This window comes from Lactuca saligna, chromosome 5 (genome assembly GCF_052625555.1).
Source record: "Lactuca saligna cultivar CGN05327 chromosome 5, ASM5262555v1, whole genome shotgun sequence".
Lineage (NCBI taxonomy): Eukaryota > Viridiplantae > Streptophyta > Magnoliopsida > Asterales > Asteraceae > Lactuca > Lactuca saligna.
Genome location: NC_136421.1, coordinates 306,266,679 through 306,338,767, shown reverse-complemented (window position 1 = coordinate 306,338,767; position 72,089 = coordinate 306,266,679). Strand labels below are relative to the sequence as shown.

The window sequence follows — 72,089 nt, the reverse complement described above, 5'->3', positions numbered from 1 at the left end:
AGAAGATGAAGTAAGGGGGAGGGTTTGACGAAATTTATGGGGTAGGGGGAGGGTGGTGGGGTGGGTAGGGTGGGCATGCATGAATGTGCATTGGTAAAAATTTGTTGGAAAGGGTGAGACAAATTATGGCAAAGTCAACTATTGTATTTATTATTTTTATTATTTTTTAAAGGTTGGCCTTTTTTTATAAAATGTATGATAATTTTATAAAAAGTGTGATAAAATAATGTCAAATTAAGACATTTTGTATCATAAAAATTTCAAATTATCACAAACCATAATATCATCAAAAATATTTGCACGTGGTTTCATGAATATTATTTATACCAAAATAATACATACTTGAATTTTCAAATTTTTGCATTGTTAATCCTAAGTAGGATTGTTGTTCAATAATTAATGAAAAGTGACGTACTTTATACTAATATTTGTAAGTTATACTTTAGGAATATTAGGAACATGACGCTTATCCTAAAATCCTATTACTAGTCGAGTTGACTTGGTTTGACCTAGAGTTGACAGTTGTCACATCATCCCCCTGTTAGAAGGAATTTCGTCCTGAAATTTGCACCTTGAGAAGGTTCTCACGAGCTAGGGAAAAGATGTAGGTATTTCCGTCTCATTTGGTCCTCCTGTTCCCAAGTGAATTTGGGCCCTCGCTTGGAGTTCCAACAGACCTTCACTATGAGTATGCAACTTTGTTTCGTTCTTTTGACCTCCCTGTCCATGATCTCATATGGTTTGTCGATTAAGTGGAGACACTCATTTACTTCAATTTCATCAAGTGGAATGACGAGAGTCTCATCAGACAAGCACATCTTCAAGTTGGACACATGGAAGGTGGGGTACACGTTACTGAGTTCCCACGGTAGTCAAAGATTGTAGGTTACCAGGCCGATCTTGGAAAGGATCTCAAGTGGCCCGATATACCTTGGATTCAGTTTCCCACGTTTTCCAAAACTTATCATTCCCTTATAGGGTGAGACCTTCAATAACACGCAATCACTAATCTGGAATTTCAAGGGTTTGTGTCGTTTATCCGCATAGCTCTTTTGTCAATCCCGAGATGCCTTTAGTCGCTCACAGATCTACACGATCTTCTCTGTCATCTCCTGTAGGATCTTAGGGTCGGTGAGGGTGTTATTGGTCGTTTGACCCCATAGCCAGTTGGGAGTCTCCAACTTCAATCCAACATAATGGTGACTTGAACTTACGTCTGTATAGTGCCTCAAATTGAGTGGCTTTGATGCCGGTGTGGTAGTTACTATTATAAGAGGACTCAATCAGTGGTATGTGAGCGTCCCATGCTTAGCCAAAGTCTATCACACAGGCATGGAGCATATATTCTAATGTTTGAATGTTTCGCTCACTCTGACCGTCTGTTTAGGGATGGTAGGATATACTCATGTCAAGTTGGGTTCCTAAAGACTTCAAGAATGTGAGGGTAATCGATTATCCCTATCATAGATAGTGGACAGTGGCACACTATGCAGTCTCACAATCTCCTTGAGATACGTTCTTGTCAGCTTTTCTGTCTTATCCGTCGCTTTTGATTGGTAGGAAGTGTACGGATTTGGTTAGTTTGCCTACGATCACCCAAATGGTATCGTGTCCACCCGTAGTCTTGGGAAACTTTGCCATGAAGTCTGGGGTAATCCACTTCCACTTCCATTCAGGTGTTTCTGGTTGTTTTAACAGCGCAGGGGATTCTGGTATTCTACTTTGACCTTAGCACAGGTTAGGCACTTACCTACGTAAGTGACAATCTCTTCTTTCATTTTTGGTCACCAATACACTCCTTTCAGGTCCTGGTACATCTTGTATGCCCCAGCGTGAATGGAGTATTTTGTATTGTGTTCCTCGTTCATGATCCAAATCCCTTTGGCGTCCAGATTCGATTCATGAAATATTGTATTCCGTCAACTCTGATTTCAAAGTTCTTATCCATTCCCCACACTACTTCCTTCTTTTCTGACTACATGTCCTAGGAAGTCTACCTTTCATAACTAGAACTCGCACCTAGAGAACTTTACATAAAGTTTCTCTTTTCATAGTAATCCTAGTTTTGATCGTAAGTGTTTCCTATGCTCCTCCTCACTTCGTGAGTACATCGATATATTATTAATGAATTCCATCACAAATTTGTCTAGGTACGGTCTGCATATGCGGTTCATGAGGCCTATGAATACTGTTGGAGCATTGGTCAATCTGAATGGCATAACTTACAGTTTGTAGTTGCCATATCAGGTTCTGAAAGTCGTTATAGGGACATATTCTTCCTGAACTCTAAGCTGATGGTACCCTGACCGCAAATCGATTTTTGAGAGGAAATCGGATCCTTGTAATTAGTCGAACGGATCATCAATCCTGGGAAGCCGGTACCGGTTCTTGACGATCATCTTGTTAAATACCCGATAATCAGTACACATCCTAAAGGATCCATTTTTCTTCTTCACAAATAAGATTGGTGTTCCCCAGGGTGACAAGCTTGGTTTAGTGAATCCCTTGTCTAGTAATTCATGTAGTTGGCTAGACAATTCTTGCATTTCTGTCGGGGCTAGTTTGTACAGTGATAACGTGCCCTAGCTAGTATGAAAGGGTCGCGCCCAACTTAGAAGGCTGGCACATCCGGCAGACCAGGCCCAGCGGGCTTAACGCCCGTCAAAGGTTTCCTTGCAAGAGCATCACGCCTGTCAAAGGCGTCCTCACAAGAGTCTCGCGCCCGCCAAAGGCGCCTTAGAGCTCCACGACAAAAGATATGGTCAGGGGACAAAGCAAGGGATCAGAGCATTACCGACATGACCAACGGCAACGCTATGAAAAGTAGAGGAGCACGATTGTCACACCCCCGAACCATCAGAACAGACCGTGGAAACGTCCGGGGGTGGATGACGTCATGCGTAGTATCATAACAATTACATCATAATAATCAAAGTAAACACAACCAATACATTGCATATGAATATTTACATCTGTTTGAAAACATAGTTTGTATACATCAAAATGAGACAAAAGAAAAAGACGTGACTCCATAATGCTCAGTCTTCTCCAAAGGCTAACAAGGGTACCTGTCTATTGTTGTCCTGAGAATACAAGCGGTGTTGAAAACGTATCAGCATAAAGCTGGTGAGTTCATAAGCATGTTTTTGTATTGAAAACTAGTCACTGAATTTGTACAAATGATTTATTTTCATTATAAGTAAAACATCGTTTGTATCGAAACCCTGGTTACCACCAGTATGTAAAATGTATTCCGTTTGAAAACCCTGGCTACCACCAGTAAGTAAAGTATTATCTGTTAGAAAACCCTGGCTCCCATCAGTAAGTAAAGTATGTTCTTGTTAGAAATCCCTGGCTATCACCAGTAAGTAAGTTCTTGTTTGAAAGACCCAGGCTACCACCAGTAAGTAAGGTAGTCTTATTACTTAAAATAAAATCAAATGTTGTATCCCTGGAATACCCTCCAGTGTATTATGTAGGTAGTCTTATTAATTAAAATAAAACTATTGAAGAAGGAAAAGCTCGTAAACAAAGGTTAGTTTATACTATTGTGAGTTCGTATAACCACACTAATATGACTGATGACCTCCTTGAAGTTTCTTCAGGCGTCGCACGTTACAAAATTTGTCACCCCGGGCATGCCTGCCTAACTATAGCTAACAGTTCAGGTGTGGGATTGTTGGTCCCGAATAGATCTATTCACAAATTTTACGCTCTCCCTCCAGGAGACTCTGGTTATACTAAAGGTGAGGATTTACCAGTACCCCGAAGGGTACAATGAAGAGAGGTCTCACAATCCTGTATTAATTAGTTTACGTGTTGTTCTGTTGTTCACATGTTTGGAATCATTTGTATACCGTGTAAAGTATAAATAATTATACGCAAAATAATTTTTTAGTAAAATACTCTTATTATCTGTATGTAATAATGGATAAACTAAATCCGACATAGTTTTATGTATTCAGCCTTGTACGTAGTTTGAATCTGTAAAACTGGTAATGATTTCCCCAAAATATACCTATTATAGTTTGACTAGTATGCTATGTTCATGTATTGTTCTGAAAACTATGCAATTATGTTTTAGAAGGTGTCCCTTATGCTCCACATATTACAAAAGGGATAAAGTATCTAAATGTTTGATGTAAAACCATTGAAATCACATTAGTTATTAACTTGTGAAAACCTTTATGTTTGGCTTGTATTCCCTCCTGAAAACATTTAAAAACTATAAAAGCGTAGGGGTATGAACTCACAGTTTGTTGGGTGCAAATGATTGAACTGGAAGATCCTCGAGTTGATGCACGTGGCACTTAACGGAATCCTAATATCAATAAATACATATACGTATCTAAATTATCGATTTCATTAGATAAAGTGTTAGATAAACACTTGTTTTCGGTTAAGAAATATTACTGGAACTTGGTTGAATCGAGGGAACATGCTTTTCACCACTTAAGAGTTGTTTACAACCGTCAATAGGAGTTTACGGCCGTGAACTGGGTTTGCGGCCGTGAATAGGGTTTACGGCCGAGAACTGGGTTTACGGCCGTGAACTGTCCTTTGAGGGGTTTAAGGCATTTGAAGATTTGAAGGGTTTACAGTCGTAAACTCAAGAACAAGGGTGCTTGATTTCGATGAAAACGTGCTCCAGATGCTCCCAAACGGCCCCAAATAACGATTTTCAGTGTTTTTCGGAAGAAAGGAGGGGCTTTTGGTGTTTACGGTCAAGAGAGTTAGAGAGAGAAAGAGGGTGTTTTCGGCCAAGAAGGTTCAAATGAGGGTGGGGGTCTTGTATTTATAGGTTGGGGGTATGGTCGGTGGTGGGGTCCACCTGGCACCGACTGCAAACGAGTTTACAGCCGTAAACTCGTTCTGGCCGTGAACACTTCGAATTTCGAGAAAGGTGGGTTTTACGTACGATTTTTGGTTTTTCAATTCGTATAGAATTGTAACTATAACCTTAGTTGATTTTCTAACCCAAGAAGTTAACGAAATATTTAATTAAATTCAATTTTTATTAAAAAAGATTGGTTAAAAATAACGGAAGAAGTTTCAGGTTGTCACAACGATCCTTCAATCAGCACCCCAGATCCAGTCGGCTCAGGAGATCCTATCTCGTACAGACGAGCAGGATCGTTGAGTATAAAAGAAAAAGCTCATGACCCCAACAGGTAAGAAACCTTCTCCATGATACACACATACACACTCTCTAAACCCAACTGACTTGACCGTCAGAGCATCTTTCTGGGAGCCCCCTCCCGGGAAATGGCTGACGGCCTCTTTTCTCTGTGATCTTGTAGGAGCAACTCAAGGACTGTTGTCGAAGTCTACTTAGAATGGAAGCAAGGCCGCATCATTTGGTGCCATCCGTACGTGTGAAGAAGAAAGAAATCAAAAGCACACAGTTCAACGACAAAAATGGAGTCTGATGGCACCGGCGGAACCAACAGAGCACTGGGAAGTACGATACGGTCAATGACACCGTTGGACGAAACACCACTGCCTTTAGCGGAAAACAGAGAAGTCCTAAACGAAATTGGTTCTACAGTAACGGCCAAACCACCGAGCAGTTCACAACCATGAGGACATTCTCCGCCAATAACCACCTCCATGGCAATCATCCCGACTCAGCCACCACAGTCGTTGCCCACGTCATCAGTGGTGGACACCTATACGATAATGTCAACACTACAGCAGACGATGGCTCAGATGACGATGCCACCGGTCACATTACACACACACCACCATTCGGCCAAGCACAACCAACAAAGAACCAAACACCACTATTTCCTCAAATGTTACTGCCACTAAAGCAAATTGCTAGCGCTCAACCGTTGCACCAAACACCAATGGTCATGCATCCAACGCTTTCCCTACCACCACTGACTCAAGCCATGACAACGCAGTCACCCATTTTCTTTTCTTCACCGCCCATGACGAGCGAACCCATTGTTACTACAAACACACATCTCTAATAGACCACCACGAAGAACTTTCAAACCCAAAACCATCCTATACTCTCGAACCATTTTCTCCAACTTTTGTTCCAACAATAAGCGTTTTACGGCCCTAGTACAGGTTATCTTGCATCCTACAACAACCCAGACATGCAACCATACAACACATTTCACCTATATGACGCACATATACCATTACCCATACCAAATCAAGATTGTCTATCACGAAGTGTCACATCACCATTTGCCAAAGAACTGCTAGACTACGAGATCCCAAACACAGCCAAACTCCCCAACCTAAAAACCTACAACATAACCACAGATCCAGATAGCCACATCGACACCTACAAATGGAGAATGACCTCACTCAGACTAGATGAGCGATTATGGTGCACCTACTTCCCAACAACCCTTGATGGCAACACAGGTACGTGGTTCAAGACACTCCGACCAGGCAGCATATACAGCTTTGGCCAAATAGAGTACTTGCTTCTCACAAATTTCATGCAACTGCAAAAATATAAGGGCGACTCTCACTCGATCATCGACTGCAAGCAGAAGGAAGGAAAGACGGTGAGGGAATATTTCACAAGGTTCAGAAATACCACACTAGACGTCCCAGGGCTTCTAGCCCAGTGGTATCAGGTGGTGCCCTCCCTCTTTGAGGTCGAGGGTTCAAGTCTCATCGTGGACATAGGTGGAATTAGGTGTTAGTTTAGGAGTAGATTAGTATATTTGTATTTGACGGTTAAAAAAAAGACATCCCAGGGCATTACAAAGGTCTGATAGTCGGGGCCTTCACATAGGGACTCTTTCCAGTCCCTTTGTCTCAAAAAATCATGGGAAAGAAACCGCAAACACGAGTAGCATTAAAGGAGAAAGTAGAAAGGTACTTGAGGCAATAAGAGGGGGAGGCAATGAAGCACGCTTACCTAAACGCCATGGCGGATCCTACAAAGCGCTACAGTCCAACCCAAACAGAAACACTAGGCAGCAGCAGGCACTTCGGGCGAGGGAAGTGCTTGCAAGGACACTTTAGACCATTCAATAGAGACGGCAGGAGAGGCCACCTGCCAGACGTTTACATAGTCGCGGACAAACCACAATCAGTGAAGACAACAAAAGGACGGTATTGTGAATATCACAAGAGCAAAACCCATGACACCGTCAATTGCTCAGTTCTGAAGAAAGAAATGGAAGAAAAATAGCTAAAGGGAAACCTCATGGAAATAGCACGAAGCCTCCAAGCAAAGTTTGACGCTGAGAACGCCAAGGATGAGTCAAAGGAACTTACCCAACCTAAGGAAATACTCATGGTGCATGTCAAAAGGGAAAGGAAAAATGAACAATTCGACCCAATAGGCATCATAACGCCAACCCATGCACTCACGTTCTCACCAAGAGATCCCTAGCCTAAAGGGTGGAAGGGTGATAACCCACTAATAATCCAAGCATCCATAAAGAATGTAACTATTCACAGGGTATACATCGACACAGGCAGCTCGGTGGACATAATATACGAGCATTATTTCCACCTCCTCCCCGACAGATGGAAAGAAAACCTCAGACCCACCACAGGAAGATTAGTACGTTTCACAGGGCATAACATATGGCCCTTGGGCACAATCCACTTGCCTCTCACGCTGACTAGTTATGAAAAACAACGAAGAAAAACAACTTTAATCGAGTTTGTGGTCATCTACCACTCTACAAAACACAACATCATACTAGGAAGGACAACCCTGCTCAAACTTGGGGCGATCCCGTCAACAATGCATGGGATCATAAAGTTCAGCACTACCGAAGGACCGGCCACAGTCCTCACCACCCCACCAAAAGAGTTACAATGCTTTGAAGTCATGCAACCAGCAGAAATAACGCAGGAGACCAAGAGGGAAAGGGTCAAAACGGCAAACGAGAAAAGGTGATCAATGAAGAATACCTGGACCAGTCAATAAGCATTGTCCGTAATCTTCTAGAGCGAACCAGGGGAAAGTTGGCAAGCCTGCTGAGACAGTACAAGCATGTGTTCACATGGACCCCCACGGACATGGTTGGCGTGGACAAAAAGGTCATAGAACACAAGCTAATGATCAAACTGGGCACGAAGGAGGTGAAATAAAAGAAGAAAGTCCAAGGAGGGGACCGAAACCGGAAGATCAATGCAGAGGTGGCCAAGCTAACAAGGGAAGGAATCTTGAGAGAGGCAATCTTCCCAACGTGGATTGCTAATCCACTGATGGTAAAAAATAATGATTGGTCATGGTGTATCTGCATCGACTATTCCAACTTAAACAAAGCATGCCCCAAAGATTGTTATCCCATACCGGAAATCGACCAGAAGGTGGAGGCGCTACAAAGTTTCAAACTAAAGTGATTTTTTGATGCGTATAAAGGGTACCATCAAATCCTGATGAGTAAGGAATATGAGAAGAAGAAGACATTCTACATAGATCATGGCACCTTCTACTACACCAAGATGCCATTTGGATTTAAAAATGCGGGAGCGACATATCAATGGCTAGTCGATTCCATATTTGTTAAGCATATTGGAAGAAACATAAAAGTATACATCGATGACATGGTCATCAAGAGTCCAAATGAAACGAAATTGTTGGAAGACATTGAAGAAACTTTCAAGATGCTGGAGAAAGCCAGGATGAATCTGAACCAAGGGAAGTGCACCTTTAGGGTAGTAGAAGGGCAATTTCTAGGGTACTACGTAACCAGGTAGGGAATACAACCTATCTCGGTCAAGATAGACGAATTCATGGAAACACTGCCACTAACTACCCTAAGGGATGCACAGGGCCTAAATGGAAAGCTTACCGCGCTTAGCCATTTCATCTCAAAATTAGCTGACAAAGCCATGCCACTTTTTCACACACTTAAAGGATGCATTGAGAAAAGCAAGTTTCAGTGGACAGCAGCAACAGAGGCAGCCCTCCAACAAATCAAAGAAACCTTACACAAACTGCCCAATTGGTCAACCATATCCCAGGAGAAACATTACAAATATACTTATCGACTTTGGCCGAAGCCATTTCATATGTGCTGGTTGTACAAAAAGAAGGAGAATAGAAACCAGTCTACTTCATTAGTCGGGCATTATAGGGCCCTGAACTCAACTACCCCACTCTCGAAAAGTTGGTCCTTGCACTCATCTATGCCGCCAGAAGACTAAGGTGATATTTCCAGGCACACCAGATCGAAGTCTTGAAAAATCACCCAATCAAGCAAATATTGCTCAAACCAGAAACTTCGGGTTGAGTAGCCAAATGGGCGATAGAAATGGGCGAACACAACATCAGTTACTGCCCGCGAACAATCATCAAGGGCCAGACACTTGCATATTTTTTACTCGAAATTCCAGGGGAAGGAAAAAGCACAACCCAAGGAAAGATAGATGAAGTAGGAAAAACCCCAAAGGACAATCGGAAATGGATGTTATATACAAACGGGGCGTCCAACAGAGAGGTTTCGAGGGCAGGCTTGATCCTAAACACTCCAGAAGGAGAATAGGTCACATAGACACTCCGTTTCAATTTTTACACCTCGAATAACAAGGCAGAGTATGAAGCTTTACTCGCCGGTCTACGACTGGACAAGCAGATGGGAGCAGAAGCGGTAACAGCGCTGGCAGATTTAAGGTTGGCTGCCAACCAAGTTAATGGGAGTTTCGTGGCAAAAGATATAAGGATGGAGAGATACGTCAAGATGGTGCAATGGCTCACTAAATCTTTTACGGAGTTCACAATCAAACAAACACCAAGAAGTGAAAATACGAGGGAGGACGCCCTGAGAAAATTGGCATCAACATGTTTCGACCACTTGTCCAAGAAGGTCCAATTCTAAGTACTCAAGGAAAGAAGCATAAATGAACAATGAGTACCACCTTGGTAGTAGCTAGAGACACATGGATGATGTAACATCCTATTCTGGATCGTCTTTGATCAAAGTCCGTGGGCTATAAAACAGGCAGAATGAAGCCTCAAGGTTGCGACGAGTTGCTAGAAGTGTAGGGCATCTCGTCACCTTTCTGTAGGTATGAGGACCTTTGGAATCAGAGTTGTATCAAAGAAGCTATGGAAGTTTGGAGATTTGGAAAGATAAGCATCTAAGTTTAAAAATGTGGCAGCGGAGTACGTTGGGCGTATGTATGTGTATGCTCAGCGTACAAATGCGAGTGATCCTTAAGCAATAGCCACCTAGTACATTGGGCGTACCAGAGGTTACGCTAAGCGTACTTGGCACAATGTGTAAACCCTAATATTTTAAGTGACCCTATATACGGAATGAGATGGACTCATTCCTGGCCACCTTTCTCAGAGAACAAACCCTCCAAAACCCTAAACCTTCGTCCATAAGAGCTTGTGATTGCATGAGAGCCCTTGGGGTGACCTTGTGAATCCTTGGAAGTGAAGAAGGAGCATTGTAGGGAAAGGAGTTGAAGTCTAGGCTTTGGATCTGAGCTTTTATGGGGATTGAGCATCATTTGAAGGTATAAAGCTCAAATCATTCATATTCCTTTTTGAGTTGTGCATAGTATGGTTCATTTTAGGGTTTTTGGTCCCAAAGCTTGAAGCTTTATGAGTTTTTAAACTCCAGAGCCCATTCTCTGTCCTTTTGAGTGTTTTTGATGGAGTAGCTTCATAAAAAATGAGATCTTGGATGTTAGAATCAAGTCATGCATGAGATAAGACCTTAATGAGAAAAGAGAATGAGTGTTTTGTGTGTTTGTGACCTCATCATCCATGAAAAGGCTTAAAGTCCCTAACTTTATGGAGTAAGAGCTATTAGGAAGTCCAGATATGAGAAATGAGCTAAGGTATTAACGGGTTAAGACCAATAAAATGGACTAAGCAAAACTGAGCGTACGCCCAACGTAATTCCAGTACGCGCTGCGTAATTGGTTGAGGTCCCCAATCAAATTCGTGCATGCTTGAGTACATTGAGCATACCAGAGGAGGTACGTAACCTCTATGTGGGCTTTTAGGCTAGACCTTATTAATGGGCCTCAAGGGTTAGGCCTAAATCCTTGGGCTTGTGTATTAGAGACTATGAGGAGAGAAATATTATAAGTATGCCTTAAGCCCTTATGTTGGGCTTGTCATTGAGATTGAGAATTGGGCCTTGGGAGAACCCGTTTATTATTAGGCCTTGGTGGGTCCAAAGGGTTTTAGGTCATTGATGGGTTGGTTCTAGATTAACCTCTAGACCCAATGAGTGAGAGTTTGGACTTAATTTCTAGTTGAGATAATTGTGGGTTTGGCATAGAGTTAGTAGTCGGTGCGTAGCAACAGCGTTTATAGGGGTTGTTCATCATCTGAGTTGAGTCTTCTCACTATACTTTACCTTGAGTGGTAGTTATGTGTGACCAGAAGGGCTTATGTTCTTACATTGAGTGTTATGTTATCTTGTGTTATGTTATATGCTATGCATTATGTCTTTGTGATTTATGCTATGCAGAGCTTTATAGACCGGACCGGAGGGTCCAACGAGTCGTGGGACTGAAGGGTCTTACAGTGTTATAGCATCGAGTGGCTAATGGGATGTGGTATTTTGGGGAACTCACTAAGATTCATGCTTACCATGTTATATGTTATGTGTTTCAGGTTCTTATTTGGATCGCGGTAGGGCACCGACTTGATTGTACACACCTCAGAGATTGAGTTATGTTTTAGAGGATCCTGGAGGTTGATATGTACTGTTTTTTATTATGAGAATTGATTATTTGACTTTGTGACATTTTAGCATTTTATTATTTTGATAAATGTGTTTTAAATTGAAAATTTTGGTTTGAAAATTTGCGTCATTACAAGTTGGTATCAGAGCCTTGGTTTGAGGGATTCGGATGCACCTTCGGGTATATCTGGACACAAACTAAGGAATTAAGAAAAATTTTCAAAAGAAATGATTTTTCTAAAACAAACAAAAGTTTCTAAGAGAAAAAAGAGAAGGTGCAGTGTGTACAATCGGCCAGAGCCCGAACGATGATTTCCCAAAATACCCTTACTTATTTATGTTATGAGATATTTCATGAGATATTGTGCATGCTAGAGATAGGCTAGGTATTTCATATTTTAGAACTGGAGTTGCCTGATTATGATGCCTTAGCCTAGGAGTTGCTGTTATATGTGATGTGCTTTGAGTATGTGTCGAGTAAGAGTATCTAGCAAGAATCTTTTAGAGAGAGAGAACTTTGAGTAAAGGAGTAATCTAGGAGAGATACCTAGATGAGCATCGGAGGAGCCTACTGTGAGAGTAGTTAGATATGTGTGAGAGGTAGAGTTGCTTGAGTTCGGTGACAACTTTTGAGAGCGATTAGAGCAAGTGAAGTTGTAACCTAGAGTGGTTTTATGTATAGGTAGAGATTATATGATGCACGGATGTTGCTTGCTTCGCGCTTTGTGGGACTCTTGATGATGGGAGTCAGCTACTAAGTGAATATGACAATATTCAGGAGGTAGATAGCTGGCATCATAAGGAGTTCTTCAGCAGCTGATGGCAGAAAAGTGTGAGGACCTAAGGAGAGCCTAGGAAGTGAACTTAGTCAAATGATTATGCTGATGGAGGAGAGTATTTAGCTAGAGAGCGAACACGCGTGATGGGATTGGTGATTGAGAAGCTTGAACAACTACTTAGAAAATTTTGGACAATCCATGTGGAAAGTATGGGTAGATGTGGCAGGTAGTATGGGCCCGTACTACTAAAAGCAGAGGACCCATACTCGAAGCAGGGAGAGTTCCATAGATTCTAAGTAGCAGATTGAGAAAACAGGTAACATGGTTCGAGTACCACGATTCGAGGCGGTTAGTGCTCCTGGTTTTACCAGTTGTCCCATGGTTGTTGATTAGTCGGAGATCAGGTGATAGAGTGTAGGGCCAGAGGGCAATGACGATGAAGTTTTAATGGAGTATACATTGAAGGGAGATTGAGTTCGTTCCGAGAGATTTTATTGGTGAGATGTCGGTTAGAGTCGCAAGGCTCAGGGATGAGTAGAGATGATGCTTATTGGAGGAACGGGATCAGATTCGAGCCATCGGTTGATGGATGAGACGTCAGTTTTTGTGGAAAGAGCTGCGTTGTTCCCGTTTCCTGGGAGAAACGAAAAAGAAGTCGAGCTTCCGATTTCAGAGTTTGGAGGTAAACCCCGTGGGGTAGCATTGGCGGTGACCTTTCCATCCGAGAAGTGAGCGATTTGTCTGCTATGAGGTATTTTTCGTACCATGGAGTCATTAGTGGGAACTGAGATGGAAGAAACATGGGAAGATGCCTTTTGAGTGTGGCCTGCTTTTAGCAGTAGTTTTGGGTAGTTAGGAGGAATATTTCGTGGCGGTGGACCTCTTTGTTATGATGTGTATCGATTGTGAGAGCGAGGTCTTGTGCTGTAACGACCCAATTTTCACGTCCGAAAATTTCATTTTAAAACATTACTTTAGGAAACATTAATAATTAAAACATTGTTTGATCAAACCACAACACAACGCAAACCATGTTTAAAAGCCAAAACATACAACCCATCAAAATATCAGAGTACAAATCCCAGTGAATCTCGTAAATGCGGAAACCAGAGTGTGTGCATGATGTGCCGCTACCGCGCCAACTCCTTCCCCTTCGAAGAAGAGGTACCTGAAACCAAAACTGTAAAACGTAAGCACAAAGCTTAGTGAGTTCCCCCACTGCACCACATACCACATAATCACATAACATACGTAAATTTGTCAGGCATATCCGAGTGCCCGACTTACCCCTTCGGTCCTCTCGACCGGCTACTGCCTAGCATATCTGGGTGCTGGCCTCCCCTTCGGTCCTTTCGATCGGGTACTGCCTAGCATATCTGGGTGCTGGCCTCCCCTTCGGTCCTTTCGACCGAGTACTGCCTAGCATATCTGGGTGTTGGCCTCCCTTTCGGTCCTTTCGACCTGATACTGCCTAGCATATCTGGGTGCTGGCCTCCCCTTCGGTCCTTTCGACCGGATACTACTTAGCATATCTGGGTGCTGGCCTCCCCTTCGGTCCTTTCGACCGGATACTGGGGACTATTTCAACCCCTACTACTACCACATAACACATATATCACATAGTCTATCTATCATGGTTGGGCATAACCGCCTCTTCGGCCCTATCGACCGGTATTCTGGGGGACTATCTCCCCCTACGGTCACTAACACATAACATAACACAGTAGTAGCAACCCTAGATGAATATCTGTTTGGGTGTCAAACCAACAAATGATGGGATAAAATAATATTAATATAACTCAAATCACTGCTTTTTCTAATACTAAAGATAGTATAGAGTAAGTAGGGTCGGTCCACAGAGATACGAGACTTTTTATCTTGCCATATTTTCACACATAATACAAGTAATATTGAAATGGGGGTTTGTATTTAAACTTGAATTAAACTTCATAAATAAGAAAGATTGAAAACAAACGCAGTAAAAGAAGTACATTTCCGATTCTGACTCTTATATATGTATTATGTTGAAAGATGTAATATGATTATAACTCATGTTTGATCTAGGTTGGTAAGTTGGATATTAATAAACTCTAATATCCAAATTGGCAAAAATATTTTATTCAAAATAAGCTCTTTAAATAAAACTTCATTTAATTGATTCAACCCAAATAAGCTCTTGCATTAAATCATTAAATGACATTAGGTTCTTGCACTAATTACCAACAATGTTTAACATTCCTCTTAAGCTTGGGAATATAAACATTTAATCTTTGATTGCACTAATTTTGATCTAATTACAACCAAGTAAGTGAGTGTTACTAACATCAAATCATAAAACATATACGAATTTCATGATTTGATTAACTAGATTGAATAGAACCCTAGTTCATTGATCAAGTGAAAAAGAGAACTAACCAAACACATGATTAAGATCAAATCAAAGATTACTAGATGTTAAACATAAGTCAAATTCAAGTTACAGCCTAACAACACATACTTAAGAATTCAGATTCGGAAATGATAATAAAATCAACCACACATATCTAGGTTGGACTACAAATCAAATAAGTTTAAACTTCAAATTGACTTACAAAAAGAAATTAAAGTGTTTTCCAAGTGTTAATCTACTTGCAAAAGCTCTGAAAATCGTCTCTTCTCCTCCCAAAATCCGACCTAACCTCCATAAAAACTGATTGTCTGAATTATAAGAAGATAAAACCACTTTAAAACTGTCGAGACGTTTACACGGCCCGTGTAAATCAAAGGGTTCCATTTACACGGCCGTGTAAACAAGAAAAGTAGAATGCTTAATTCTTCCAGGTCTTCGAAGTAGAATGTCCTTGCATATACGTTTACACGGCCCGTGTAAATCAAAGGCATAAATTTACACGGCCGTGTAAACTCCTGTGAAGCCAAATTCTTCATTTCTTCATTCTGTCTCTTCAAAGCTCCAAAACTTCTACAACTTTGTCTCCAACTCTTGATAACTTCCTCCAACAAGATCCAACCTTCATAAGTCCCTGAAATATCCTAGAAGCGTGTGAATGGAATTGCATCATGAAAAATCCCGAAATTATACAAAATGCATGAGTCTAAACCTAAATGTAATGCACTTTTATGAACTAAAACTATAAAAAAAATGAATGCATGAAATGCACCTAACAAATCTCCCCAAGCTTAAACCTTTCTTGTCCTCAAGAAAGAACAAGAAGATTTAAACTGGAAAAAAAAATAGAATAGAAGAAAAGAAAATTAAAGTTAAAACTATTTATAACTTAATGCATGAAATCAAAACAAACATGAAAAGATCCAACCCAATTACCCTGTTTTGTACCATAGTTGAGAATGTAGTTGTCATGCCTCGAGTTAACTTTGCTTTAGTCTCAAAATATTAAATGATAATAGAAACAAGACTTTGGCCACTCCCTAGTACAACTCAACAGAATTAAAGATCACAACACTTGTTCCTTTTCAATATTATCAAGTCAATTCTTTGAACAAATTATGGTCTTACTCTCGTGAAATTATATGTGACAAAACATGCTCAACCATCTTTGTTTCATAAAATATAACAATGTTCGATTCCAGCTATTTGTTGGTCAACAACAATCTTTTTCTGAAAAATCTTTTCTAAAAATTCCCTAATATTTATCTAGATTGGTTACAAACTTCAAACCACTTACACCAGTCGAAGTAATTAACATTCAGTCCAATGTCATAAATTCAAATCCAAGTCTAATGGAATCTTTTGACAGCCATTTATTTTTCCTAAACACAACAGCCATTGAGATTTTGCATTCTTTTTATGAACTTTTGAATTTGACATTTTAAGTTCAATTGAGCATTACTACTCACAAGACCGGTCATATGTCCCAAAGAATTAACTCATACCTGTTGTTATGCTTCAGTGTTGACAATCTTCTCATTTTCTGTTTTGCACAAGTAGCTTCGGGAGATGTGCTCGTGTGTGATTAACATGCTTTTAGATTTTTTTTTTCAATAAAAAGAGCAAGCCAATTTCAACGCACATGACTCATTTACCTGCTCAACTGTTTTGAAAAGATTCGGTTGCTTGGGATTGGATCGGTTTTTTTTTTTTTTTGAAAAATTTCCCATGCAGAAAAAAATGAAAACGAAAATGAAATGAAAATTAATGCAATATGTACAAAACTACATGCAACCTACATGCAATGGGATAATGCATGGATGGATACCCCTCCCCAAGCTTAAAGTATAGCATCGTCCTCGATGCTTGGAGAGAGGCGTAGCCATCCTATTGAGGACCAGGCGGAGGATATGGATGTGGAAGATAAAGAAGATGAAGAAAAGGGAGGAATTTCATACCTTGGAGCTTGATTTTTTGATGCAAAATTGAGGAAGATTGAGTATTTGGAAGGGTTTTTTCGAAGGGGGCAGTAGGGAGAGAGGGAATCGCAGGTATTGAGTGAAGAATGAGTTAGAAAAATCGAGATTTGACCTTAAAATCGTTCAGCCCTGTTTTTGCGTTTACACCGTGTAAATCCCTGAATCATTAAACCCGTGTTCAATCGTTTACACGGCCCATGTAAATGCAAGGCATAAGTTTACACGGCCGTGTAAACTTCTGAGAAAGCCAAAAAACTTGATTTTTTTCACTTTTTGAAATTGCAACCCGCTAAACCTCTACTGCCCGAAAAATGATTTTTAACCCTTTTTTTAGCATGAAAAACAACTTGGAAGTTTGAAAATAAAGAAAATACAATGAAAATATACGAAATGACAAAAATACCCCCGGGTTGCCTCCCGGTTATCCGCCCCTTTTTAATGTCGTTGGCTCGACTTGGACCCCAACTATTTGTGCTTCAGTCTCGATACGTGGGCCTCTCTAACATATCATCACTCCTCACATGCTTCTTGTCATCAATAAACTCTAAAATCTCCAACACTTCATTATCCATATCAAATTTCTTTGCAAGCTCTTTGGCTTTGTCCCTGTCTAGTTTTCGTGACAAAACTAACTCCAGAAATTCATTGTTAGACAAGTTAAAACCCTTTTTTGTTGAGGGATGGATCAAATTGACAAAATTAACAGATTGAACATCAAAAGGAGTCTTTTTTGCTTCATGCACATTGAAGTTGATAACTTCACCATCAAATTCCATACTCAAGGTTCCATTGTAGACATCGATTTTTGTTTTAGAAGTTTTAAGAAAAGGTCTACCCAAAAGAATGGAACTTGAACTTGGAGAGTCATCGTCTCCCATATCTAAGACATAAAAATCAACCGGGAAGACAAATTCATCGACTTGCACTAACACGTCCTCTAATACTCCCTTTGGGTGTACCAAAGACCGATCAGCAAGTTGGATGATCACACCGGTTTTGCTCAATGTTCCTACACCAATTGATTTGAAAAGAGAATATGGTAGGACATTTACAGATGCACCTAGATCAAGCATAGCTCGAGGTACATAAAGATTTCCCAACTTGCAAGGCACGGTAAAGACACCGGGATCCTTGCACTTTGGGGGCATCCTCTTATGCAAAACCGCAGATACATGCTCCCCAACCGCTACGACTTGATTTCCTTTTAATTTCTTTTTAGATACACAAAGATCCTTAAGGAACCTTGAGTATCTAGGTACCTGCTTGATGACCTCGAGGAGTGGAATGTTGATTTGAACTCTCTTGAACATTTTCATGATGTCATTCTCCTCCCGTTCTTTCTTCGTGCTCTTTAATCTTTCGGGAAATGGAGCAGGTGTGACTTTGGACTCGGCGATGAAGGGCTTCTTTTCGCTTGTTTTCTCTTCCTCCTTCTCTTCTTTGGTTGCCTCTTCAACCACTATTTCATCTTCTTTTTGATCAACCGAAAATTTTGGACCATCATAGCTTTTCCCGCCTCTCAATGTGATGGCACACACATTGTGCCTTGGGTTTGCTTCAGTTTGGGCAGGCAACTTTCCTTGAGATTCTAGTTTGCTTACGGAAATAGCAAGCTGTGAAACTTGTTTCTCTAAGTTCTTTATGCTTGCTCTTGTCTCTTGTTGGAAAGCTTGTGTACTAGTTGCCAAACTTTTTACTATGTCCTCTAAAGACATACTTGATGAACCCGCTTGTTGAGGAGGGTGTTGTGGTTGCCTTGGCTGAAAGTTTTGTGGTGGAAAAGGTGGTCTTTGTTGGTATTGATGTGGTTGACTTGGTTGATAGTTCCCTTGTTGATTTCCTCCCCAACCTTGATTGTTGTTCCATCTTTGATCACCTCGTGGCTGCTCATATCCCCTTTGACTAGACCCAAGAAAACCTCCCATGGCTTTTGCTTCTTCATAATCTTCCTCTTGAAGTTGAGGGCACATGTCGGTTGGATGCCCCACTTGAGTACAAATACCACATGGACAGGGTGTGGGTTGAACACCTTTGTCTTTGTCTAGTATCATAACCACTTTCGTAAGTTCGGACAATTGAGCTTCAATTTGAGGAGTCTGGACCGCCTTTACACCTCGGGGTGCATCTATGTACCATTCTTCTTCTTGAACTGTATGCTTGGACTCTTCTGCCATGTTCTTGATAAGAACTCTAATTTCTGTTGGAGTCTTATCAGCTATAAATCCACCACTTTATGCATTAAGTAATCTCCTATCCCAAGATGACATTCCTTCACAAAAATACTGCAGCAACTGATATTCTGTAATCCCATGTTGTGGACATCTTGAGCACAATTTCTTGAACCGTTCCCAATAAGTATGCAAGGCTTCTCTCTTTTGTTTCTTGATGCCAATTATCTCTCTACGTAAAGCTGAAGCTCTCATTTCTGGAAAATATTTATCCAGAAACATCCTTGCAAGTTCATTCCATGTTGTGACTGACCCCGGTGGTAAGTCATACAACCACTACTTGGCTGAATCTTGTAAAGCAAAGGGGAATGCCCTTAACTTGATTTGATCTTCTGTGACTTCATGTGGCTTCATACCCACACAAACAACATGAAATTCCTTAAGGAATTTATGTGGGTCTTCATTCTCAAGACCACGGAATGAGGGTAACAAATGGATGAGTCCAGACTTGAGTTCAAAGTTGATTGCTGCAGGGTAATTTATGCACAAAGGTTGTTGGGTGACATCTTGAGTAGCCCATTGTCTAAAGGTTTGTTCAGGTGGTGGATGTGGAGGATTTTGATGTCCTCCATGGTTGTCTGTCGTGGTAGGAGTAGGTGAAGATGGTGGGGTGATACTTTTGGATGTTGAAGATGATGTAGTTGATGGATTTGATGAAGAAGCTCTGGATTGTTGTTGTTTCTTTAAAAGTCTGGCTTGCTTCCTTCTCTGTTTAGCAGATTTCTCTATTTCCAAATCAACTGGTAAAGGTGTACTTGTGCGAAAAGATCTTGGCATAAACAATTAGTACTACCGTATCCCCGGCAACGACGCCAATTTGTTTGGGTGTCAAACCAACAAATGATGGGTTAAAATAATATTAATATAACTCAAATCACTGCTTTTTCTAATACTAAAGATAGTATAGAGTAAGCAGGGTCGGTCCACAGAGATACGAGACTTTTTATCTTGCCATATTTTCACACATAATACAAGTAATATTGAAATGGGGGTTTGTATTTAAACTTGAATTAAACTTCATAAATAAGAAAGATTGAAAACAAACGCAGTAAAAGAAGTACATTTCCGATTCTGACTCTTATATATGTATTATGTTGAAAGATGTAATATGATTATAACTCATGTTTGATCTAGGTTGGTAAGTTGGATATTAATAAACTCTAATATCCAAATTGGCAAAAATATTTTATTCAAAATAAGCTCTTTAAATAAAACTTCATTTAATTGATTCAACCCAAATAAGCTCTTGCATTAAATCATTAAATGACATTAGGTTCTTGCACTAATTACCAACAATGGTTAACATTCCTCTTAATCTTGGGAATATAAACATTTAATCTTTGATTGCACTAATTTTGATCTAATTACAACCAAGTAAGTGAGTGTTACTAACATCAAATCATAAAACATATACGAATTTCATGATTTGATTAACTAGATTGAATAGAACCCTAGTTCATTGATCAAGTGAAAAAGAGAACTAACCAAACACATGATTAAGATCAAATCAAAGATTACTAGATGTTAAACATAAGTCAAATTCAAGTTACAGCCTAACAACACATACTTAAGAATTCAGATTCGGAAATGATAATAAAATCAACCACACATATCTAGGTTGGACTACAAATCAAACAAGTTTAAACTTCAAATTGACTTACAAAAAGAAATTAAAGTGTTTTCCAAGTGTTAATCTACATGCAAAAGCTCTGAAAATCATCTCTTCTCCTCCCAAAATCCGACCTAACCTCCATAAAAACTGATTGTCTGAATTATAAGAAGACAAAACCACTTTAAAACTGCCGAGATGTTTACACGGCCGTGTAAACAAGAAAAGTAGAATGCTTAATTCTTCCAGGTCTTCGAAGTAGAATGTCCTTGCATATACGTTTACACGGCCCGTGTAAATCAAAGGCATAAATTTACACGGCCGTGTAAACTCCTGTGAAGCCAAATTCTTCATTTATTCATTCTCTCTCTTCAAAGCTCCAAAACTTCTACAACTTTGTCTCCAACTCTTGATAACTTCCTCCAACAAGATCCAACCTTCATAAGTCCCTGAAATATCCTAAAAGCGTGTGAATGGAATTGCATCATGAAAAATCCCGAAATTATACAAAATGCATGAGTCTAAACCTAAATGTAATGCACTTTTATGAACTAAAACTATAAAAAATGAATGCATGAAATGCAACTAACAATATCACAAAGACAATCATCTAATCACACATCTCCTACAGGTGGGCCGGCATTGTGACCTTAGACCCACCGCCACTGGAAGGTAACTCACCTGATACTGCTGAACTGCTGCTGCTAATCCCTTTGACCGCTACCTGGCCTCTGTCTTCGAACTGCTGCTCCACTAGCTCCTCGAGCTACCAATATCAATATAACACTTAGTCCAACTGACCTCCAATGGTCAACTAAGTCAATTATTACCAATGCCAAAGTCCTGGTCACAGTCAACCTTCCAGGCCAACCCTACTCGCCGAGTCACCATACTGACTCGCCGAGTCCATATACTTAGAGATATTCCTGTTCGCGACTCGACTCGCCGAGTTAGCCAATGACTCGCCGAGTCTACTAATTCCCGAGTCTTGTCCTGTCCAACTCACTGAGTCCTGGCTCGACTCGCTGACTCGAGTCTTAACTCGAAGGGTTTGGGACCACGCAACCTGACTCGTCGAGTCCAAGAACAGACTCGCCGAGCACAAGGCAATCTCCAACCAACTCGCCGAGTTGTTCATCCAACTCGCCGAGTTCCTGCCCATCTTCATCCGAATCGTCGATTTGTTCATCCCACTCGTCGAGTTCCTCCTCATCTTCAAGCTACTCGCCGAGTCCACTCGAAGGACTCGCCGAGTCCATTCGGTTCTACATACATGCAGAGGACTTTTGAGTCATGCATGGACTCCAAACTGTAGATCCACTCTTCTAAGGTCTATTCCTTACGTAAAGTAGCAAACTTTACGTGTGGCTGAGGAGATCTAGGCTCAAAACACTATAAACTAGGGTTCAAGACAAAGGGGCTCAACAATCAACCCAACAACTGATGCTTTATGAGTCTCTAGGCCAAGATACACTTAGATCTGAAGTAGGAACTTCAGATCTGAGCTTCCAACTCGAAATGGGTCTTAATCAACCATAAAACCCTAAAACTCATAACAAAATAGATCTAGATGCAAGGAAGGGACAATGGCAGCTTAATACCTCCAAGAAGAACACAAACTGAAGTAGATCCAGGATCTACACCTCTCTTTTAAAGCCACCTTCCTGATCTTCAAGTCCCTTCCAAGATTTCCTTCCCCCAAAACTATTTCTCTCAAATGATGGAGGCTCCCATGAATCTAGGGTTTACAGTTTCTCTAGGATGATATGGAGACTGAGGGAGGGGCATAACTCCCTTTTATATAGGGTACAACTCCCAGAATTAGGGCTTTCCTCGCACAGACCAGACTCGCCGAGTCTCCTTGGTCGACTCGCCTAGTCGGTCACTTACTCCCCGACCCAGATCCCGCTCGGACTCGCCGAGTTGACCCCTAAACTTAGGGTTTTCTTTCCTTTCTTGGTCTTCGAAACTTTGGGTGTTACATGTGCCTTGATAATAATTCCCGTGTTGGGAGGCTGGTCGAGGAATCAAAGACGAAGTGCGAGATAGTGCATTATGTTCCGGACTGAGAGTCAGGACTATTTCGAATCAGTTAGGGTATCCGGCGGTGTATCGGTATGAGGGTTCGAGATGACTAGAGGCAGTCACGTTGGGAGAATTCTAAGATTCTTCTCTGAGTATGGGATATCTGGAGTTGTTGGGTTACATCGGTAAGATCACTGAAGAGAGTATGTGGTACATTCCCAAGAGTTAAGTGTGATATGCCCGGTAAGACAATCTGTGGGGGAGACTGTGGGTATGCCAATTAGTGATGCTTCGAACCCTGTGTGGGGGAGGACTGAGTATTTTATAATGAAGATCACAGATTTGTTCAGGTGATGTTAGAAAACTGTTTATGGAGATCTGCAGTGCAGACGCACGAGACCTGGGTTATTGATGGATGAGGAAAGGTGCAAGACGGGATGATGTGCGAGTCTATGAGAAAGGACAGATAAGTGAACCCACGACAGGTGGCCGTCGTTCAGGGAACTCATTGTGGCTAGGAATCTTTCGGGTTTGAAAATTTTGAGTTCATAGCAGATGGGTCGCTAAGTTCAGGGTGAAATAGCTGAGATCTGTAAGTATAGGTATAGATTGTGATCTATACTCCAGGAGGGGCAACAATTAATTTATCAACCAATTTCGGAGTCGGTATGAGTAGTTCGTATGGACGGTGATCAGTAGAAGGTGGAGCTTCGGAATTTTGTCAATGTGTTTTCACTCATTGATGATTCCTCTGTGTTCAAGTTATGAGTCGGGTATTTCGAGGTCCCGAGTGTGATGCCGTAAGTGGAAGATCAGTGTATGATACTAGGCGTCGCGTGGTTTTGCGATGGGGTACCAGGGGTATATGTGTATGACGCCCTAAGTTTTCATATTATTTTGAGATTTAGATTGCTAGTGGAGTACCGAATGTCTATTGTTCCAATGGGAAACCCATCAGTTAATTGTTGCAAAGTGAGTCTGTTTAACAGTGTGCTCGTGTTGAGAAGAGCGTTTGGCTTATGAGAGTTTTCATCAGGAGTGGGATACGTGAGCTGAGTGTGTGTGCACTTGTCTATGTTGGGTTATGGAGTATGAGTTAGTGAACTCAGTGTAGTGATGACTTAATGATTAGATTACGATGTGATAAAAAGTCAAGTGGATCCGGATGGTGGTAATCATGTGGGGTTATCAGGAGAAACCATGGAGAGAGCCCATGGTGAGAGGAAGCGAGAGAATGTTGTAAGACTACGGGGATCCATAGCATCCATGAGTCAGTGGAAGAGAATGTTGTGATACTGCGGGGAGCCGTATTATTCATTGGATAGCAACGGAGTGTTGTGATACCACGGGGAGCAGTGGCATTCACGAGTTAGTGAGAGGGTGTCGTAAGTCTGCGGGGAGGTGTAGCATTTATGAGTCAATAAAGGAGCATGTTAAGACTACGGAGGAAACCGTAGCACCTAGTAGTTGGTAAGAGAGAATACTGTTCAGCGGGGAGCTGTAGTATTCACTAATACGAGTTTGATGCAGATGAGTTCTTAGACTTGGGTAGCCTTATTACTTGAGTCTTTGGGAGCCTGGTTGCCAAACCAGGGGCGAGGCGGGGTCCTCCGTGTCGGTTGGGAATCATTATATCCCTGGGATGAGGAGGGATTATCTTAATCGGAAGGGATTAGAGAGAGATGGTGTGTGCATAAATCCATGAATTTTGGGTCATGATTTGGGTACCAGATTGGAAATGAGTGGTTCCAATTTTGCTGTTGGATCAGACTCTCAAGCTCGAGTCTGGATCCATTTGTGTATTGAATAGGCGAGATGAGGTTTCAGATCTGTGGATGGGTTCCATTTTGAGGGGTATTGACCTCTATCTGATGTCTTATCCCGGAGTGTGATAGTTGCATTGGTATGGGAAGAACCGCGAGACGCATGGAATCGGTAATTAGTAGACGACAGAGGTCGAAGGTGCGACAACTTTAGAAGGGGTTGTAATATTCGCTTGAGGTAAGGCGAACTTCGTGATTAGTATGTCACTATGAGTCGAGATAGTTATTGTGAAAAGGAATCTGGTGAGACGTTATGGTCAAACGATGAGTAACCTTGGGAGGTTCATCTAACTAGGTTGAGAGCTGACCTGGTGATCAGCGTTGAAGGGGATATTTGAGAAGGAGTTAGAGCTTATATGCTGAGAAGCCCAAGGATACATCTAAGCAGGCACGATTGTTTCCTTTTGTACAAAAATAAAGTATTGAGGTTTGTTTTAGGCAGATGAGTTCTAATAACAGTACAATCAGTGGGTCCCTGGTGGGATATAACCTTTTCCATTCTTTTGGTATATGATCTCGATCGACTGATAGGTTAGGCGTGTTTGCTCATCAATTGTTATGGTCGATGATCAGATTTCATCGGTCGCATCAAGATAATTAGAGCTGAGAATGTGATTTCGGGATCGGTCATTCGATGAGCGGATGACCTGGTGATACCTCGCAAGGGCGGTCTAGCAGGGAGACAGACCACTAGATTTTGCAAGTGTTGGTGAGATAGAACGAGTACCACAACAGAGTCCATCCTTTTCGGGTTTGGGAGCTCCTGATGGGTTCAAGTATCTTTAGAAGAGATTGTTGTATGATTTGAGGTCCTTTCAGTAGTGCTTCTCGGGTTTTTGGGCTCGATCTATGTGTTGATATGGAGCGATTTCGAGGGCGAAATCTAATTCAAGTGGGGGAGAATTGTAACATCCTGTTCTGGATCGTCTGTGATAAGAGTTTGTGGGATGCAAACCGGGCAAGAGAAAGCCTCGGAGTTGTGATGAGTTGCTAGAAGCGTAGGGCATCCCGTCACCTTTCTGTAGGTATGAGGGCCTTTGGAATCAGAGTTGTATCAAAGAAGCTATGGAAGTTTGTAGATTTGGCCAGATAATCCCCTAAGTTGAGAAATGTGATGGCGGAGTACGTTGGGCGTACGTATGTGTACGCTTAGCGTACAAATACGTGTGATCCTTAAGCAAGAGACACCTAGTACGCCGGGCATTCTAGAGGGTACATTGGGCGTACTAGGCACAGTGTGGAAACCCTAATATTTTAAGTAACCTTATATAAGGAATGAGATGGCGTCATTCTTGACTACCTTTCTCAGACAACAAACCCCCCAAAACCCTAAACCTTCGTCCATAAGAGCTTGTGAGTGCATGAGAGCCTTTGAGGTGACCTTGTAAGTCCTTGGAAGTGAAGAAGGAGCATTGAAGGGAAAGGAGTTGGAGTCTAGGCTTTGGATCTATGCTTTTATGGGGATGGAGCATCATTTGAAGGTATAAAATTCAAATCTTTCATATTCCTTTTTGAGTTGTGCATAGTATGGTTCATTTTAGGGTTTTTGGTCCCAAAGCTTGAAGCTTTATGAGTTTTTAAACTCTAGAGCCCATTCTCTATCCTTTTGAGTGTTTTTGATGGAGTAGCTTCATAAAAAGAGAGATCTTGGATGTTAGAATCAAGTCATGCATGAGATAAGAGCTTAATGAGAAAAGAGAATGAGTGTTTTGTATGTTTGTGACCTCATCATCCATGCAAAGGCTTCAAGTCCCTGACTTTATGGAGTAAGAGCTATTAGGAAGTCCAGATCTAAGAAATGAGCTAAGATCTTAACGGGTTAAGACCAATAAAATGGACTAAGCAAAACTAAGCATACGCCCAGTGTAATTCCAGTACGTAGGTACTTATACGTTTATATAACCAAAGTTATATTTAAAAGCATGTAGGTACTTATACGTTTATATAACCAAAGTTATATTTAAAATCATACTTTTTAGTCAGATTATTTTAGCCCCATTTTATTTTTAGTTGTATATCGTATGTGGTTTGATATACTTAGTTCACTATAAACAATGCCCTTATACCAATCTGTCACATCCCCAAACCAGAATGGCGGAAACGTATGAGGGTGGATGACTTCATGAACAGTATCACACCAAATTGAATAATAGTGATCAAAGTAACACAACCATCAAAATTATAATTGGGAAAATTACAGTGTATCCAAATATTGTTTGTTTCAATACCAATTACATTATGACAAAAGTAAATAGTGTGACACCGTAGCATTCTATCCTCAAAATCTTGTGGTTACGTGCTTAACGATTTCCTGAGAATACAAGTAGTTTTGAAAAAGTGTCAACAATTAAGTTGGTGAGTTCATAAGAGTTTGTATGCGAAAAATCTGTAACTTTTCCTTGTAAAATGATAGTGTATGTTTCCAGAAAATCCAATATTTTCTTAAAAATGAATTGTAGTCTTACAACCCTAAGACCAAAAATATATAAGTATTGATGTACTTGAAAATAGTGTTATATAGTTTTATTATTATATAAAACCATTTGAATGTATGTTAGCCTCGTAAACCAAATGTATTATTAATACCTCATGTGAATTATTATAACCATGCTAAACTAGTTGACCTGTTAGGACGTTCTTCAGGCGTCGGAATGTTAGACAATTGTCACCCCATACATGCCGGTCTAGCAGTAGCTAACAGCTTAAGTGCGGGATTGTCAGTCCGATATAGATTTATACACAAGTGTCACGCTCTCTTCCCGAGATTCTGGTTATAGTACAGGACTTTTGTAGGTACTCTGGTAGGTACGGTGAAGACTATGTCTCACAAAATTGTATCAACATGTTTATGTATAGTGTAATGAAAATCATTTTTTAAGTGGAAGTATTACATTTCCATAGTGATTACATAGTGTAAAATAATTATACCTTTAAATAATTATCTGTTCGCCCCAAAATTGTAAAATAGTGTTAATAACTCATAAACTACACTCATTGTAAAAGTTAGTATGTTTAGATGTTTTAAAAGATTATAGCATATAATTTTACATCTAACACGAGTATAAAAACATTTAGTATGATAAAGACAACTTTTCTAGTTTTCGGCCGTTTTTAATGTCACTAACCGGTAAAAAAAAAATTAGTTGTAAACTTTGTAAAATTTATTTTTACATTTTTCTATCCATGTTTTTAGAAAAATCATTGTAAGTCGAAATTTGGATCAGTAAACACTTAGAGCTTAGAAAATGAGTCTACTTTGTCCATAATTTTTATCTTGGCCTTAAGTGGTTCCTAACCAGAGTGAAAATGTTCATTTTCACAGACTAGTCCGAAAATGTTCTGAAATGATAGGCAGATTTATAAAAAAAATCACCATAAATTGTAGAAAAATCGTTTGAACACATGCGAGTAATCCTTAAAAATGTATAGACCTGAACTATTTGGATATTATACATTGGTCAAATTTTGTTGGAAAGGGTGAGACAAATTATGGCAAAGTGAACTCTTGTATTTATTATTTTTCTTTTTCTTTTTTTAAAGGTTGGCAGTTTTCTATAAAATGGATGTTAATTTTATAAAAAAATGTGATAAAATAATGTCAAATTACGACATTTTATATCATAAAATTTTCAAATTATCACAAAACATAATATCATCAAAAATATTTGCACATGGTTTCATGAATATTATTTATACCAAAATAATACATACTTAAATTATCGAATTTTCGCATTGTTACTCCTAAGTAGGATTGTTGTTCAATGATTGATGAAAAACGACGTCCTTTGTATTAATATTTGTAAGTTGTACATTAGGAACATTAGGAACATGGTGCTTATCCTAAAATCTTATTACTAGTCGAGTTGACTTGGTTGAATTATTAACTTTATTTGATCCAGAGTTGACAGTTGTCACACAATCCAATCAAGTCGAATTCGAACTTCAATTTGTTTGTTGTTGCACAAACCAGATTGTTCAAGCTCGATTGTGGGTCACAAGCTTTTAGGGAAATCAATGATATAAGTGGTGGTGTTGACGAATGTAAGGATGCAATTCAGGATCGAAAAAGGGGTAGTACTCATTAGTCGATAGTTACAAATGAACAAAGGGGTGAAGGGTCCAACGTCGGAAAAATAGGAGGGATAGGAAATCGTTGTAGATGTGATTAAGGGGAATAGGGTTTTTTGGTGATTAAAAGGGGGAGATATTAGGTTCAACATCAATGTCACTAGCATGATTACAGGGAGTATTTGTGGAAGTTATTTATCAAATTACTTAATTACTATTATTTATTTATTTAGATGTTTATTTATTGTTTAAATTTTGATTAGTCCGCAATTTACCCTATATCCACATAATAAATAGTTAGAATACATGAATCTCTCTCTCTCTCTCTCTCTCTCTATATATATATATATATATATATATATATATATATATATATATATATATATATATATATATATATATATATATATATATATATATATATATACACATTAAATTTACAGTGTTAGTGTTTGAGCTGCGAAATTACCATCCCTCTTCTAAATCATATGAATTTGTCGTAAAAAAACATTTTTTAAGCTTTTTATTTAATAAAAATAAGCCATTTTAACTAATAGAAATAATCTTATTTCGAAATCCATAGGTCGGTTTATCGGTCTTCATGTTATTTTCAGAATTTAACATATTTTCATTAAATTTTAACTTGAACCAAATTTACTTTTTTTTTCTTGATACAACAAATAAATTAGACTACACCTAAATTATTCTATCTATGTTCATTGCGAGACTTGAACTCTCAATCTCAATGAGGAAGACATCACCGGATATCGTTGGCATAAAAGCCCTTTGGTCAAATTTACTTTTTAGAGGGTGTTTGAGATTTCATCTAAAAACTCCTTTTTAACTTATTGATTTTTTGAAAAGTCAATAAATTAAAAAAAGGGAAAATGACTTAAGAGATCATCGAAGTTTCAAATTCGTTCGAAAAAAACCATTCAAGTATCACATGTTCAAAAAACACCATCAAACTAAGACATATGTTCAAAAAACACCAACGAAGTACATGTTCTGTTCAAAAAACACCATCTTTATGGTTTGTGGTAACTTACATATTTAGTCCCTAACTTTTTTTCCTTAACTCGGACAGTCCCTTTAGTTTAAATTTGTTTCGACTTCGGACCCTGATCGACTTAAAAGACTAATATACATTTATTACTTTCATTTAATATTATTTTTATTATTTATTAATTATTTATACAATTTATGTTATTATTTATTATAAATATATCAATTGTAAAAATAATTAACAAGTAATAAAATAAATGTTAAATGAAACTAATAAGGGTATATTAGTCTTTTAACTCGATCATGGTCCGAATGAAAAATAAATATAAACGCTAGGGACTGTCCGAGTTAAAAAAAAAAGTTAGGGACTAAACCTGTAAGTTACTCCAAACCATAAAGATGATGTTTTTTGAAAAAAATATGTACTTCGTTGGTGTTTTTTGAACATATATCTTAGTTTGATGATATTTTTTGAACATGTGATACTTGAATGGTGTTTTTTGAACAAATTTGAAACTTCAATGGTTTATTAAATCATTATCCCTTAAAAAAAATGTTTGGATATTTAATAAAGACTTTTAGAACAACTTTTTGGTTTAGCCTTTGAAAAGGAGTTTTAAAGAAGTTATAATTTGTAACTTCGGAATCATTTTATGAGTTATAAAAAAAAAAAAAAAAAAAAAAGTTAATAAGCTTTTTTTAACTTATTGATTTATTGATTTTTATCATTAAAATTTTAGTCCAAAACACTTTTTTAAAATTTTCTTTTTCCACATTCATGTATGATTAAACTTATCATTAAGTTCTTTCTAAACATAAGCCATTTTTATCTTTAAAATGAAATCTAAACACCCTCTAAGATTTGGAACTGATTGGCGGGGCTTTTTTAGTGGTTTAATGTTTATGGATAAACATTAACTGCTTTGAAACCTCCGGAAACTGAAAGCCATTCAATGAGACGAGGAGGTACCTGGTGAGTGGGTGGACCATTTCGTTATCTTCCACTAAAATTGTCTCTTCTTTCTGAATTTTCTCAGCCACAATTCTTACAATCTCCAAATCCATTTATATATTCCAATCAAATGTCTAATCTTCTTCAACGATTCATCGATCAAATGGAAGATTCAACTACCCCAAAAGAAACTGATTCATCCAACAATTTCTTCAATTTCCTCAGCTCTGATTTAACCGAACTCATCTTAGCTCGCCTCCCAGTTCGTTCAATCATCCGTTGCTCCGTCGTCTGCAAGCTATGGCACTCGATCGTCACCGCCCCGTTGTTCTCCGCCTCCGCTGCAGCACCCCCCTGGTTCTTCCTCTACGGCCAAAACAACATTTTCGTGAAAAACAATCAAGCGTTCGCATTCGACCCTGATTCGAACGAGTGGATCAAGCTCCCCACAACTCTGTTTCCCGTTTCAATTTCGCAGGAATCATCCTTCATCGGTTCCGGTGGGTTTTTCTTCAACACCACTGCTAATAATTTCAGTTTTGCCCCAATTTTGATACCCTCATGGCGAGAAACAACACCTCTGAAATTCTCCCGTTTAAACCCTCTGGTAGGTGTTATCAGTTCTGAGTTTTCATCGAATTCGAATCAAAACAATCGGTATGAACAGAATTTGACTTTGCCCAAGATTATTGTTGTGGGTGGTGTTAGATTCATTGGTGGTTTGGTTGATATTGAAGATAATTTAGCGGTTGAAATTTATAATCCAACTTTAGATTCGTGGGATCTTTGTCCACCGTTGCCGGCGGATTTCCGGTCAGGCAACTCTTCACAATCACTGTCTTCCGCTTTTCTCAGATCGAAATTCTACGTATTCGGTATACATTCATGTTTCATTTCATCCTTCGATTTAAACAATCGAGTTTGGAGTGAAGTTCAAACACTCCGCCCACCAGGTGTGATCACATCATTCCTAATATCTTGCCGGAATCAGCTTATGTTGGCCGGATTATGCAACAATCCTCATGGACCTTCGTTTAATCTATGGAGAATTGACGAATTAACAATGGAGTTTAGTGAAGTTGCGATTATGCCTCCTGATATGCTCAACTGTTTGTTTGATAGCGATGAAGATGATAGATTTGCCAGCTTGAAATGTGTTGGAGTTGGGAAATACATCTTTGTGTTTAACGAAGAACATCGCCGGAATTACCCTGCTTGTGTATGTGAAATCAGCTCTGATTCCAAGCAGTGTAGCTGGAGGAGGATCCCTGATTTGCCTGAACCGGTGAATAGGTTTCATAAAGTCATCAGTTTTTGCTCAACTATTTCACTTCGCTGGATTCTTGATGGTGAAGTTGCTTAGAATATATCTATATTTTATTTTTATTTTTAAGTTATATATGGGATAAAATAACTGAGTGGATAATAATGTTGTGTAAGCAATACTCAAAATAACTAAATAGCCATTAGCCAATAATTGTTGTTTAGTGTGTAAGGTGTTGTTTGTTTTTTTTAAGTTAAATGTCTGCAATCTCGGGATCACATCTGCAAGCCTTTGCGGTAGAAAAGTTGGACCAAATGTCTGCAGTCTGCAATAAGAAAACTGTTTGTTTTTAACGTCTACGGGCTGTTAAAATAAATTGAATTTTTAAACTTAATTTAATATCATAAACATTAAAAATGCATTTTTAACAAAAAAAAAAAGAAAGAAAAAAGAAACTGCACGGTGGCCCATATATATATATATATATATATATATATATATATATATATATATATATATATATATATATATATATATATATATATATATATATATATATATATATATATATATATATATATATATATATATATATATTTGGTTTAGGTTAAAATGAGGTTGAAGACCTTTGAAGAGTGGTTCATGTCTGCGCCAGGAAGACCTTATGCAGATGTTTTCTGATCTGCGCACTTCCAAAAAACAATCAATCTGCGAGGGCATATGTCTGCGCGTTGTCTGTGCGGCGCAGACAAAAGTGGTTGCGCAGATCTTCACACAAAAAACAAACAGCCACTAAATGTGATAAATGCATGTTTCAATGCTTTTGGTCCAATCCGATGTTTGACAACCGTGATCATACAAATTTAACAAAATGCTAACCACGTTTCTTACTAAACCTAAAAAGCTGCAATTTTTTTGGAAGCGTTTAGAAGTTTTTAGCTTTTAGTTTTTGATAAAACGTTCTGGTTTAAACAAAAAGTTTCGTTTGGTAGTACAAGCGTTTAACTTTTAGTTTAAACAAAATGTTTCAAATCTAAATGCTACTTCATGTAGCGTTTAACAAAATGTTACTGAGCTTTTGAAATTAATTTTCATAATTACTCTTAAAAATATATTTATATATTTATTTATTTATTTTTAATCAACTGTCCTTTTATGTAATTTTATATATCTCAAAAGTTTTCAGCTTCTTTTGACAAACATTCATATAACAAATAAAAGTTACAGCTTCCTGCTACACTTATCCGCTACCCACTAGCAGTTACTTTTGTCAAACACATTCTAAGTCTCCAAGTGTAACGATTCAAAATCAGCAAAAAAGAACAATAAACAATAATCTAAGTGCAAATGAACACATGGACCTAAATATTTTGATACGGGTACTGAAATATGAAAACTATATCAAACATATATAAGGAAAGTGAGAATAATATTATATACTAATGTAATATTATCTAATAATTTTGTTTTGAGATATTTTATAACAAGTAGATCAAATATCACTAAAAACCAGTATAGTTGCAACATGATAAAAAAAAATAAGGAAAATCATATATATAAGGAAATTGAATATCTGTATAGTTGTAGTATGATAAAAAAAAATAAGGATAATATCATCAAAGCACTGAAATTTCATATTATTTTAATTAGCTATCTTAAATTATGTTTTTAACAATTCAGTTTAACTTTTGTTCTATTATAATCAAACTTTATTATTATTTCTTTCATTTCTATAAAACTTGACATCAAATTTTATGACATGTATTTCCAACTTGCATGGCGGATTTAAAGTATAATGATAATATGCAATGTAATAAGAATTTGCAGTTACACATTTTTGAATTTTTACGGTAAGTTGCAGAAAAAAAAATATTATAACTAATATTGTTAGAAATAGTGTTCAAGGTCATTAATTATTAGTAATATTTTAAAATAATAACAGAATTATTTTAGGTTGCTCTCAAGACACAAATGATGAATTAAAAGAAACAGACATAAGAAGAAAATAAGTTTATACATTTACTATGTTTAATAAATTAATCAGACGTTATTTTGGAATTAATCAGGAATTAATTAATTCTAAAGGGTGAATATTAATTAGTTAAAATATTGACTAATTGAAATATTCTTGAACCCTTAAAGGGTTAGAAGGATTTGAAATTCTCCATCCAATATATTGGAGGGAGAAGATTTTGAATTATATCTTCATCCTGCATGGGATGAGAGATAAAACTTAGCAAGAGCTTTGAGGTTATAAATAGGGTACTAGAGGTTTCATTCATTCTTGCACTTAGGTTTGAAATTTTGCCAACTTCATCCCATTCTTTCTATGGGACAAATTTCTTAACTCTTCCTAGGGTTTGAAGAAATTTGATCCTCCCCTAATTCTTTTGGTTCTCTATTTGGAGTTATTAGGTGTGATTCTATTAAGAGGATTCTACTTTTGTTCCTCTCATCCAAGAAGCATGGTTGGATCAAGAAGGGATAAGAAAGGTTTGAGAAGATCAAGATCAAACTACACAAGAGGTTAGTATATGTCTTTCTTAATAAATTTACAATTTTAAAATAGGTTGTTATAACTAGTAAAACCTAGATTCTATGGTGCAAGTACACTTAGGTAAATTTTGATTGCTTCTGTTGCCTTGTTAGAATGTATTGATGCTAGGGTGCACATACATTTAGGTAAATTTTCATTGTTTCTACTGTCTTGTTACAATGTATTGATGTGTAGAAAACCCAACAAACATTGCATATCCTCACCAAAATATTTCATACCGTGCAAATAAGTCGACGTGGCCTGTGAGGATAACATTAAGATGCACTGAACTTCTGTATCTTAAAAAAAAAATTGTATATTAGAAAAATCACATTTCTAGTTTTTGACCGGACAACTAGCCCTCATCTCACCAATCTTCTAAAAGATTGTGAAAAATCAAAGTTAATACCTAAAAAACCAAAACCCTTAATAAAACTTAATCCCGGGAAAACATCATGCAAACATTATTTGTCCTTCAAAAATATTGTACGGTCTAATGGTCCGCTTCACCAGAAGTTTCTCTTTCATCTCATCCTCTTTGTTAGACGCATGAGTATCAGGTCGTCTAGTCATTTGAGTGTCTTATCTAATATGCATAAATGGGTTGTCTATAGGTTTTCCATGCACAAAATGAGATGAAAAAAAATAAGACCCTTTTTTGTACCATATGATAGACCAAACACATAAGTAAATATTTTCTATCAATATCATATTTATCACCATTTGTCAAAGAAGTTCTAGATTAAAAACAATAGTTCGTCATCAAATAGAGAAAATACCCTAATCCATCACACAAAACCCCTAAAATAGATTCAAATATTTTATTTTCTCAAATCTAATTTTCAATTCAGTGAGAATCATAACGATAAAATAACCAATCCAAATATTTCTTAAGAACATTTGTGTTCTCTTTTAGTATTTGAAGTTTTATCAAACATTAGCCTATTAATATTGTATCTTAAAAGGATCATCGGGTGATGAAGATTCTAACAATTCTCGAGTGATTCGTGTGAGAATATTGTAATCAATTATTTAACAATTTTAAAAGTTATTGTTGTATATGGACAGTTTGACGAAGAATGACAATTGGGTGGTAAAGACAATTTGGTGGTGAGGGGCACTTTAGTGGCGAAGGTCCGGTGAAAATGATGAGGCTAAGAAAATAATAAAGTTGTGGTGATAGATAGTAGAGTAAGATAGTTATTGGTGGAGGTACTTTTTCGTTAATGTTATGCTATAAGTCATGAAAATAATAGCCTCATGTGTTCGGTTGTTGTATTGTATGCTTACGCAATTTCATGTAAGGATATATATCTTATGAATCATAAATAATGACTCATGTTTTGGTTTTTTTTAAGATAATGTTGGGTCAATTTATGTTTTTTCGAATATTTGTTTGTGTTTTATAAGTTTGTAATGAATGGTATAATTTGTGTTTTGAGGTTATGAAATTACAATAACTATCTTTTGTAATACATAATAAAGGTTTTAAAACATCTTTATTTACATACCATTGTGTTCATTTGTTTCTATGGACACTGTAGGTTTATGTATAGACAATTGTGTGTATGGTTTGAGTCCACCATATTAATCAAGTTTCAATTTCTTGGTTTCAGTAAATAACACATGATCATGCTTGTCTTCATTTGTAGATTTCTAAACAGTTTTCCTTTGGATTTGTGTTTGGATATGGTTTTTGTTTGAATTTAGACATTGGTGGTGGTACCGGACCAAAATGTTCTTAATCTTAAAAAGGGAAATAGATGTATTATATGAAAGAAAAAATACTCTCATGTACAAGGCACATGAGAGCTCTTAATGGTTCTATCTTAACGAATTCATTTGAATTTGTGGTTCGATCATCTTTGCAAAGTGGCCATACCAAAAACTACAGAGAAATTTCATCAAATGATCAAATGGAACGGGGTGTTTGAACATTTTAACAATGAAAAATGGAGTTTTGTAAAATGATCATGACTTCCGCAGAGAGGGCTCTACGTAAGCCTTAGAATTCAACCCTCACTGAGGAATTGAGGTTTTAGGGGTATTTTTGTAAATTCACAAAAAAACAGATTCTAATTGGGTTGTTGCGAAAGTCTGAATCAGTCGTATTATTTGTTATTTGATTTATAAATGTGTTATTGCATCCATTATATGGTCTTTAGAGTGTATCTTAGTTCAATTGATAAGAAACAGCTAGCAACTCCATATTTTTTCCATGGGTGCTGTGAAGAATAGTTCCTCAGAGTTATCTAACTGAAGAACAAATTCGCAGAGGACCTTTCTGCGGAACTATTGAGTCCTCTGTGAACCTGTAGAATTGATTCCCATTTCCTCGGAGAGATTAATGATCTGCAAAGACAACACCATTTCCGTAGAGCCGCTTATGTGAAAGTATGAAAAAGACATTTATTTTTCTTATCCCATATCACCTCAATTTATCATTGTTATTCACATTCCTCAGAAGGTTTCTGTAGAGGCTCCTCTGCCGAAGTCATGGTCATTCAACAAAACTCCTTTTTTCGTGGTTAAAATGTTCAACTTCAAATACCCTCTTTCCTTTGGTCATTTGTTAAAATTTCTCATTTATATTACTCTAATTTTATTATTTGTTACTTTTTATATATAAATCGGTTCAACCCGGGAAACCAAATCTCTTTGTAGCGGTTTTACAGGTACAATCAATATCAATATCAATATCAATATCAATATCAAACCAAAGGGCTTGTAGCCCAGCAGGTATCCGGTGTTGCCCTCCCTACTTGAGGTTGAGGGTTCAAGTCCCGTCGTGGACATAGGTGGATTTAAGGTGTAGTTTAGGAGTAGGTTAGATTTGTCGTTTCAAAAAAAATATCAATATCAATATCAATAAATATAAACCAAGATGAGTCGTTTCACCAGGATTTCATGCCTTAAATTGGTCAAACCGAAGCGTAAACCCAAATTCAAACCCAAGACTCGCAACCAGATCTTAATTCTACTATTACAGTCGCCTTAAATTGGTCAAACCGAAGCGTAAACCCAAATTCAAACCCAAGACTCGCAACCAGATCTTAATTCTACTATTACAGTCGTTTACCTTATGCCAAGGCAATGGGGTAGACAAGTCTATTCAGATGGAGCTTAACCTATTCATATAGAGAAAAGTCATAAAGGTATTTGGTCGAAATTGCATCAAGATTCATTCGCTTCCCCATCCCCACCTCCCTCCCTGTATGATAATTCATAATTTTCTGTATTTTTCTCGAGAGAAAAAGAGAGATGGAAACAAGTTGCAGAAAGAAAGAAGAAGATGGCTTTCATGTTCTTCATAAAGTTCCTTCTGGAGATGGTCCATATGTTAAAGCTAAATACACTCAGGTTCTTCTTCCCCGCATATATACTTTATAAATAAATCTGAAAAACACATTCATCGTAACTGTTAAATTATACAGATTCAACTCATTTTTGGAATCCTTTTGAGTTGTGATTTTTATTTCGAACGAGCAAAATTGAAGGATTGGATTTCGAAAATGATCAAATATCCCGCTGAATCTGAGGAAATTGATCCTCGGTTCATGAAAAATCGCTTGTTTGATATAGTACTCATGTACACTACGTATTTAAATTGTGTCGATCCCAACTATGCTCAATTAACTTGAAGAACCATTTTAATCAAACGATCAAATCATGTTGAGAGCTGAACTTGAGGAAAAGTCCATAGTATATGAAAAATAACTTATTCCATAATCACAGTTTTATCATGTTGAATACATTCTTAGCATTAATTTCCCGATTCGAGAATTGATTGTTTTGACCTTAGTTACATGGCTTTTAGCAATCCTTTTCCAGCCGATATTATTTTCTTTCGAATTGATAGATTGTTGCTTAGGGATCCCGACGTTTTTAACCAAGAATGATAACCTATAGTTAATTAATCAGGCGTTCAAATTTTTAATCTAAAACTATAAATCAAATGAAATTTGGAACCCTAACTATGGATTATAACAAAAATACAGAATGATAACCCATAGTTTTCAACTCAAGCATCGTATATATTTAAAAAGTTATAAATTACTTTTTGGTTTGAAAATATATAATGAAGTACAGCTGGTAGAAAAAGATCCAGAGGGGGCAATCGTATGGTTTTGGAAGGCGATAAATGGAGGAGATAGAGTGGATAGTGCATTAAAAGACATGGTTGTTGTTATGAAGCAGTTGGATAGAACTGAAGAAGCCATTGAAGCCATTAAGTCCTTCAGATGCATTTGCTCCAAACATTCGCAGCCATCTCTTGATAATCTCCTGATCGACTTATACAAGGTACTACGTACAACCTTTTCATGCACACAGTACCTACCTCCCATGCATTTGCAATTAAAATTTTAAACCCACACATGGCTCATTAACTATCTCTTCATACCTGGTCCCGCAATCAAGTGATAATTAATTAAGAAGAAAATAATTCATAGGTTGATTGATTTATTGAATGCTGATATATGTGAAAGAATTAATAAAATCTACTAACAGAAATGTGGTAGATTCGATGAAGAAATAGGGTTATTGAAGCAAAAGCTTAGGGTGATTTATAGAGGAGAAGCTTTTAATGGAAAACCTACAAAATCTGCTCGATCCCATGGCAAGAAATTTCAAGTCTCTATTAAACAAGAAACTGCAAAGATTCTGGTATATATTTCTTCTATCTTTAATGCTTTATTAGTTTTTTGTGGTTTATCCCTTAAAACCCCAGCCCTACTATTCTTATATATATATATATATATATATATATATATATATATATATATATATATATATATATATATATATATATATATATATATATATATATATATACTAGCCGTAGACCCGCGCAAAGCGGCGGCGAAAAATAGTTTTTCATTCGGCAATAAGTTCTATACATAAACATGTTAGATTTCAAGTAACACAAAACATATGCATATTGTTATCGATCGGTTTTACAACAACAAATCAATGTAACCCTCGTAATACAAAAGAAAATAAATATTTTGGTGTGTAGTATACGTTTATAGTACTTCATTTTAGAAATTAGGACACATCCATACGAATTGACTTGCTTATACCTTTCTTTTCTCTAGCATCCATCACAAGAATTTTATTCATAATGTAATATTTTATACTTTTCTTTTTATATCTAAGCCTATATTTTAATACATTATTTCATGCACGATATTGACTTTCATAAAATAATAATTGGAGAAATACAAATATGAAGAAAAAAACAACAAAACTAACAAGTAATAACTAAATAAAGTAATGAATCAAATAATATGTATCTAACAAAAGGTATTATTGGAAAAATAATAAAAAAAGATAATAAATAACAACACCTTTCAATAAAATACAAACTTTAGATATGCCTTGCCTTGCTTGCGTCATCACTCCAACATAATTCGGCCTGACATTAGAGGGGGCAGTGATCCAATAGTCTCCATGGAGTATGGAGTTGAGGCTGGCCAACTTAGCCTCCTCAATGTCGTTTTCCAGCCCATACCCATCAGCTTAAAATAGATAAATATCCCAAGAAACCTAAATTAACACCCCTTCCTTAAGCCCCCCTTTTGCCAACATAGCAAGATCCATACCCTTCCAATAGAAAGCAATGTTAGAAGTAGTACTATGAGTCTATGATGATATCAGTAGCATCTTCACTTCTACCTGCAAAACAATATTATCTATTAAACAAATTAATTAAAAAATTAAAAAAATGATTCACAAGAACATATGTTTTACAGATATGGATAAACATTCCTTGAGCTCTCTAACAATGACATGAAACATAATTCATGCTTATTAGTAATATAGCTCTAAAGTAAAAATTGGTTTCCGATTTCATTAATACAACAGCAAAGTGTTAAGTCAGCAAGTGTAAATCTAACATTTCCTTAGGTGGGATAAGTTTAGGTTCCTGTTTTTAATATGATTATGAGTTATGGAAGCTTACATCCATTATAGTGATTAGAGAATCCGAAAGAAGAAGAGGTCACACTGATGCAACATCACTTATTAAAGTCAATCTGGAAGCCAAATCCCCCCAAGGTCTCAACCTGCAGGTTTTATATTTTTAACATACTTATTACGACATAATTACTTTAAACTATTGATTTTCTTTTTCAAATTATTAGGAAATAATTCAGTATGTCTGTTTATAAAACTCACCTGTGTAACAACAAAGTCCACAGAATCAACAATAAATGGTTCATGTGGACCATTTGGGATTCCTGTTATAACATATTGTTTCAACGGGAAAGAAGGGGTCTAACTAACAATGTTACATAAGGGTAAAATAGTCATTTACTCACAGTTCATTCAGTCCAAAAAAAACACTTTTGTGTATCATTGTATATAGAAAGTGTCCTTTTTTATGATACGTACACACAGGCCCAAGGCATTGCAGTTAAGATATATTTTGTATCCAAAAAATGCATTTGAAAGGATCAAAGACTTTACTCTTCTTGGCCTATGTTGAGCAAAAAGTAGTGCTAAAAATCCACCAAGTGATGTTCCATAAAGATGTATGTTAAAAAAAAGATTCATTACATAAATAAATAACAATAACATTAAAAATGGAATCGGATAATCTTACATGGTGGACATCAATAACATCTAAAAAATTCTCAAATGCTTGAACCCATTATTGATTGTTCCAAACACGAGGAATATCAACAGAAATCACTCGATAACCCTGAAAAAGAAACAAAACAAAAAAAAAAAAAAGATTTCTGAAAACTTTGTTATGAAAAAGAATCATTCAACTTGGTTTTTGTCTTTAACAATGTTAAAGTTGTTGTTACCTTCATGGAGAGTGTCATGATTTTTTTGTAGTAAACATTTGCTGTTCCAGCAGTTCCAGGATTCATAATATCTCTATTATTTTGTGCAAATCTGTAAAACTTATGTCAAAATTAATGTCCATATATGTTATTCTTATATCAATTTGGATGTAAAATCTAATATCAACATTTTTTCTGTTTATAGAACTTGCTATAAAGATTAATGCTTTATGCTTGTAAGTAATACACCAATCGGAAGCTACAAATTAGCCAATTTAATCTCAAAAGTTGAAGTATAGCTCCATTTTAATGTGAATCTCAATAATTTTAGGTTCATTGAGAGTAAACATCGAACGATTGATGTTGAATTGAAACTGTAAATACGGTTTAGACATAATGAAAGTAACAATTGATACCAACCAAACCATTGATTTATCGAATTGGGTAAGTCAATAGATGTATAATCAAGTGAAAGATCGACGAAATCTATGACCAGAAAAACTTACTGGGATCTTGCGGAGAGGGACTTGGGACTTGAAGTAGATGTAATCACCGGGTGCAGAAAACCCACCTTTCATTGCTAAATTTGATGATGATCGTGAAGAGGATGACTAAATTTGGTGGCCATTAACAGAGAGATTCATGTTATTAATTGTTGATCGTAGGTGGGTTGAGGTTGGGGTTAAATTTTAGGAATAACAAACAATAGAGAGAATGGTGTGCCAATGGATAGATATTTGCCTAGATTTTAGGAATAAACATTGACTCAAACCGGGGATTAAAGAGATCAGGTCAAACTTTTGGAAGAGATAAGATTTCAAAGGTAATCAGATTAAAATTTAATATTATTTTATTTATGATTAGTTGTACTTTACGCTTAGAGAGTTGAACGTCTTAAAAAATATTATTATTTTATTGGATCTATTTATAGAAATAGTAGGATTTTTTTTATAAGTTAGTAAAGAGATATATATACATATATATATATATATATATATATATATATATATATATATATATATATATATATAAAAGCTTAGGTACCCAAACCCACTATAATAGATCGTTTTGTTTGATATATTCATTATAATGTTCTTAAACTTCAATCTCTAACTTTATTTACTTTCAAGATTTTCGAAATTTCATTATTAACTTACTCTTACGTCACATCTTTTTGTCTAACACCTACTAGGTTATATATTATAGTTGAAAATAAAAATTATGTAAGAGAAAGATAAATGTAAAATTTATAAAAATCTTGAAAGTAAAATCAAATTAGAAGTTAAATTATAAAAAGGTTTGACAATTACAATGTATATATAATACAAAACGACGTAGTATGATGAATTTTGTATTTAAGTTTATATACTCTTAAGGGGTATATATATATATATATATATATATATATATATATATATATATATATATATATATATATATATATATATATATATATATATATATATATATATATATATATATATATATATATATATAACGTGGAACTATGCAGTAACTCTAAACTAATTTCTATCTAAACATATTGTTTCCCTATCTTATTGTTTCATATTTGAACTTAGTTCATGTCCTTTTAAGTTATCATTATCTAATCCAGATATGTAATTATAATTAAACCATACACATTTTTACAAGTCAACTTAGTAATTTTATGTTGTATATTTTATCTTATATTATGTTATATAAATAATATTTGGAGCTATAGTATAAATTATTGTTTGTAGTGCTATTAACGATGATTTTTGTACAAGATATATTTATAAGTGGAAAAATATATTGATATGTGTAAATTAAAAATAATAATAATAATAATAATAATAATAATAATAATAATAATAATAATAATATAAGGATGCATGCGGTATACACTTTTTGCTAAAAGAAACTGGGTCAAAAGACGTCTAAACTCTAAAGTGTATTCAAATTAACACAATCTCTTAAATTGCTTTATTCACAAATTAGATTATAATGGTAGTTTTGGCATTCATATTATTTAGGATAATGCATAAAACACTAACATACTCCAATTGATTTATTTTTTATAAAATCCTACCTACATTTCTGTCTTATATATTTGTTGCATCTTTTTAAGCATTTTATCCCAATAAAAAAGAAATAAAAATATTATCGTGTAATTGAATAGATTTTTCCACATACGACATACAATGCATTTATAGAAAAAAGATATAATATTGTAATAAAAACAAATATAAATACGATGCTCTAATAGAACGAGCTAATGACATTTTAGATTTTTGGGGTGGGTAAACCGTTAACAGGGTAATTTGGGATGGGTCTATATGCAAAAATCAAACTTCATAGCAGCAGAGGTTGTGTACAAAAAAGCCCAAATGATCGACCCTGATGCAAACAAGGCCTGTAACTTGGGCCTCTGTCTAATGAAACAGGCCCGTGTCAAAGAGGCCCGACTCATCCTCTTTGACATTCTTAGCGGTAGGTTTCCCGGAGCTGACTACACCAAGGCTTGTGCCCGGGCTCAACAACTGTTGTCCGAGTTGGAGACATGGCGGCAACCGCCTTCTGGTTCACCGGAGAATCATCTGAGCTTGGATCTAGATGATGACTTTCTTGATGGGCTTGAAATACTAATAAACGAATGGGCTCCTTATAAATCAAAAAGGTTGCCTATATTTGAAGAAATTGAGAAATTTAGGGATCAATTAGCTTGTTAGAATTTTAGATTTTTTCTTTTATTCTTTTTGAATTTTGTTGAGGTGATATAATTGGGCATGATTGTGTGTATCGTTGTGTGAGAATTCATTTAATAAACATTTCATTAAAAAAAACATTTGTAATAAAAGAAACGTTTGTTTGGTTAAGCCAATGTGTAAATAAATGTAAGTATGTTATTATTATGGATAATAGAATAAAATGAATTATGTATATGCATGTTGAGAGTAAAGTATATTGTTATTTATTTATTTTTATAAATTTTGCTCTTAGAAACAACTCGATACACATTTCACTTCGTGGATAATGAACAAGAAAACTTGTAATTAATATATAAATGTGCATGTGGTTTATTTTTGTTATTATATGCGTGTTTTGTGCGGAGCGTTTGAGAGCTTCTAGCGTTTGACAAAACGTTTTGTTTTGAACAAAAAGTTCCTTTTGACATTACAAATTTTTAGCGTTTAGTTTAAACAAAACGTTCCAAATCTAAAAGTTATCTCACGTAACGTTTAACAAAACGTTATCCATTACTCGTCACCCGCTACCAGCTAGTTTTGCCAAACACGTCTTATATCCATTAAGTTATTTGTAAGAAAATAGCACTTTTGTAAGTAAGATTAAAAAAAAATGACTTTTCATCAAGTAAATTTTTTTTTTCTTTGACGAACACACCCTATATCTATTATGATCTTTGCCGAACATGCCCTATTCCTATTAAAACTTAAAAAACCATGACAATTAATCAACACCTAAGTTTATTCAAAGATAATAACATTGAACCGCTTGTAGGCAAAATTTATCTATATTTGAACTAAACAAAGAAAGTAGGGATTCACTCATTGCAAACACAACTTGAGGGACTACAACAAAATGGGGAAAGCTGGTAATGTTAAATGAATATATTTTTTTTAGTTAAGCCGTGTTTGCATGTTGTAGCTAGGAGTCTTATTGCTTGTGGTCAGTCTCATGACGGTCTTTTTGTGGTCCGTCTCATAACGGTTTAGTATTTTTTAGACATATCCCAAACGGTCTGAGGTTTGTGTTTTTTGGTTCAATCTCACAGTCTTTTCGTATGTCTTTATTGGTTCGGTATTCAATTTCTTCCTCCGGCTTTGATATTTTTTGGTTTTTGGGTTTCGTTTCCGTTAACAAATATGTGTTAACACCAAAATAATAAATTATGTTATAAAATATGATCAAATAACAAGATAAATTATAGAGTAAAGAAAGACATAAGAGTAGAGAGAACTTTTATTCCAATACTTGTGATGAAATCATCAAGTGCTTAATACATATGGCTCACTATTTATACTATCCAAATAAGATGAAAGATGAGCTATGATATGAATGCACATTATGATGGTGTATTATTACATTCGTAAAACACATTGAAATGTTTGTTACTAATGCTAAATAATGATGGGGAGTTATGGGAGAAATAGAGAATCCAATGGTCATTCACAAACTAATATTTCATAACACTCCCCCTTGAATGACGATTGTATCATGCCTCGTTAAAACCTTAATAGGTAAAACCTCATGGGAAAAACCATTTATTAAGGAAAAAGAGTACATGATTAATAATAGATATTTGGAACAATTGCCTCGTTAAAAACCTTACTAAGAAAACTCAGTGGGAAAAACATAGCTAAGGAAAAGAGTACAATATGTTTCCAACTCCCCCTGATCATCACATCACTTGATTTCCTTAAAGCGTCGCATTCCAATATTTCGTACCATGTTTTCAAATTTGAATGTAGGGAGCACTTTAGTGAACAAATCTGCCAAGTTGTTACTTGATTGAAATTTTTTTGGATGTTGATGTCACGCTCTTTTTGAAGATCATGACTAAAAAAAACTTTGGTGATATATGTTTGGTTCTGTCTCCTTTGATAAACTCTTCCTTGAATTGGGCTATACAAGCCGCATTATCTTTATATAGTATGGTTGGAGCGTCCCTGTTAGAAGTTAGACCACAACTCTCACGAATGTGATGAGTTAAATTTCTTAACCAAATACATTCACGGCTTGCCTCATGAATTGCTATAATCTCTATTTGGGATCGAGCTTTGTGTGGATCAGACAAATATCCAACATCTCGAAGATATCGAAGAATGTTTTTGACTCCATTCCAATGTCTTCTTGTTGGGCAAGAACTATATCTTGCTAATAAGTTTACAGCAAAAGATATATCAGGTCTCGTATTATTAGCAAGATACATCAATGCACCAATAGCACTAAGATATGGTACTTCGGGACCAAGAAGTTTTTCATGTTTTTCACAAGGCCGAAACTGGTCCTTTTTGGCATCTAAATGCCTTACTACCATCGGGGTACTCAATGGATGTGAGTTATCCATATAAAACTTTTTAAGCACCTTTTCTAGATAACTAAATTGATGTACAAAAACTCCATTTTTGGTGTGCTCAATTTGAAGACCCAAACAAAATTTCGTTTTACCAAGATATTTCATTTCAAATTTTTCTTTCAAACAAGAAGTGTCATTTTCCAATTCTCCAGAAGTTCCAATTATGTTCAAATCATCTACGTAAACAGCAATTATCACAAATTCTGATCCGGATCTTTTTATGAATACACATAGGCTTAATGGATCATTTTTATAGCCCTCTTTTAAAAGAAACGTACTTAAACAATTGAACCACATCCGGCCAGATTGTTTCAATCCATACAAAGATTTATTTAATTTTACCGAATATACTTCACGAGAATTAGGAGTTTGTGCTTCTGGCACCTTAAACCCTTCTGGGATTTTCGTATAAATATCATTCTCAAGTGAACCATATAAATAGGCGGTAACTACATCCATCAGACGCATCTCAAATTTTTCATGTGTTACTAGACTTATTAGATAACGGAATGTAATTGCATCAACCACAGGAGAGTATGTTTCTTCATAATCAATTTCAGGTCTTGGGGTAAAACCTTGTGCAACAAGTATTGCTTTATATCTCACAACTTCATTTTTCTCGTTTCTTTTGCGCACAAATACCCATTCGTGTCCCACTGTTCTTACTCTGTTTGGTGTACGGACTACAGGTCCAAAAACTTTTCGTTGAGTAATAGAATTAAGCTCTTTATTTATTTCATCTTTCCATTTTAGCCAATATTTTCTATTCATACATTACTCAATAGATTTAGATTCAAGATCCTCATTTTCTTTATAATCGCGCACGGAACATGATATGAAAAATTATCGTCGACATCCATCTTATTTTTTGTCATGAAATAATTTATTGAGATCTCATTATTTTCATTTTTTTTTCAGGTACCTCAGTTTCTTTTGTTATGTCATTGGGCTCTTCTGGAGCTTCATTAATCTTTTCAAAAGACTATGTTTTCTCTTTTGGACCATCAATTATATTTGCTTCATTTCATTTCGATGATTTTTATCTTTGGAACCTACTGATCTTCCACGCTTCAGGCGTGCCTAAGATTCATTTGTAGTTGTATTTTTTTTCCTTCTGGGATATCAATTCTAACTTGAGTAAGTATAGCTGGTACATGAGACTTTGTTACCCACTTAGGGTCAGTAAATGCTTCTGGAAATTGATTTGCTACATTTTGTAAATGAATTATCTTTTTTATTTCAAGTTCACATTGACTTGAACAAGGATCTAAAAATGAAAGTGACAATTCCTTTCAAGAGATTTTATTTTCCAGCTTCTTTATTTCTCCCCCTAATGTTGGAAAATATGATTCATCAAAATAATAATCATCAAATATAGCTGTAAATAAATCTCCAATTGATGATTTTAAATATTTTACTATAGATGGAGATTCATATCAAACATAAATTTTCATTCTTCTTGAGGACCCATTTTTGTGAAGTGAGGTGGAGAAATGGGTACATAAATTATACATCCAAACATCCTTGGATGGTAAATAATTGGTTACTGACTGCAAACCAGTTGAATAGGGGAGAACTCATGATAACTAGTTGTCATTATGCATATAAGTGATGTTGCATGTAAAATTGCATGTCCCCATGTCGATGTAGGAAGTTTAGAATGCATTAGTAATGGTCTTGCAATTAATTGAAGGCGTTTGATTAACAACTCAGCTAAACCATTTTGTGTATGAACATATGCAACACGATGTTCAATAGTTGTCCTAATCGACATGGAATAATCATTAAAAGCTTATGATGTAAATTCTCCAACATTGTCAAGTCAAATTTCCATAATTGGGTAATCGAGAAAATGTGCCCTTAGGCAGATTATTTGTGCTAGTAATCTTGCGAAAGCGAGATTACGGCTAGATAACAAGCACACGTGTGACCATCTAGTTGACGCGTCAATTAAGACCATAAAATATCTAAATGGTCCACATGGTGGATGAATTGGTCCACATATATCCCCTTGAATTCTTTCTAAAAAAACTAGGACTTTCATACCCAACTTTATTCAATGATGGACGGGAAATTAATTTTCCTTGAGAACATGCAACACAAGACAATTCATTAGCTTGAAAAATCTTCTGGTTTTTCAAGGAATGTCCACTTGAACTTTCAATTATTTTGCGCATCATAACTAATCTGGGATGGCCCAACCGGTCATGCCAAACTTTGTAGATGTTATTATACCTTTTATTTTCAATAACATGAGATCCAATCATTCTAATATTTGTATAATACAATCCGGAGGACAATACGAGTAATTTTTCCAAAAGATTTTTCTTACCCGATATCATTTTTCTAATATTGAGATACTCTTTACCACCATCATTGGTTGTTTCAACATGATATCCGTTGGACCGAATATCCTTAAAACTTAATAAATTTCTTGATGATTTTAATGAAAATAATGCATCATCAATTGTAATTATTGTCACTTGTGGTAATACTATATTCGCTCTTCCGGAGCCTTCAATCTTGGTGATTTAGAGGAAAATAATGCATCACTAATTTATAATTAGTGTCCCTTGTTGTAATATTATATTCGCTCTTCCGGAGCCTTCAATCATTTTTGCATTACCTGTTATTATATTAACATTTGCTTCTTTAATTGATAAGTAAGCAAAATATTTTTCATTATTAAAAATGCTATGTGTTATTGCATTGTCCTCAAGAAATATATCTTCATTATTTCTTTTGCGAATATCCATGTTTCTTTTCAATAAATAAATAAAACATAAGAAACATTCGACTTAGAGAAATAAATTCATATTTTATTAATCTGGGAAGATTGTGACGAGATCATTTCTCATGAAACGAATATGACATAAAAACATAATAAATGTCATGAAACAAAACTATACATTATTCTGATAAATTTCCATCCATATCACCACTTGTCCCTTCGGGGTAGACAAGAAAATCGACAACATCCAAATGTGTCATTTCTGGTTGATCTTCATGAATATCACTTTGAATAAAATTGGTTTTAATATTTTTCTTTATATTTTAGAGAAGCTTGATAAAGATCAACAAAATGTTTTGGTAAGCGATACAAGACCAATGATTGGTCATTCCACATTAGTGACAAACATTTTCAACTTTTTTTTTTTTTTTTTGCCTTGACCACTTTTATCATTAGGATGTGGATTTTTGTTGTTTTCCAACTTCTGGTGGTTACTTGTAATCTTGTTATTTTTATGATAATTATGATAACCTCCACGACCTCGGTTAGACTCTTAACTATTATGATTATATGAGTTGCATTCACTTCAGGGAATGTACTAGAACCGGTCGGGATTGATTGATAATTTTTCATCAATAACTCATTGTTTTTTTAACCACAAGAAGACATGAGATTAATTCATATTTATTTTAAACATTTCTCATGATATTGCTACTGCAGGAGCATGTTAGTAGTATGAAAACTAGAGAAAGTTTTCTCTAGCATTGTTTTCCATAATGAAAATAGAAATCAAAATAAAGACTTGTAATGTAAGGAGTTGTTAGTTAAGAAATTCCATAAAATAAGTTGTAAGCATTGTACATGTAAAATTATAAAAAAATACATACCTGAAAATTACAAGAACAATAAGGAGTTAGATCTCTATGGTAGAGTCGTGCTGATAACGTGTTATAAAATATGATCAAATAACAAGATAAATTATAGAGTAAAGAAAGACATAAGAGTATAGAGAACTTTTATTCCAATACTTGTGATGAAATCATCAAGTGCTTAATACATATGGCTCACTATTTATACTATCCAAATAAGATGAAAGATGAGCTATGATATGAATGCACATTATGATGGTGTATTATTACATTCATAAAACACATTGAAATGGTTGTTACTAATGCTAAATAATGATGGGGAGTTATGGGAGAAATGAAACACATTGAAATGGTTGTTACTAATGCTAAATAATGATGGGGAGTTATGGGAGAAATGGAGAATCCAATGGTCATTCACAAACTAATATTTCATAACAAATTAATATTTATTAAAGATGATACACTTAAGTTTAGTAAAAGAAAAAATGATAAATTACACGAATGGTCCATGTGGTTTTGGGTTGTCTGTGCACTTGGTCCCTGATGAAAACTTTTGTTTCCATTTTGGTCTCTAATTGATTTGAAATGACCATATTACCTTGGTATATTTTTTTTCTATATTTTATTAATGAAAGATATTTAAGAAAATATATGGTCCCACCCAACCCCTTATCCCTTCCACATTCACCCAAAATCAATATACTTATCTCATTTTCACTGAACTCTCTGATCATCGGCCAACCTTCCTCTCGTTCCCCTATCTTCCCGGAAAATGTCTGGTCCTCACAGTACTCTCTCACCATGGCCTCTCGTTCCCCACACCACTCGTATGTGTGTGTGTGTCTTTCTTTTCATCTTTCCGGTATAATCAAAGAAAACCCCTAATGGGTAGAACACCTCTAAAGTTGGTTTCGGGGCTCCCTTGTCTCTCATCTAGCCTATGTTGGTTTAAAAAAAAAAGGCTTCAGATCTCCGATAATGGGTAGAACACCTTTGATGTTGGTGTTTTTCGATCTCCGGTGATGGTGGGAAAAAACTTTGGTATCTTTAGTGATAGGTAGGAAAAAGCGTAGGTATCACCTGGGATGGGTGGTAAAAAAAATGAAGGTATCACCGGGGATGGGTGGGGAAAAACGCAGGTATCTCCAACGATGGGTGGGCAATGTGTTTTTCTTTGTATTTTTCTTTTTGTCGGATTCTTTTTTCTAGTGGTTGGAGATGGTGGGTATGGGATTTTTCTAGTTGTTGGAGTTATTGTCTAGTTGTTGGAGTTATTGTCTAGAGACGATGGCCGGTGATATTTGTCAGAGATTGTGGTCGGTTATATTGGTCGAAGATTGTAGGGAAGGGAAAAAAGAACAAAGGTGGTGGGGACCTACATATTTTATTAATTTTTTTACTAAATCAAGAATATTAAAAAGGAAAAAGAAATACAGTAAGTGTAACTTAGTCTTGATTAGGGACCAAAATCGTAACAAAAATAAATTTAGGGATGGTGCGAGTTAAGAATTCGTTATAGGGACCAAGTGCACAGACAAACCAAAACCATAGGGACCATTTGTGTAATTTACCCAAGAAAAAAATATAGATAATGTGTGGTTAAAACTTATATAATTAACACAAAAAATGATATGCTTACAACTTTGTTTATCGATCTTTTTTGAAATTGGTCTCTGATCAGTCTTTTGTCAGTCCCCATACGGTCCGTGTTTCTGGCCCCGGATTGTCTTGGTCTTTTTTTTTTCTAGTATGGTCTTTTTTATAGGTCTAATCTTTTTTTCTTTGGTTCATCTCATTTTAAACTAGTTCGGTCTCGTCTTTATCCGGATCTAGTTCGTGACCAATTTTTTGTGCAACTCTACCTCAATTATCTATATAGTTGTATAAAGTTTTACAATGGAACAAAACTAAAACTTAATACTTATATAATAACGTTGTTGGACTTATACCATAAAAGTCTCAAGTTTTACACGCGTAATTAGAAAAAGCTTTTTTTTTTTTGTTGGTTTTGGCCACAACTTTTACGAAGAGTTATCACTCTATCCCAGTTAATCAATTTCATTGTTAACTATGTCATCTTTCTTACAAAGTGGGTTTAAAATCCAAATTTGATCCTTGTAGTTTGCAAAAAATTACACAGGTCTAAAAAGTTTTCAACTTACACCACAGGTCTGTAGTTCACAACTGATTTTGAGATTTTCCGACAAGAATAGGATTATTTGGCAAGACTTTTCCGATGATATGACTTTGAAATTGAGGACATGAGTTTGTCTATGATGGGGAGAGAAGTAGAAAGGTGATAATGATCTGGAGAATGGAAGGGTAGTGGAGAAAGGTGATAACGATTTGGAGTAGAAAGGTGATGGCGATTGGCAGAATGAAGGGTTGGTGGAGGTTGTAACAACCATTTTCTAGTGAGGGTGAGTTTTCGACAGCGAGGTTATTCGACAGAGCTAGAGATAGCAAGGTTGGTTGGGTTATGGTCACAATGATGGGGCGAACACAGTAGTGGAGACCTCAATTTGTGGCTTAGCGAGGGTTTAGGGGGTCGATTTTCAAGTTGCAAGTTGTTGTGGCGATGAGAGATGAGAAAGTTAACCACAGGGACCAATTTTGCAGGAAAGATAACAGAGTTAACTATGAACCTGGTTAAATAGTCTAAAATAATAACTCTGCATAAAAGTTATGATCAAAATCAAACAAAGAAAATTTTATGGCTTTTTTCCGTTTAGCGTGTAAAACTTCCATATAAATCCTAACATTGTTTCAAATATATTATAATGTAACCAATCCATATCAACTACGGTTTTGGCTTTATTTCAAAAGGTAAAAAGTTATTATACAACTAGAAGTGAAGTAAGAAAACTCAAGTGCCTAAGACTAATTAAAATAATTGTTTTACATATAATGTTATATAAATTTCTTGGATCTTTTTCTTCAAAAGTATGTCAAAACCTTAAGTAACACGAAGCCTAAGTTGACATTAATAATACATTCATTTGATTATATAATTGTTTTACATATAAGTTGGTTAAGACTAAATAAGACTATATTAAATAATTGTTCTACGTACATATTTCTTGGATCTTTTTGTTCAAATGTATGTCAAAACCTTAAGTATTACGAAGCCTAAGTTGACATTAATAATACATTCAATTGATTAAGAGTAAATTATAGTTTTGGTCCATGTAATTTGGTTAGATTTGCATTTTCAGTACAACCTTTCAAATTTTGACAAAATCCAGCCTTGTAGTTTAAAGAAATTGCATTGTTCAAAAATATCATTTTACCCTTACTTCTATATTTTTGTTTTTCTTTTATATATATATATATATATAAAAGACTATGCTAATTTTATGAGATATGACATGATCCTAACACTCATCTTGGAGATCAAGAAATTATATATATATATATATATATATATATATATATATATATATATATATATATATATATATATATATATATATATATATATATATATATAATGCAAAATAAAAGGAAAAATAAAAAAAATTTCTTTTTTTAATATTATTTTTGTTATTTAATTTATCTAAAAATAAATATAAATAAATAAAATTATCGTTTTTTGAAATATGAGTGAAATATTCTAATAAAATATTATATTATAAATAATTAAATCAGATTTTTAGAATATTAGAATATTCTAATATTTTGCTAATATATATATATATATATATATATATATATATATATATATATATATATATATATATATATATATATATATTCTAATATTCTATTTGAATTTTTAGATTTGTTATATAATATAATATTCTATTAAAATATTTCATGTATATTTTGAAAAAACTGATTTTTTTATAAAAAAAAATGATGAAAATAATGTTTTTTACAAAAATCAAAAATTCATTTCTTTTGCATTTTGAAGATATTTTTTATTTTCAAAATGAATTGTTAGGATTGTATTCCTATGTCTTACAAAATAATATGGTCTCACGTGAACCCCTCTCTCTCTCTCTCACAAAATACAATGTAATTTCTTTAAACCATAGAAATACATCTAGTCAAAATTTTAAAATTTAGACTGAAAATGCAAATCTAACCAAACTACAGGAACCAAAACTGTAACTTACTCTATGATTAAATAACTGCTTTACATATAAGTCGTATAAATTTCTTGGATCTTTTTGTTCGAATGTATGTCAAAATCTCAAGTAATGCGAAGCCTAAGTTGACATCAATAATACATACTTTCATTTGATTAAATATTACATCATGGTTAGCAATCACCCATAGTTAGCATGTAAGGTCGGTTGTATCATTCAATTTTAATATTTTCTTAAAAGAAGACTTTTCATGAGTTGACAAAGAATACCAATTGTAGGTAATTTAAAAAAAAAAAAAAAAAAAAAAAAAAAAAAAAAAAAAAAAACGCACCTAGTGTAGTTAATGTGGTTTTTCTATGAAACAGATGTAATAAGAAGCATGTAACGTCTAAAACAGCAAAAACACAGGATGCATGTCAAGTGTAGTTAGTAGTCGTGACGTGTTTTCAATTAAAAAGCAAAAAACTAATAATATGAAAAGAAAGAAAGCGTTAAAAACACAAAAACAAGCAATCAAAATGTTTTATCCCTAGTAAGATGAAGATGAAGATGAAGACGTGGATGTGAAATTCAAATGGTTCTTAAAAGGTACAAAACTATACAACCACTATATATCACAAATATAAAAAGCTCAAAAGATAGGCTTTGTGTCCAAAAAAAAAACTAACAAACAAAAAGAAAAAGAAAAAGAAAATCAATGGCAAACAAACAAAATAAACATGGGATGACAAAGCTGATGAAAGAGAATGAGAGACTTTTTACCTTTTACCATTCCTAAATCCCCAAACCAAAGATGATAAGATGATGTTTTACTTTCCACAGTTGAATCCCCCACAAGCAGATAGAACTATAATGAGAATCAATGCAATGATGATTCCAAGAACTATCAGTTTTATCTTCATGTTCTGCAACCACATCTTCCTCCTTATCTGTGTCCCTTGCGTCCTAAAGTCTTGTGCCTGTATAATACCATTCCACTTTCAGTTTTCTTCTTATTATAAATACATGAAAGTATAAATTTCTAATAGGATATGTAAAATGTGCATAGATTTCCATTTACAGACCTGAGAGCGAAGGTTCTCTGTTTTATCCACCAGAAGCTCAATCTTTTCTCCACGGTCAAGAACCTACACATTCAAAATGTTACAAACAATAATGATGATGATGATGATGATGATGATGATGCAACACATCACAAAGGGGTAATAAGTTTGACTACCTTCTCAATGTTTTCCATCATCACACCCTTGACTTCTGAAACCTGGGCTTTGACTTTTGCAAGCTTGCTGATCTCTTCTGGATGGTCTACACAATACTGCATCTGTTCCTTCAGCTTTGGACTGAAGACAAGGATATTAGTGGAAGAAGAGGGATATTAGAGATTAGAGAATGAAAGCAAAATGGAGAATTACCCGAATTCTTTGTTGAGGCTATTAGCAACAGCTGTAGCAGCTTTCCCACCTCCATATTTCTTAGTGAAATCCTCCTTTGCTCGCTCAAGAAAAGCCATGGGAACCTGTCTACCAACCGATTCAACCGCCACAACACAGTATGCTTCATAATTCAATCACATGTTAAACATAGAGTTAGTCAACCAGTGTTGAGAAAAATAAATGAAGCAACCCACATTCCTAATATAATAGTTGATAAAACTAAAATCTAAAAGGGACCTCAAACAGGGGAATTACATTCATATTAAACTACAAACATCAACAAATTAAGTTGTTACTGTTAATAGCAAACTAACTAGCAAATAGCAATCTAGCATGAGCTTGTTACTAAGATTTTACCCCATGTATCATTCATTAAAACAAATACTATATAAAGCAAACGGAGTAAACGGAAATGAAGAACCACTACCTCACAACTTAGCCTAGCAATACAATCTGGACTAAAGTTCACATACTACATCATAACTAGCATATATCCACAATTTATCTTTGCATAGAACGGATACAATGGGGTTCTAGCTTTGGAGTTTGATAAAATAAATAAATAAATAAAACTCTAGGCGATTGATTAAGATCCAAATCTAAGATAACCCGCACCCATCAGCAAAAAAAATAATAATAATAATTAAAAAAATATCATCAAAGACATTAAGTTCATCAACAAAAGGCAAATCAGACTAGGAACGATCATGTAAACCTGCATAAATCACTTTTGAATCTAGTATGTATGATGCATAGTCAACCTAGTCCAACATAAATCAAACTAATCCTTGCAAAAATCTAGTATCGACCAAGTTAAGATAAATAAGTTCAATCGCCACAAAGAGTAATACAATAAGACATGTAAAATTCAAATCGAGTAAGATTTCAAAATAATAAATCATCAATTTTCGTAAATACGATCAGATCGAGAAAACGTTTTTCAGAATAACAAAAAGGATAGAACAGATCGGACTCACTGAATCCATCTGCAACAAGGTAGTTGAAGGTGTGACCATCGCAGTTGTAGGTGAACTTGTTGTTCGTAGCAGGAAGCTTCTGGAGACACTGTGCAGCGATGCTAGTGAAATTTCCGGTGAACTCCGTGTACTCGGAGAGAATCACCGTCCCTCTGGCGACGAAACTGTAGATCAACGACTGCTGTCCCATCCCTCCGATGAATGAAGTGCGTGGGTTTGAGCGAGAGAGATGGGGAAGGAGTTTATAGAGAGAGAAAGTTGAAGGGGACTACTCAGAGAAAAAGGGTTGAGGTTGGGGGGTTTCCGTAGAATAGAAATTACGTTGTGGTTTATAAAAAAGGGCTTGATTGCATCGGAAATAACAGGAATGCCACGCTCAGTTTCTTTGAATCCGTCGGTTTGAAAAAAGACTTGTTCGGTGAAACTGCTTTTATTTCTGGTTTAACTAATTAAAAAACCACAATATCAGTAAGGAATTATTTTTTAGAAAGTAACAAATTCGAGATTGAAGCATGAACAATTTCTTTTTTGAACAGCTGCAATTTCATATGTATAAAAGCTATTTTAGCAAAGAGCTAAAAAAACACTAATTACAAAGGATTTAAAAGACAAACATTCCAAACTACATCAGAGTTGGAAGCTCGGTTATGCAACCAAGAAAAAGAACTTAAACAATAGCATCCTACATTTTTGTGCAGAACTTGGTCGCGTCCTTTTCAAGGTTTCATTGTTGCCTGAACGGTGAAGTAGGCGATAACATCTCAAGAACTTGCACCTCCCTACGGACGAATGTAGAGCAATGTTGCGAGAGGCTATTTCTTTAGACCACGGATTGTTTATGTTAGTGACAGCAACATTAAAGGCGTTTTGTCATTGTATATATGGGGATTGCATGAGTCTACATGCATTGAATTGTTTGTGCCACGATTCAGATGATCTTGTTAAATTTAATGATGGGGTTGATGACATGAGTGAACATATTGTTAGTATTCAAAAGTCGCCTCCCAATGAACCAGAGGCCGGCCTCAGTGAGGGGTTGTTGTTGGATGCCCAGCTTCTTGATCGTGTGTTTAAGCTACTTATTACCACTGTTAAAAGCATCTCTCATAACTATCATATAGCTTTCTTTCATGCTTTGAAAGCAGCCATTTGCAAGGTGATTGCTCATCCTAGGTCCATTGAAGCGTTGGTTACAATGTCAATTCTTCTTAAGTGCACTCTTCAGTTGTTTGTTGGATTAGGTGTCTAAGCTCATAACTATAATTGGTATGTACTTGACTCCATAGTAGCATGGTCCTTTTGGGGTGCCTTCGCCAAAGCAACTTGACTGGATAAATTATGGAGAAAGATGTTGATTATGATTTATTAATATATTATATGAATAATATATTAAAAGAGAGATCATATTATTTAATTAATATTGGTGTAACATCCCAAAAATACAGGCCAAAAATTTCATTTTTATTTATGTTATTACATAAAACCATCAGTATAAAAACATTCATAATAAAGTCTCATGTCAAGACCCAAGTGACAGTAATAAAAAAAACACAGTATCATGAAACCATATCAGAGCGTAATCCCCAAGGATCTCATGTGCGGAAAACATAGTGTGATGCGCTGCGATCGAGCCGGCTCCTTTCCTTTGAAAATAAAGTACCTGAAACCAAAACTGAAAACCGTAAGCACAAAGCTTAGTGAGTTCCCCCATCATACCACATACCATACAATCACATAGCATACATATTGTCGGGCAATTCTGGGGTGCCCGACCTACCCGGTACGGCCATTCTGGGGTGCCGACCTACCCGTGTCAAGCCATTCTGGGGTGCTGACCTACCCATGTCAAGCCATTCTGGGGCGCTGACCTACCCATGTCAAGCCATTCTGGGGTGCTGACCTACCCGTCGGTCCTAACAACCGACCCTCGGGGACTAGTCCCCTCATACTACCTATATCTCATATAACATAACAAGTCAGCATGCAAACATATCATCACATACTGTCATACGTATCTGGGGTGTCTGACCTACCCTTCGGTCCTAACAACCGAACTCTACTACTATCACACATAACATATCATGCCAGCATATAACATATCAGGTCGTAGGAAACGTAAATGATATCACAAAGACAATCATCTAACATACAACTCTTACTGGTGGGCCGGCATTGTGGCCTTAGACCCACCGCTACTGGAAGGTAACTCACTTCGCACTGCTGAAGTTTCTCGAATAAATCTCGGGCTGCTGGCTGACCGATCATCAAGCTGTCAACATCAATTAAACCCAATTAATAATTGGATCCCAAATACATATCCTTAAGTCCTTGCTTGGGTAAAAGACTACTTTACCCCTAACTTAGCTTGATTCAAGCCCAAGGCCCAATAGTCTGATAGTCTGATGGTCAACTAAAACCCAACTATGGCCCAATTTTCTAAATTGGGCCAGGATCCCTTACATGGTCTTACTTTAAAGACCCAACCATTTATTTTGATCCAAACCCTTGGAAATCCAATAGGCCAATACCTAATAATTTTCAAGGCCCAAATATAGCCCTTCTATGGCCCAATTTTTCCAATTGGGCCCAAGCCTACCCAATGGGCCTTATCCTAAAGCCCAGTCCAATATTCTAGTCCGTGTACGTGTTCTTGGGTAAACCCACCTACTTATAATTCACCATCTCCCCATCATAATTCATGTTTAACTCCATGACCTAATATTACCCGGTCTACATCAATAATCATGTTCGTATAAGTGATTACAGCTAACCGTATTTAATTAAATATGGTCCATCCAATTGTCATATAATTATTCATGTGATAATTGATATATATAACCGGGCCAAATAAAGTTTTGCTAGCGCACTAAATTTCTGAGTCCACTACTAGATAGCTTCATTATTTACCCAATTGGTTTACCAGCCCAATAAACAATTCATTAGCCCAAAATGAATCATACCTAAGTATCCAAACAGGGGGGTCAAGGGAGGCGGTACATGCGTCGCTTCCAGCTTTGATGCCAAACATCACCTTCTTCCTTGATTGTTTCCGCACTCCCACTCCAGCGATAGCCTCACCTCCGGCGAAGCTCTCATCTCCGGCCCACAATGGTCGTTTGTCAGAAGCGCTCAGCAGCCTCCGTCATCGTCTTTGGAGAGGAACAAGGCTATCTAATCCATTTCCTGGTTCTTGATTCTTTGAAGGCGCCAATAGCGATTTCATCAAGGGCATAGCGAAGGTCAAACACCCTGCTAGTCGCCATTGCCATTGATGGCTTTAAGCACTACCTTCTGTGATATAACTTGCTGGAACCAGGATTCATTTAGAACCTCACCGAAACTCAAAATCTTCCTGAACATTTCTATACAACGCTAAGCCCTTGATTAGGAAAGAATGAAACGGCTACTGCTTTCAATCGCTCCTTTCTCATTGATAGATCACGGCTCCTTCCCCCTCCATATCGTTTCTTTTTCTTCTTTTTTTTTCGATTCACTCGCAGCTTGTAGAATTAGAAAGTCTCCATTCTAATTCTTCTCTTTCTCTCTTACTACACACACACACAAACGTCGCACGCAATCAAAATTGGGGCCATATTTAAGGTGGATGGTGCACGATCGAAGGTAGCAAATTCTGGTGCAGGTAGCCACAATAAGCCTTCAGCTATCTCCGATTCACGCTTGTCGGCTAACAGGGGAACATGGAACCTAATTTTCGAAAATTGGCAGAAGTGGCCCTAGAGGTTTTGGCGCTATTACAACTTTTCCCAAAGCTTGATTCCCCCCCCCCCCCCTAACAGAAGTTTCCCATAAATACTATATGGACCCTGGACTTAAAGTATATATATACAAACCATTTATCAAAATTAATAAATCTCACTCATTTACTTTATTAATTACGAACACAAGGCATTAATCTTATAAATACCTCAAACTTCTAGAATCGTGACAATTAACCCTCGAGACCAACACCCTGCTACATAATCATTATTGATTTTAGGGCTACTATTCATTCATTAATCTGTTTATTTATTTAATAAATAAACAGGGTATTACAACTCTCCCCCACTTAAATTAGATTTCGTCCTCGAAATCATTCCATATCATTCCTTATACGCCCACCCACTCTAGTAAAATGGTCACCATCCTAGGCACACCCTAGTCCTCCTAGGGTAGCGATGATCACTCTTCACAAAGCCCTGAAATCCGTAGGCGAACGAATTCCTCACCACAAGATCACATCCACTTCGTCTGATATCTGCTGCCTTGAGATAGCCTAATTCCCTGATAGACCACTCATACAGAATCATTATCGTTGAACCCAATCCGTTTATCTGACAACTGACTACTCAACTTCTGATAGCATGTGGTTCCCGCCATAAACCTAGGTGACAAACCCAATTACCTCTGCAGATCACTTATTCTCGGCTAAGGCTCAGCTAATCCCACTGTGGGTGACTTGTCACTCCCCAATAAACCAGCTATTCCGTGCACATATGCAACTAAAACACACATGCTATTACCGCCCAAGAGTTGAAACTGCTCGAACACTGAACCGCCTGAGGCAGCATACACTACTACATAGCTGCTCACCAAAAGCTACCAAGACTTCCTGGGTCTTAATTCGCTTTCCAATCCTTTGAAATACTGGGTTTCCACCCGGCTACAGAGCCAAAGGAATCCCCACTTAGTCGCCTCACACGACTTCTGAACGATCCTTCTTTGGAACTAGTTGCCACTAGTTATCATGCTAGTGTGACTCTACTACTTTCTGATCTAACCGATCGGGCCCATACGTCGAATCCTGTCATCATCAAATCCAAGGCTGGAAGTGATTGCTACCTGATCAATGGTAGCCTTATCTTACACGCAATCTTGTACAGTCCATTGCTTTTTGATCCCGTAACTGTAGTAACGCTCCTACAGTCCTATCACTGGCTCAACCAGGTCTAATCCATCTGGGTAATTCCGAAACCCAATATGTGGATTTCCATATCCTCACTGCTGCACCCGAATTGGTGGGTACTATTGTTCCTTCTGCGTCCTAACAACGTGCTCACACTATCTACTAACCTAGTGAATGCTACGGCTACACCCACAGACTTACAACACTCTATCCATACTAGGTCGATCACTCACTCGACCTAACACATAACTAAACTTGAGTGCTAACCAGAAATCTAACTTGGTTCCCGAAACCTGCTATCACGTGACCCCATTGTATCAGTACCGCACCCCAACCTGTGATCAAAGCATCACAGTAAACCACGGAGTCATCTACACCCTCTTGCAGGGTGAGAATCGGTGCCTCGTACAACTGCTGACTGAGAGTATTGAAGGTTGTCTGCTATTCAGGCCCTCAATGAAAGGTCACCGACTTCTTGGACAGTCGGGTCAAAGGAACCGCAATCTCGGAGAAGTCCCATGTAAATCTCCGGTAGTAACCTGCTAGACCCAAGAAACTCTGAATCTCATATGGATACCTCAGAATCTCCCACTACATCACGACCTCTATCTTGGCCGGATCAACTAGAATACCCCTTCTGGTTGACAAGGTGCCCAAGAGATTGCACCCCGCGCAACCAGAACTCACATTTGGAGAACTTTATAAAAGTCTCTCCCCCACTTAGATTCGACTAAGTCTTCACTGCACGCAAGAATTGAAGGATTTCCAACCCTTCTCGCTTCCTAATATCCCCATGATGTCAACCTGTACTTACCAGTGATAGCGATTCATTACCAATCAACCCTTAAGATCGCCCATCCTCTTAAATCTAGAGGGGCACTCTTGAAATCTGGTCCAATCTAACGCCTGAATCCATCTCCCATGCTGTCAAGTGAAGACCTTAATCTTCACTCTGGCTGACGAACCCTTATTCCCACTTCCAATCTCACAACACCGCTGAACTCTAACCAAACATAGCCCACGTGAGAGTACAATTCTCTTGGTCATGCGATGACCAACCACTTATGCATCTGATACCCGCGACTGACACTACCCTTTTCATGTCACATGCTCTGTCCTAGCAACGGTAGTGCCTTGAACTCCAAGGTTCATCCATAGACAATTACCGACCATACCTGAACAATGATAGAACCTCTGAGCGCTGACTTCATTGGAGAACAATCACTCCAACCGTGACCGAGTATCCTCTAAATAATACTCCTGCATAGATCCCGAAAAAGATTCGGAATGATAACGGTATGCGCGGAACCTACTCTGCAAGACGCATCCCTCTTTGGTTCATAAAGGACCTTTCGGCATGCTGGATGGCATATATGATCCCTAATAACCCGAACACTAGCAGAAAAACCGACCCGAGGTCTGACTCATCCAAATTCACTCACAATTCCAACGTGATACGCATCCCCCAACATCCATCTAGTAGCAATAGAAGATGACATACTCGCAACGTCTGGGGAAATACTGGTCATCTTCTGCTGATATGACCAATCCTGCTACCCTGTAGCAGCCTAAACCCTTGGAGTGACAAACTCCCTTGTGTACCTTCTCATACGCGCTGCACCGACTCAGACCCTGATGGCCTCTCACTTGATGTTCAAAAGTCTTGGGTCTCTTCCCGAGACCCTCTACTATACGCACCTGGCACACACCTCTCTTTCCAAGGTGCTCCAAATCAATCTCGCATCTGAAACTCTTGGAAATCATATCCTTCAGGGTCTGACACTCTGTCACGCGCACTAGCTCGCTTGCCAATGACTAAGCTGCAACAACTGGAACATCCTCTGTCCCCAAATTGGGTCACAAACTCTTCCCTGAAGCTTCTTAGATTCTCCAAGACTCTCACTGATTCGAGTATGGATCCTGTGTTTTTAGTAGTACGGGCCCAATACTACCTTCCACACCTATCCATACTTTCCTCAGCAATCCTCTCGGATCCTCCAAGTCACTTCCTCAACCGGTACACCCAAGTATAGCTGAGCCTCACTACTAACTCACTGAAATATATCCTAGGCTTCCCTAGGTTCCCGAACTCACCCAGTCCTCAGCTGCCAAAAGATTCCCAGTAATGTCAACTAGCTACCTCATGAATATAGCCACATGCAACAAAGATCAGATAATCCTTTCAGTAGCAGACTCATCCCTATAACGGTTAGACTCAAATGAGAGCTGCGCAATAGGGTCAAATCTAGCACTCTGAGATTATCCACCCTGTGCCACATGTGACTTAGCATATTCACTTAGTAGCTAACTCACATTACTAAGAGTCCCACAAAGCACAAAGCAAGCAGCATTTAGACAATGGAAAATCTAACCATTATATTCCAATCAAATCATATTATCCTCTAATCAGGAATCTGTACATGCAATTAAAAGGCTCATACAATCAGGCATAACCTAAACAGGCTATCCTATCACTGACTGATCAGTACTAGCATGCAAGTCTACAAGCACATATAATAGGCATATAATGCATCCTCTTAGATCCTTAGCCCTAATCTAGCATGCAATTCTCATATTCATATCGTAACATAACATATCATAGCATGTATGGGTATCTTGGGGAAAACTTACTTGAGCTCGGCTGATTGCACGCATCACACACTTTGTTCTTCTCAAAGTTCCTTTCTCTTTTTAGATTCCTTTCAAACTCCTTTTTATAAACTGGTTTTACTTTTGAAAATTTTCATACCAAGCCCTTAGTTTGAGTTCAGACACACCCGAGAGTATGTCCGAATCCCTCAAACCAAGGCTCTGATACCAACTTGTAACATCCCAAAAATACAGGCCAAAAATTTCATTTTTATTTATGTTATTACATAAAACCATCAGTATAAAAACATTCATAATAAAGTCTCATGTCAAGACCCAAGTGACAGTAATAAAAAAAACATAGTATCATGAAACCATATCAGAGCGTAATCCCCAAGGATCTCATGTGCGGAAAACATAGTGTGATGCGCTGCGATCGAGCCGGCTCCTTTCCTTTGAAAATAAAGTACCTGAAACCAAAACTGAAAACCGTAAGCACAAAGCTTAGTGAGTTCCCCCATCATACCACATACCATACAATCACATAGCATACATATTGTCGGGCAATTCTGGGGTGCCCGACCTACCCGGTACGGCCATTCTGGGGTGCCGACCTACCCGTGTCAAGCCATTCTGGGGTGCTGACCTACCCATGTCAAGCCATTCTGGGGCGCTGACCTACCCATGTCAAGCCATTCTGGGGCGCTGACCTACCCATGTCAAGCCATTCTGGGGTGCTGACCTACCCGTCGGTCCTAACAACCGACCCTCGGGGACTAGTCCCCTCATACTACCTCTATCTCATATAACATAACTAGTCAGCATGCAAACATATCATCACATACTGTCATACGTATCTGGGGTGTCTGACCTACCCTTCGGTCCTAACAACCGAACTCTACTACTATCACACATAACATATCATGCCAGCATATAACATATCAGGTCGTACGAAACGTAAATGATATCACAAAGACAATCATCTAACATACAAATCTTACTAGTGGGCCGGCATTGTGGCCTTAGACCCACCGCTACTGGAAGGTAACTCACCTCACACTGCTGAAGTTTCTCGAATAAATCTCGGGCTGCTGGCTGACCGATCATCAAGCTGTCAACATCAATTAAACCCAATTAATAATTGGATCCCAAATACATATCCTTAAGTCCTTGCTTGGGTAAAAGACTAGTTTACCCCTAACTTAGCTTGATTCAAGCCCAAGGCCCAATAGTCTGATAGTCTGATGGTCAACTAAAACCCAACTATGGCCCAATTTTCTAAATTGGGCCAGGATCCCTTACATGGTGTTACTTTAAAGACCCAACCATTTATTTTGATCCAAACCCTTGGAAATCCAATAGGCCAATACCTAATAATTTTCAAGGCCCAAATATAGCCCTTCTATGGCCCAATTTTTCCAATTGGGCCCAAGCCTACCCAATGGGCCTTATCCTAAAGCCCAGTCCAATATTCTAGTCCGTGTACGTGTTCTTAGGTAAACCCACCTACTTATAATTCACCATCTCTCCATCATAATTCATGTTTAACTCCATGACCTAATATTACCCGGTCTACATCAATAATCATGTTCGTATAAGTGATTACAGCTAACCGTATTTAATTAAATATGGTCCATCCAATTGTCATATAATTATTCATGTGATAATTGATATATATAACCGGGCCAAATAAAGTTTTGCTAGCGCACTAAATTTCTGAGTCCAGTACTAGATAGCTTCATTATTTACCCAATTGGTTTACCAGCCCAATAAACAATTCATTAGCCCAAAATGAATCATACCTAAGTATCCAAACAGGGGGGTCAAGGGAGGCGGTACATGCGTCGCTTCCAGCTTTGATGCCAAACATCACCTTCTTCCTTGATTGTTTCCGCACTCCCACTCCAGCGATAGCCTCACCTCCGGCGAAGCTCTCATCTCCGGCCCACAATGGTCGTTTGTCAGAAGCACTCAGCAGCCTCTGTCATCGTCTTTGGAGAGGAACAAGGCTATCTAATCCATTTCCTGGTTCTTGATTCTTTGAAGGCGCCAATAGCGATTTCATCAAGGGCATAGCGAAGGTCAAACACCCTGCTAGTCGCCATTGCCATTGATGGCTTTAAGCACTACCTTCTGTGATATAACTCGCTGGAACCAGGATTCATTTAGAACCTCACCGAAACTCAAAATCTTCCTGAACATTTCTATACAACGCTAAGCCCTTGATTAGGAAAGAATGGAACGGCTACTGCTTTCAATCGCTCCTTTCTCATTGATAGATCACGGCTCCTTCCCCCTCCATATCGTTTCTTTTTCTTCTTTTTTTTTTTCGATTCACTCGCAGCTTGTAGAATTAGAAAGGCTCCATTCTAATTCTTCTCTTTCTCTCTTACTACACACACACACAAACGTCGCACGCAATCAAAATTGGGGCTATATTTAAGGTGGATGGTGCACGATCGAAGGTAGCAAATTCTGGTGCAGGTAGCCACAATAAGCCTTCAGCTATCTCCGATTCACACTTGTTGGCTAACAGGGGAACATGGAACCCAATTTTCGAAAATTGGCAGAAGTGGCCCTAGAGGTTTTGGCGCTATTACAACTTTTCCCAAAGCTTGATTCCCCCCCCCCCCCCCCTTAACAGAAGTTTCCCATAAATACTATATGGACCCTGGACTTAAAGTATATATATACAAACCATTTATCAAAATTAATAAATCTCACTCATTTACTTTATTAATTACGAACACAAGGCATTAATCTTATAAATACCTCAAACTTCTAGAATCGTGACAATTAACCCTCGAGACCAACACCCTGCTACATAATCATTATTGATTTTAGGGCTACTATTCATTCATTAATCTGTTTATTTATTTAATAAATAAACAGGGTATTACAACTGGTCAATAATTAATTTAGAATTAATTTTGTGGTCAAAATAGATTAATTAAATTAAGGGGACTAATATTGTAATTATGTGATAATTGCTAAATGGGTTGTGGATCCCTAAGTTAAGGGATGGACAAAATTCTTGTGGAAGCTCACATAGAATTCATCCATAGGGTATTCTAGAAGGATCCTATGGGCTACTTAGAGCCTAAGTAACCGGATTTGGTGTTTGACTGAAACCCTAATTCTTCAGCTACATAAGGAAACCCTTGGCATCATATTTTCGGCTACATGAAACCCTAGAAGGATCTTAGAGTCGATTTTAAGCCTCCTCCTCTCTCTCATATTCTCCAAATTGCTTCTTGGTGTTTGTGATCGATTAGAGGTATTACACTTGTGATACTAAAGCTCTCAAAAGTTAAAGATCAAGCTATAATTGAAAGGTAACATCCTATCTTTGGTTTAGTTATGATTTTTGATTTAATGTGTGCTAGATTAGGGTTTACAAGCTTTGGATGATTATTGCATGCACAATTAGAAAAACCTAGATCCAAAGCTTTAGGGTTTGCATGTACACCATAGGATTGTTGTTATGCTCAAAACCATCAGTGATATCAGAGACTAGGCTGTTTTTCTATTGTATTTGATGCTATGCTTAATTATTCAAAGTAAAAGCTTTTCAATTTTGCATCTGCATAGTGACCACAACGTGGCATATATTGCCACGATGGGGTATATATTGCCACAACGTGGCAGCGAGTCATGATGCATTTTTCGAGTTTTTTGCCCTAATTTGATTTGGATAATTACCATGTGTTATTTTTGTAACATACAGAATCAGAAAGACCAATAAAGGAAAGAACATCCCTAAGTTGAAGGAGTCAACTCGTCGAGTCCAAGGAAGAACTCAACGAGTCGGAGCGGTCTCCGTGTGGAAGTTTAAGTGACCGACTCGACGAGTCGGCAAGTGGACTCGGCGAGTCTGGTCTGGGTTGGGAAACCCTAATTTTAGGACTTGGTACCCTATTTATGCATCTCATTCTCTTCCCTAGGGTTCATTTGCGGCCCCTATAGCCTAGAACTCGAAACCCTAGCCACCCAACCTCATTATTGAGCTAGTTTCTAGCCTTGTGAGTGAATTGAAGCTTGGAGAAGGAAGAAGGACCTTGGTGGTACAAGAAGGAGATATAGATCCAGATTTTGAGTAGCATATCAGACTATTTGGAGGTAAAAAGCTTATGCCTTGACTATTAATCATCTAGATTCCTTTCTAGCATAAATTTTATCACATTTGGACCATTTCCAAGGACAATCCGAACTTTGAGCCTTGAGGACGAAAATGACTTGAGATCTGAGCATTTCTGAGCTTGAGGAGCTCTGAAGGGGTAGCTTTGCCCAACCATAGCCTCATTCCATAACCTAGACCTTCATATTAGCTTGGATTTGGTGTTCTAGCTTCATAACACCTTACATGCACATAAAGTTAGCAACTTTACGTGCAATGCTAGCATTTGGAGTCCAGATCTATGGCTTGGAGGTGTTAGAATGGACTGTAATCAACGGAATAGAGATGTCATAGGGAGGACTCGGCGAGTCAAAAACCCTAACCGTAGGGCAAGGCCCCTATTTAAACGTTCTTAATCCATTTGGACCTTACCCTAATCAGCTTCCATTACTCTCAAATGTCCTTAAAACACTAAATCATTTGTGAGTAACTCTTGAGCTTGAAATTTCCTCAAATGCCTAATTTTTGGTGTGTTTGCAAAGAGAAGGAAGTGAAAGCAAGATTTGAACGTGGGAAAAGCTTTTGGATCTTGCATTTGGAGCAGCTTAGGAAGCTTGTGGAGGTAAAAATCTTTCACCTTGCTTATCCTATTTGCTTGTTGAGTTAGGGTTTCTAGAAATCCATTTTTGAGTCCATAAATCCTCTATTGGGAGTTTGGGCAACTCCATAGGTTAGGGAGGTTAGATCTAAGCTTCTTTGACTTGTTTATAGCATAAAAATGTGAACTTGATGACTTCAATGGCTCCATGCATGAGTTAAAACCCTTGGAAAGGTCTTAATGTGATAAAATGGGTTGTTGGGGGCATTTAGGGCATGCAAGGGCATAAAGTTGCCAACTTAATGCCTTAGGACCCTTAAAACGTTTAAGATCTGAAATTTAAGTGAAAAGTGTGCATGCATTAAAGACTTAATGTAGTGGGATGCAAGTTAGCATGTACATTGGGCGTACTATGATTGTACGATGTGCGCACAACCCCAAAGCCCAGTACGCTAAGCGTACTGAATAGGTATGATAGGCGTACGCTCTCAGAAAGATTTAGGCCTCCGGCGACTCCTGGACCTTCTTGTGTTATGGGACTAAATTTATCATTTGGGTCGATTTGGTATGATTGGGCCTATTGAGCTTTCTAGCCCAATATATAATTGGACTTTGATGTTAGACCCATTAGTGAAGGAAAGACTTTTGAGCCTTCGTGAAGGGATTTGGACATAGGATTATGGGCTCATTAACTAAGTTGATTTGTAATCCTAATTAGGGTTATTTGTATATTTGTTCAGTGTGAGATTTTGGACTGGTAGTCGAGCAGCTAATTTTTCAGCAGACCGAGGTGAGTCTTCTCACTATATCAATGGGTCGAAGGCACCAATGTCGGCCCATTACTTGATATGAGATTTTAATAGTTGAGTATGCAATGGTCTTATTATTTGGTATGTGTTAACTTATGTGAAGACCATGGGGGAGCCCATGACACTTGGTAAGACCATGGGGGGAGCCTATGACCCTTGGATGCAAGACCATAAGGGTAGCCCATGGCATTCCATATGAAGAACATAAAGGGAGTCCATGGAAAACCTATGTATATATGTACATTGTTATGTGGTTATATGTTTTTTGTATTTTAGGAAACTCACTAAGCATGTGCTTACAGTTTTGTCGGGTGTTTCAGGTACTTCTGGTTCTAAGGGCAAGGGTCCGGCTTGATGGCACAACATGCACTCCCCGGTATTTCTACATTTATTGTTTTGGATACTATGATCTTTTGAACTATGAATTTATGTAATGGAATTTTGGAAAAACAAATATGGTTGGAATTTGTAATTATTAAATGAAAACTTTTATTTGAATTTTTGGGTTGTTATAATTTAAGTTGGGCAATACTTTGAATAATAGGTGTTGTCGGTTTCGAAGCAGAGATTTATTCCGCTTGTATTCAGACTGAGATGTGAGTTTTCCTTACTATACTTGTGGATCGAAGGCACCAAGGCCGATCCAATGGATTGATATCCTGTTAAATATTGATTGATGATATGTTAAGTATGTGATAGACCTGTATGATTATCTGATAGTTATTGATATGCTTAGACTAGTGGATCTATAAGACTACCTATGACTATTGTATAATTATATGTCTGATGTATATATATATATATATATATATATATATATATATATATATATATATATATGATTTGTTATATGTCGATATGTTATGTTGGGGTTGAGACTACTGATTTGTGTTGTCATTCAACAGACCGGGGAAATCCAACCGGGAGGTTGTGGGCCATGGTATTCCAACAGGGAGGTTGTGGGTCAAGGGTAATCCAACTAGGAGGTTATGGACCTAGTATAATTATATGTAGGGTAATCCAACCGGGAGGTTGTGGACCCAACATGCTAATCTACGTATTTTATATGTTGTGTGATGGTATTTTGGGGGAAGTCACTAAGTTTTGGCTTACAGTTTCAGTTTATTGTTTCAGGTACTTCTGATGATCGAAGGAAAATGAAGGCGTGATCATGCACATATTCCTATTTTTGCATTATTAGGTATTAGGATAACTCTGATTTTGAATAATATTATTGAATCAATGGTTCTTTTGTAAACAATGATGGTTTATGGTTGCTTTTAAAAGTTTTAAATTTTTATGATTTTTAGAGTGTTACAGATTTAGACATAAATACATGCATTGAGGTGATGCGTAATTACTGGGTTCAATTCGGATTGTTTTGTGTGATGTTGGTAGGCATGGTTATGTGATATATTAAAACAAGTTTTGCTTGAGGGCAAACAAAAGATAAGTGTGAAGTATTTTGATATTGTAATATTTATGCACATTTTAGGCATTATTTTAATATATTTAAGCTATAGTTTGGTAAATTACAAAGAAATTTTGTACTTAATAAGTTAAATTACATTTTGCAGCCAAAAAGGACACTCTTGAAGAAAAGGGACTGAAACCGACAAAAGTTGGATTCTTTGAGGATTGGATCTAAAACTAGGAGTTTAAAGGAGAGAAAATCATGCAAAAGAAGTCTCACAACCTGGAGATATAGAGCTCACGGCGTGGCATTTAGAAGAATTTCGAATCCTTGCGTAATAATAGAATTCACGACGTGACGAAATACACCCTTCATGTCGCGACCACATGTCCTAGAAGATTCCTACGCGGAGAAGAGCAATTTCCTTGGCACATACGGGATATATATATATATATATATATATATATATATATATATATATATATATATATATATATATATATATCAATGTTGGAGTTTTAGACGACTTCTGGACAGAAAACCTGCGAAAATTAACCCTTGGAAGGAGGAGAAGATATTGTAGCAAGAGTTCACATCATACATTCGGTTTGTTTAGGTTTGATCATGTCTACTTCAATTTATTACGTGTTTATGTGTTTCTTTTATGCAATTATGAACTAGATCATTAAGCTTTTGTTTAGTAATGATGAACTCTAGTACTATGTGTTAGCTTTTACTTCTCTTGGATTTATGAAGTTGGTTAAGCACTTTAGCTTGTGTTTGATATATCATATCCTAGTATGTTAAAATTTTCAATATTTTTTTGCTTAAATCTTCAAGTTTAGTGTAGTTAAATGATCAATTTAATTGCATGAACTTGTTTACATAGTTGTTTATCATCATTAAATTACTAAAGCTAGTGATTGACCAAATCCTAGAATAGGTAATAAAGGTAGTAATTTTAATTGTGTTAGAGAATATAATCTAATCATAATTGTGTTTGGTTATTTGTCTTGATCATAGATAATTAATCTCAGATTTATCTTACATAGCCCAATAATCTCAAATCGTCAATTTAGTGTCCACTTGTGTATGACCATTGCATAGTAGTTCATGAATTGGTGAAAACATTAGGAGATCGGACCAAGACTTTTAATAACTTTAATATTGGTATCCAACTGAATTAATCAATTTCTTGAAACTAACCATAGGAAAAATAGGGATTCAAAGCTAAACGAAAGTATCTTTTTTCTCATGATTACAATCGTCGTTAGTTAGTTGTGTACTAATTTGAGTAGATAAGTTAATCTGAATTTGAAAAACCAGAGAAAAACCCTCACTTTAGTTGTTTTTATAGATTAATTTTAGTAGTTTTTTATTAGCTAAATGTT

At 36.8% G+C, this 72,089-nt stretch overlaps 4 protein-coding genes and 1 pseudogene across 4 annotated transcripts; 2 read left to right on the top strand and 3 right to left on the bottom strand.

The window, feature by feature from the left end:
• Window positions 1-17,262: 17,262 nt before the first annotated feature.
• LOC145047003 (uncharacterized) lies at window positions 17,263-18,960 on the bottom strand. The gene has a single exon (XM_078995257.1). It carries the CDS (start codon window positions 18,958-18,960, stop codon window positions 17,263-17,265), a length of 1,698 nt encoding a protein of 565 aa, XP_078851383.1.
• An 11,474-nt stretch (window positions 18,961-30,434) lies between these two features.
• LOC145048493 (Galactose oxidase/kelch repeat superfamily protein) lies at window positions 30,435-32,113 on the top strand. Its single transcript, XM_078997001.1, has one exon. It carries the CDS (start codon window positions 30,627-30,629, stop codon window positions 31,857-31,859), a length of 1,233 nt encoding a protein of 410 aa, XP_078853127.1. The 5' UTR covers window positions 30,435-30,626; the 3' UTR covers window positions 31,860-32,113.
• Window positions 32,114-37,397: 5,284 nt separating this feature from the next.
• On the top strand, window positions 37,398-43,874 carry LOC144998547 (protein SULFUR DEFICIENCY-INDUCED 1-like). Its single transcript, XM_078958293.1, has 4 exons — window positions 37,398-37,656; window positions 38,386-38,598; window positions 38,806-38,961; window positions 43,385-43,874. The coding sequence occupies exons 1-4, from the start codon at window positions 37,558-37,560 to the stop codon at window positions 43,796-43,798; spliced, it is 882 nt and encodes a 293-aa protein (XP_078814419.1). The 5' UTR covers window positions 37,398-37,557; the 3' UTR covers window positions 43,799-43,874.
• On the bottom strand, window positions 39,940-41,821 carry LOC144996958 (uncharacterized; annotated as a pseudogene).
• A 10,548-nt stretch (window positions 43,875-54,422) lies between the features above and the next one.
• LOC145048492 (vesicle-associated membrane protein 722-like) lies at window positions 54,423-56,574 on the bottom strand. The gene is made up of 5 exons (XM_078997000.1): window positions 56,269-56,574; window positions 55,271-55,412; window positions 55,078-55,198; window positions 54,923-54,985; window positions 54,423-54,817 (listed from the first exon to the last, which is right to left on the bottom strand). The coding sequence occupies exons 1-5, from the start codon at window positions 56,456-56,458 to the stop codon at window positions 54,668-54,670; spliced, it is 666 nt and encodes a 221-aa protein (XP_078853126.1). The 5' UTR covers window positions 56,459-56,574; the 3' UTR covers window positions 54,423-54,667.
• Between the last annotated feature and the right edge of the window lie 15,515 nt (window positions 56,575-72,089).

What these genes read in the sequence shown, in the direction of transcription:
- LOC145047003 (XM_078995257.1), bottom strand. Translation starts at nt 18,960, where the DNA reads ATGGCAGAAGAGTCCAAGCATACAGTTCAAGAAGAAGAATGGTACATA.
- LOC145048493 (XM_078997001.1), top strand. Translation starts at nt 30,627, where the DNA reads ATGTCTAATCTTCTTCAACGATTCATCGATCAAATGGAAGATTCAACT.
- LOC144998547 (XM_078958293.1), top strand. Translation starts at nt 37,558, where the DNA reads ATGGAAACAAGTTGCAGAAAGAAAGAAGAAGATGGCTTTCATGTTCTT. An exon ending in TCCTGATCGACTTATACAAG is followed by an intron (nt 38,599 to 38,805) that starts GTACTACGTACA and finishes ATCTACTAACAG; the next exon opens with AAATGTGGTAGATTCGATGA. An exon ending in AAGAAACTGCAAAGATTCTG is followed by an intron (nt 38,962 to 43,384) that starts GTATATATTTCT and finishes AACCGTTAACAG; the next exon opens with GGTAATTTGGGATGGGTCTA.
- LOC145048492 (XM_078997000.1), bottom strand. Translation starts at nt 56,458, where the DNA reads ATGGGACAGCAGTCGTTGATCTACAGTTTCGTCGCCAGAGGGACGGTG. An exon ending in CCTTGTTGCAGATGGATTCA is followed by an intron (nt 55,413 to 56,268) that starts GTGAGTCCGATC and finishes TGAATTATGAAG; the next exon opens with CATACTGTGTTGTGGCGGTT. An exon ending in AGCCTCAACAAAGAATTCGG is followed by an intron (nt 55,199 to 55,270) that starts GTAATTCTCCAT and finishes CCTTGTCTTCAG; the next exon opens with TCCAAAGCTGAAGGAACAGA.